At 48.4% G+C, this 62,564-nt stretch overlaps 2 protein-coding genes across 2 annotated transcripts; both read left to right on the top strand.

Moving 5' to 3' along the window:
• Positions 1 to 7,901: 7,901 nt before the first annotated feature.
• On the top strand, positions 7,902 to 10,754 carry LOC115272772 (mammaglobin-A-like). The gene is made up of 3 exons (XM_029915787.1): positions 7,902 to 8,008; positions 8,383 to 8,570; positions 10,544 to 10,754. Exons 1-3 carry the CDS (start codon positions 7,954 to 7,956, stop codon positions 10,580 to 10,582), a joined length of 282 nt encoding a protein of 93 aa, XP_029771647.1. The 5' UTR covers positions 7,902 to 7,953; the 3' UTR covers positions 10,583 to 10,754.
• An 8,542-nt stretch (positions 10,755 to 19,296) lies between these two features.
• Positions 19,297 to 39,287, top strand: ASRGL1 (asparaginase and isoaspartyl peptidase 1). The gene is made up of 7 exons (XM_029957664.1): positions 19,297 to 19,434; positions 20,491 to 20,691; positions 28,199 to 28,341; positions 28,927 to 29,084; positions 36,234 to 36,352; positions 36,993 to 37,103; positions 38,038 to 39,287. The coding sequence occupies exons 2-7, from the start codon at positions 20,502 to 20,504 to the stop codon at positions 38,241 to 38,243; spliced, it is 927 nt and encodes a 308-aa protein (XP_029813524.1). The 5' UTR covers positions 19,297 to 19,434; positions 20,491 to 20,501; the 3' UTR covers positions 38,244 to 39,287.
• Positions 39,288 to 62,564: the final 23,277 nt, after the last annotated feature.

The raw sequence follows: 62,564 nt of genomic DNA, 5'->3' as shown, positions 1-62,564 counted from the left end.
AGGGAGACTACTGAATACTGGAGACGAACCATGGACTGAAGGGGGAGGGGGAGTGGGGAGGGGGTGATGGTCATGGTGGGGGGCACTGTGGGGAGAAGCACTGGGTGTTATATGGAAACTAATTTGACAATAAACTATTATTTTAAAAAAAGCACAGATTACCAAGATCTCTTAATCTCTTTATGGTTTAAAAAAAACTTCAAAGTAAAACAAATAACTCTCAAAAATTTTTTAAAAATATGACAGCTGGAAAAAAATAATAGCAAATTAGAAGACAAAGCAGAACTGTGGAACAAAAGTAGTGTATGTATCGTGGAAACACAAATAAAGGACACAAATGTGAGAGAAAAGAAAAGCATGTTAAAGCATCGGTCCATGAGGCCCAGCTAATAGGATTCTAGAATGAGACCGATCATAGTGGGAAGAAAATCAAATACTACAAGAAACTTTCCTCTAAGTGAAGAACACAAAATTGAATATCCCGCTCACTCCTCACATAAAAATATATTTCTCTCATTTTTTTTTTTTTTTTGGACATCCATCACTCAGAAAAAAGGTGTTTCCTTCAGAAAGAAACACTAGGTCATATCCAAGGATGGGGAATAAAAATCCATTCAAGGTAAGCCTGGAAGACACAGGAGTAATGCTAAAGATTCAGAGGCTTCAACTTATAGTTGTATATGAATGGAGTTCTATATGTGGCCCAATGTCATTGAAGCATAAAGACAAATGGAGATTTTAGAAGTGCAAAACTTCAAAAGTGCTATCTTCGGTGAACTTTTTCTCAGAACGTAGTGGAGGACAATGGTTTACCAAAAAGGAGTAGAAAAGATAAGGCATGGAATCCAGTCAACACAGACCATAACATAGGTTTTAATGAATGAGTCAGTAAAGAACAGTTAAAAAAAATATTGAGAACACATTAAAACCAGCAGACACAGTGAAAGAAGTGGTAGTTGAGAATGAGGCTACATGGTGTGGATAAGGAGAGAGGTGGCTGCGATATTTCTCGGTGGAAGCTGTTTCTCAATATTTTTTTTGAACAGTGCTTCCATATCCCTATCTTAATATGCAAATTTTGAAAAACACAGGAAGTTGTTAGAAATGAAAAAGGAAGAATGGGATAGAAGAAAAGAGGCCAAAAGAATGGTCAGGGGGGAAATTTGGCAAAAAAAATAGGTTATGATATGGCAAATTATCTGAGGTCAACTTGGAATCTACACTGTAGCCAACTTAGGAGCAACTTGTGTATTTTATTGAAAGAATCAATGACGTTCCTTAAGGAACTAAGTATCATGTCAAAAGACAAGACACAAGAGAAGTGAAAAACAAATACCAAGGATATCCCTGAGAGAGAGATTCTATCATACAAATCAAAGTCCTGTAGACATTTAATAAAGAACTAGACCCCTATGAACTACTCATTCTCTCTGAAGGTGGACTTCGGACTTTGGGAGAAGTTGATGACTGATTGGAAATGAAGGAAAACGGGGGTGTGGAGGACAGAATGAAGAAGCCAAGGCCTTCCATGAGCAAGAACAAGCTTGGGCAAAGCCCTGGACGTGAGGCTGAGACCTGCTCACCAAGCAACACAGATGCCCACGCTTCTGCCGGCATCTATCTGTACTGGGGCTCTGCTCACTGTCTACCTAGCATGAGACTACTTAGCAAAACTGATCTTTTGCCACAAGGGCAAATGCTTTCGGGTATTTCTCTATCACTAGAGTTATCAATCAAGGATTTATTGACATTTGAGCCTGAAAAATTCTTTTTTGAATAGACATCCTGAGCATCGTCCAGTCTCTACCTACTTGATGTCACTGGCATACCCTTCACCCTGAGGGGACTCCCAAGACAGCTGCAGACATTGATAAACATCCACAGGTTGGGTGGAAGGTGGGAGTCAGTCAGCTTCAGTAGAAAATTCCTGTCTTTCCAGTCGAAAAACTTCGTATCGGTTCTCCCATGTATCCCTTGTAATGACCCTGAGGACCAGAAGTTCACCCCTGTGCATGCCTATGGTTGGCAAGAAAATCTTGGCATGCAGTGGAGGGAAAATGACTAAGTCGATCTAGAAGATAAGGGTGCAGATATTTAATGAGCTATATGAACTGTCCCACTTGCACTGGGATTAAATACCTAACCACATCTCTTGGAAATGTCAAGTTGTGTAAAGTTCAGGGTTTTGGTGAGTGAGCCAAGGGGAATAGCTACAGGCAACACCTGATCCTACTTTGGCTTCCAAATCTAGCATGCAGCCTCAAGTCATGAGATAGATCCGGGTTAGACTGGATCAAAGTTTGATTGAATCAAGATAATGGTTACTTCTAAGGAACAAGGAGACTGAGGTGTCCCAGCCCATGGAGGGTAGGGGCTCACACTTCCACCTGCCCTCCACATCCCTCTTCTTATTGTGACATCAACGTCCTCATCCAGGACCATAAACAAGGTGGAGGTAGCACCAGAATGACAGATGGATGACTGATTGTAGTGTTGGATTTGATCCCTGACTTGACTAAAGATTCAGATGTAAATGTGGTTCTCTCTCGAGATAGACCTAATGATAAAACGTGTAATATCATCAGTAGAATCTTTGTGTAAATTCAAATTCTGCCCTGAAAAGTAGTTACACAACAATTGATTAAGCTCCAACTGTACCACTGCCATCACACAAAGGCCAGCAGTGCACAGGCTGTGCCCTCTGGGACCCTACCAGGGACAAAAGGCCATGGATCAGCATTCTGGAGATGTCAGGGGAGAGCTGCTCGCAGAGGCCAAGGGGTCTTGGCAAGGGGGATCCCTAGAGATTCAGGGCCCAGGAACGGGAAGAAGAAGTGGGCTGTCACTGATGTGGCATCAGGAATGAATAAAGAGTTTCAACCCAGTAGGACTGAGGCAAAGACAGTGGGGACGGGAGTTCAAAGGGAGCAAAGGCCTCAAGCAGAAAACTGGGGGGGGGGGTGCCTAGGGAAGGGGACAGGCACACAGAATTCAACCTGGAGTTCACATAGGGCAGTTGTGAGAGTCAAGATCACATATATCCACTGGAGTCCTAAAATGAATGTCCACAAGGAGATCAATAGTGTTGGGAGCTGCCTCTCAGCCAGAAACACCTGGCTCCTTCCCCAGTTCTGCCACCCATAAGCTGTGTGCTATTGGTCAAGTTACTTGACCTCTCTTGTCCCATTATCTAGGGAGAAATGATATACTCATCTCATGGGGAGGGGACGGGGGAGAGAAATGTGACTTCCAGTTGTCCCATGAGCTGGACCCTAGAAACTGGGGGCTCCTCACCCACCTGCCTGGTCCTTGAAATGTGAGTTCACTTGGCCCCATTCCACCACAGAAGCTGCCTCAAGGACAATGCCTTGAGACAGTATAATGTCCTGTTGAGACCATAAGAAATGGGTTCAGTGTGATTGAACCCACGTACTGCCTCTGTATACCTTTTTGATTCTAGAAGATAGGTGTGGAGATGTACCTATCTTTTTTTTCTTACTTTTTTTCTAATTTCTTTAATGTTTATTCATCTTTGAGAGACAGAGTGCAAGCAAGGGTGGGGCAGAGAGAGAGAGGGAGACACAGACCCTGACACAAGCTACAGGCTCTGAGCTGTGAGTCCAGGATCTGACCTGGGGCTCAAACTCATGAACTGTGAGATCATGACCTGAGCTGCAGATGACCTGAGCCAAAGCCAGACGCTTCACCAACTGACCTACCCAGGTCCCCTTCATTTTAAGTTTATTTATTTATTTTGAGAGAGGGAGTAAAGAGAGAGAGAGAAAGAGAAAGAGAGCCAGCAGGGGAGGGGCAGACAGAGTTGGGGGATGAAAGATCCAATGCGGGCTCTGGGCAGACAGCCACAAGTGGGGCTTGAACTCATAAACCGTGAGATCATGACCTGAGCTGAAGTTCGATGCTTAACCAACTGAGCCACCCAAGCACCCTCGTATGTCACTTCCCTTGTTCATTAAACTTGCCACCTACCAACCTTGGGTGGCCACCTTTTCTTCGGTCTCTCCCTTCCCTGTGTGTACAGGGACTGGGTTCAGATTATACCTGAGACCCAGATACAAGATTGCCACCAACGGGAGGGTGACCACACATCTCAGTTTCCTCAGGAGAATCTTGATTTATGCTGTGGTCCTGGCATTCCATCCATTTGGGGACCTCCTTCACACTCCAAAGTATCCCCATTGGCCCACGAATATCATCATCATCCTATGCATTGCCTTGTCATCAAGATTCAAGGAGGTTTGCACCAGGGCCTTGCATCCAGACAGTGTTCACCATGGTTGCCATTCATGTTTTCTTGAATTTTTAAAAACAGGAATCGCCCATTGGTGCTGAACCTTGAGAAGAAACCAACAGAAAGTAGACTGTTTGACAGAGACTCTACATGTAACCTATATCCCAATGAAACTCTTCTGAGGAGTCAGAACAGTGTCAAGTAAGCATGGATCAAAATACAGTGCTCTACGTTCAAACTTAGGATGTTTGACCCCCTCTGAACATGATCTTCTCTAGATCTTTCAAAGAATGTGAAGTTGAAACAAGTTTCCAGTGGTCTCTGATAGACCTAGATGTCCAAGGGTTAGCATAAGACCTTTCTTAAATTTATTAAATTAGGAAACTGGCAGCTGACAGGAGGTACAGGACACCAGCTTGGTGCCTGATCCCGTCCTGAGGACGTATGACAACCCCAGGATATCCCCAATGTACAGAGACACAGCTGTGAAATCTCCACACCAAGCTTGGCCCAAGGCAAAGGATGTACCTGGAATGACCTAGATACTGTGAACAACCAAGCTCCCACAGCCATCCAGACTTCTCCAAGAACAGCACCCTTCTGAAAGTTTCTGGCCTGGGGAAGTACCTCCCCATCCAAGTTTTAGACTTTGGAGTGATCTTACTGAAGAAGAGGTTCACTTCCAAAGAACATGCCTGAGGTTAATGTCCCAACTACCTGGGGAGGTGGGGCAGAACCAGGTTAACAGAATGGATGGCCAAACACATGTAGGTTATCTTGTCCCTAAATACTGTGAAGTGGATCCAGATCTGTAACCTACAATTTCAAAATGCATAAAGATCATCTAAATTTCAAAAGAACTCCTTCCTTGGCTTTGGGGCCAGTGTAGAAATCACAGGGGGGGAAATGGCTCTCACAGACTGTTATTACTTTGATTAAGTACGGCAGAGACTCAGATGATATACTTGGTGTGAGGACATCTCCAGTCTTGCATGAGCCTGAGGCCAGACAACTAGAATTCTATCTTGCCACATACGTTCTCTCTCTCTCTCTCTCTCTCTCTCCCATAACACAAGGTATTCACAGCAAAATAAGTACCTGTACAAATTCACCCATATACCATGGTTCGTCATAAGTGGCGATCAGCATGTGTCACACAAACATGGAAACTGAAGGCTAACTTCTGATCCTCCTTTGGAACCTGAGTTAAAGCCCCTTTAGAAGAGGAAAAAAATCAGGCTGTCTACACAAACATTGTGGTTTCTTCTATTTCTTCTTGTAGCCACTAGCTTGCAACCACTAGCCTGACTCCTTTGTGGACTGAGTTATTGTTATTTGATTCACCTAAGAATGATCATTATCTGCTGTGGAGAAAACATGAAGGGAAAACAAAAAAAATACACCTCTTTATTGTGGGCGCCAGGTACACGAGGTGGGATTCTAGCTTAGCTGAGCTGGGTAAGAAACCGCTGAAGAGACCACGGTCTCAGCAGGTAACAGGACAAGTCCCTAGCAACCGGGTACCAGGAAGAGTCCCCATTTTGTCCTAGCCAAAAAGTCTCCCATTTCATCAGTAAAGTCCTTCATTTGCCTTTGGACGTTGGCCTTTGGAATGGAGATTGGCAGCAATGGTCAGCTGGGTGACAAAGTACACACAGAAAGGCGTAAACTTCTCCTCTATTTCTAGCCTGCCTCTGAGTAGTATTGTCCTTGGCAATTTCTGTTCTGGCTGAATGATGGGAAGAAATGAGTCCCAAATCATCCAAACAGCAAATACTGCATCCAAATAATTAACTCATCTCTCTGGCTCACTCCTCAATTTCCTTCTTTCTTTTTTAACTTGAGCCAACTTTGTTTCTCTTGTTTCTTCCACCCTCATATCGTGTCCACTTAAACTGATGAGGCTTTTCTATATCATGAAGCTGTCCTATCTCTCTCTTGACACCAGGAGCCACACCATCCTTGCTGTCATTATCTAGCCCAGTACCAACTGCTCTAGAGCCTCCGTGCCTGCTGTGCCCTCTGCCTAGAACACCCTCCACCAGATCTGCCTCCTTGATAATCAGTGTCCGCTCCGCTGGGCGTTCAAGTCCTTCCTTCTATAGCTGGCCTGGCCCTCTGCACAGGATGCTGCCCATAGTGGCTGATTTAGTATCCCCTACAGCAATCACTTTCGGGGGTCACTCATTCAGTTATGGGCTTTTCTTTATTATTTAAAAAAATTTTTTTTGAACCTGATGCAGGGCTCAAACCCATGAACTGTGAGACTGTGACCTGAGCTGAAGCCAGGTGCTTAAATGACTAAGCCACCCAAGTGCCCCATTTATGGACTTTTTGTTGCCTCCCTTGTAAGAGGAAAGCTCCACAGGTCAAGGCCCTGGTCTAACAGCTGGATCTGGGGCAAGCAGCACAGGCTCCAGTCACGGGGGCAGCTCATTGGTGACTGTTGAACAATGGACAGTTGGATGCATGGATGGATGGATGGATGGATGGATGGATGGATGATACCTCCCATTTATTCATGCTTACCTTGTTCTAAGCCCTGGGGTAAGCTCTTTACAGAGTGTCTGTTATCCCTGAAAAACCAGGCGTGGTATGATTTATGCTTATTTTAGAAATAAGGGAAAGCAAGCTTGAAATACCCAGTCATTTAACTTGCCCAAAGACACCTCATGATTAGGTGCTGCATCCAAGATTTATGTCCACTTCGTGGGGTGCTTGGGTGGCTCGGTCGGTTGAGCCTCCGACTTTGGCTCAGGTCATGATCTCAGTTGTGAGTTTGAGCCCCACATGGGGCTCACCATAGTCAGCTCGAAGCCTGATTCAGCTGCTCTGCCCTCTCTCCCTCTGCCCCTCCCCCACTCCCTTCACACGCTCTCTCTCTCTCTCTCAAAAACAAATAGTGAAAACTTAAAATGAATCCACATCTGCTTGAGCCCAATCCCTATCACCATTCCTCCACTCAGCACTGCCTCTGCTGAGTGACCAGTGGCTCTGCGTCTTCACATTGTCCTTTGAACGGGTGGGGGGAAATTCTAAACAACTAAAGAAAGATTCTTCATAGATGTAGAATAGGATGAATTTATGAAATTGAGTTAATTCAATGAGATAGTCTTTGTACAAACAGCCATGGGACAAAGTTGGACATTGTTAGTATTTCCTAAATGTCCAGCCAAGGCCTTAAGGTCTATGGACCAGGGAGGTCTGCCCTCCAGAGGACGTGTGTGGTATTGCACTGAGCCCAGCTGCGCCCTGAGCCCTCAGGAACCCAGGATAGGAAGCTTTCTGCATCTTGAAGAAAAAGGACAGGTGGAAGCAGACTAATAAACACCACGACAATAATAAAACAATGAGGATGACAACACAGGAGCACTCGGTCATTGTTTGGTTAGCCAGCAAGCAGTTTTGCGTGAATTCCATCTAAAGTCATGTTATGATTGCAGTTCCAAAATTGTCCTGGGTCCAACAAGCTGTCTCCTTGGTTTCTACAAACAGAGCACAGGCTGGCCGGGCTGCAGTTGATTCTTGCTGTCATTACCTGGCCCAGTGCCAGGTTTACCATGTGCCTCAGTCCCTCACTTGTGGGAGGGATTAAGGTGGTGGCCCGGAGGATAAAAGGAAGAGCTCCAGGTGCTCAGCTCCCAAGTGAGCTCCTTCTTCCCTGCCACATCCGACTGACTGGCCAACGACAGCTGCTCTCAGCCATGAAGCTGCTGACGGTCCTGGTGCTGGCTGCCCTCCCCCTTTACTGCTCTGCCGGTGAGTTCCGTGCAGCAAGCACAGGTCTTGGGCTAAAGGTCACGGCAGGGCCCTCCGGGAGACCTCCTGTTCCCCAAAGTCCAGTTCAGAGCCTCTCCTCAGTTCTCCAGTGTCTTCGTGTTTTTGTAGCTCCATGGTGTTCTCCAGGCTGTGGAGGCAGCGCAGGAGTGGGGAGGAGGCACAGATGTTTTCAGGCTTCAGGGAATCCCTAGGTCATGATTTTACTCTCCTAGATTTGAGAACTCAAGACCATTCACCATAATCTTTCTGAGCCTACTGGGATGTAGGCAGGATGACCAACCTACTAGGTGCTCGCAAAAAGGGGTTTCACAGCTACCTAATTGAGACCACTTTTATGTGTTGTCTTCTTTCAGGTTCTGGATGCTCATTTCTAGAGGAAGTGGTCAGCAAAACAATCAATCCTAAAGTGAGCATTCCTGAATACCAACATTTTCTTGAACCGGTTGCTTCGACTCCTGAAGAACAAGAGGTCTTAGCAGATGCTAAGGAATGTTTTCTCAACCAGTCAAATGAAACTCTGACCAATTTTGAAAAGATGATGGTAATTCCAGTTTCTTCTGCTGTGCTTTCAAACTACGGGGCAGGGACAAGTGACTATGTTTGTTACTAATGACGCCAAAGCAAGTGTTAAACCTGCTTTATTTTATTTCAGTGAACCTAATTATGGGTGCATGCGAATACTTTGGCACTAAGAAAGGCAGCCAAGGTCCCGGTGCTGATCTCCCCTTCACTTCTTGGAATCTTTAGTGAGTGATATATGAAAACTTCAAATGAGGGGCAATATTCACATAAAGGCTTAACTACCCTTCAGTTTCCTAGTACACACACACACACACACACACACACACACACACACACACACTTTCTTTTTTTTCTTTTTTTAAGTTTATTTATTTATTTTGAGAGAGAGAGAGGGAGACAGAGGGCATGGAGGAGGAGCAGAGACAGGGAGAGAGAGAGAATCTTAAGCAGGCTCCCCACTCTCAGTGCAGAGCCCGACTCGGGGCTCAGTCTCATGAACTGTGAGATCATGACCTGCCAACTGAACCACCCCGGTCCCCCATTTTTTTTTGTTTTTAGAAATTTTTTGTTGCTGTTTATTAAGTAAACTCCCCACCCAATGTGGGCTTGACCTTACAACACTGAGCCACAGGCTCTCCCCTTTGAGCCAGCCAGGCACCCCCCCGACACATTTTCTATCGAAGTAATACACATCTGACTCTCAGGAAGTCCCTTACTGGTAGAAGTGACTGGCAACAATGATCCCTTTCTTCATAGAAACAAATAATAAAATGTTAGTGAGAATTTTTAATAGAGTCCAGAAGATTCCATTTGAAGACAATTTTGTACCTCTTACTAAAAGCATTTAAAATGTACTTTAAGCAAGCAAAATGTGCAGTATAAATGATAGGATTCCTTGACTATTAATTAATGACCCCATCCCCATGAATGACAAGTACAGATCACGGGTATGAAGCTGCCTTCAGGGATGAATTGTTTAAAACAAAAATCAGTATTTCATTTCTTCTCCATAATGTATTCCTTATCCTGAGACTCCATTGAAAACATTCCAGGGTAGACAATTTAGAAATATTGCCAAAGCAAAAGATAAAAGTGTTCATAAGTCAGAGGAGCCAACAGGGATGAACCTTGAGGACCTTATGATAAAAGAAATAAGCCATCAAAAAAAAAAAAGACAAATATATTGCAAGAGTTCATTTATATCAGTTTTCCAGAATAGCTAGTCTCCTAGAAACAGAAGAGAGAATAGTGGTTCCTAGGGGTTGGGTGGTATGGAAAATGGGGGCTGTTCAGTGGGTGTAGATTTGACAATAGCAAGATGAGAATGTCCTGGAGGTTGGTCGCACCACAACATACATGTACTTAATGCTGATCAACTGTATACTTACAATGATGACAGTTGATCTTATGCGTATTTATCATTCCTAACATTTTAAAGAGGGGGAAACCCTGCCGCCAAGGGTAATGAAATGGTTTTTTTGTGTGTGTTTATTTTTTTTGGTAGTTTATTCATTTTTGAGAGAGACAGAGACAGAGTGTGACCCAGGGAGGGGCAGAGATGGAGGGAGACACAGAATCCCAAGCAGACTCCAGGCTTCTAGTCAGTGAGATCATGACCTGAGCCTAAGTCTGCCACCCAGGTGCTCCTGGGATGTTTTCTTTACAAATGGAGATTAGAATGATAGCTCAGAGTGCACATCTCCAACGTTTTGTAGGTCTCAAAGGTAAAGGTCTAGTGTCACACCCTTTTCAGTATTTCGAGCACCAGAACTCCAAAATGTCCCATTTCCTAGTATTTGGGCTGAGACTTAACCATTCTTCGTTGAAATAAATACACCCTGGTAAATCTAGGGATCCCTGATGGGGAAGAGATCTGGAAACACCAGCACCTGTTGGGCATCAGTAAAGTCTCCTGATCATTACCACCAGAGACGAGATCATTCTGATGATGTTGATCATCACTTCTGTGGTGTCTCTGCTTTTGTTTTCCAGCAAATCATGTATTCCAGCAATTTCTGTGTACTTCACTAACTTTCCACAAGACCTGAGGCCCTGAGGACTACAGAGAACGGTCAGCAACTGACAGCCAGTGGATAGAAGCCATGACTTTCCTTTCTTTTTTGTCTTTTGATCTATAAACTGCAAGACAATTGTTGAAACCTCAAATACATTTTCATTTCAATAAAGCATCTACCAACGGAAAGTTCTTTTTACATGATGTGATCAAAATGGAGGCTTTGCAAGACTCAAATGCATGGGCTCACGTGCACACACGCACTCATATGTAATTGCTCCTTGGAGAGCACCCGGGTGAGGGTCTGAGGAACCCGCAAAGCCCTCTCTTCCTTCCCATGTGTAGTCCAACGGGGGTCGTCTCTCTGGAAATGTGCTTTCCAACTCTCGTGGCTCCCATTTTCCCCAGGACTATCTCGGAAGTCCTCAAGACCTCAGCTCTGCTGTTTGGGCCGTGCGCAGTCCCCCTAATCCACTGCAGTGGCTAGGCCCCTCTCCTGGCCCTGTGCCCTTGACCCAAGTGAGCAGGGCCAGGAGTAGAGCCAGGGAGACATGTGACTTAGCCAAAGCAGGGGTGAGTCCTGGCTTGATTTTATTTTATTTTTATTTTTTTAATGTTTATTTATTTTTGAGAGCGAGAGAGAGGGAGACAGAGCATGAGCAGGGGAGGGCAGGGAGAGAGGAAGACAAAGAAGCTGAAGCAGGCCCCAGGCTCCCAGCTGTCAGCCCAGAGCCGGACAGGGGTCTGGAACCCAGGAACTGTGAGATCATGACTTCAGCCAAAGTCAGACGCTTAACGCACTGAGCCACCCAAATGCACCTTAATCCTGACATGATTTTCAGTTTTAATGGCGGCATTGATTTTGATTTTTGAAATATGTCATGAAAAGGCTGTTTGCCCTAATTACTGAGATGGGGGTGCTCCTTTGCATTTGTGTGGGTGTCTCTAGCCTGTCCCTTCAAGTGACAATGAGGTCTGGTCTCTCTACCCTGAGGAGCTTCAGAGCCATGTAAGTTGAAGGGAAAGGTGTCTGTTCTGTAGGAATAAGTCAAAACCAGTGGTTTTTATACTGAACCATCGCTCTCCTGACTTTCGCCTGTCCCCACACTCCTGTCACCAGGATTGAGTTACTGCCACCTGCTTCTACTCACAACTCACAGGGTGCCTCTTCCTTCATGGGCTACCCTATCACCCCAGAAGACCCCTGCCCCCTTCCTCAGGACTGTGTCTCAGCTTTGACCACCACTGACTTCCACCAGGCATAACACATACAGAGAATTAGGCACATGAGATTTTTAAGATGCCACAAAAATGTTATAACTTCTTTTTTAAATGTTTTTTAATATTTATTCATTTTTGAGAGGGAAACGGAGCATGAGCAGGGGCCGGACACCGCTAGAGCTGAAACAAGCTCCAGGCTGTGAGCTGTCAGCACAGAGACTGACGCGGGGCTCGAACCCATGATCTGCAAGATCATGACTTGAGCCAAAGTCGGACGCAAAGTTGGACTGAGCCAGCCAGGCACCCCATATACTTTCTTTTCTTTTACTGTTTATTTATTTATTTGGAGAGAGAGCGAGCATGAGCAGGGGAAGGGCAGAGAAAGGGAAAGAGAGAGAATCCCAAGCAGGTTCTGAGCTGTCAGCACAGAGCCTGATGTCAAACTTTAACCCATAAACCCTGAGATCGTGACATGAACTGAAATTAAGAGTCGGACACTTAACCCACTGAGGCACTCAGACAACCTCCCCCAAAATGTTAGAATTTCTATAAAACTATTTCCCAAAAGTCACTGTCATCATAATGAATATATACCAATGAACCAGAGTGGAGCATACTCCTCTTTATACCAAAGCAGTTGTTGGATACGGTATTTTATATGGTTTTTATGGAAACTGACCAAAAGTACCTAAGACTTACAAAAGTCACAATGAAAACCTGCCATCTTCCTTCTCCCACACACCTTAGGGTCAGGGACTCCACTGCGCTTAGGCTACGAGACCCTTGCCCAGGATCCACATCTTAAAAGATCCCCCCCTCATTACACACACACACACACACACACACACACACACACACAAACGCACACACACTTTATTAAGAACTCATGGGCCATACTCAGTTCTCAGTACTTTGTGTGTGTCCTCAGTGGGGAGGGAAGCCCACCTCTCTCTCTGCCTCTCAAAAATGGGGACCACGGTCCACCCTCTCTCTCTCTCTTTGGTACCAAAAGACTAGAGGAGAAGGAAGGCATTCGGCTGTAAGAATTGGAGACAGACACATAGAAATGCAGAAATTTGCTCTGTCAAGAAGGGCTCTGGCCCATTTCATGAACATGTCTACCTATGGAACAGAGCAAATTTCATGCAAGAATTGATAATGAAGGGGATTGAAGGACTTGGGGCAACAAAAAGGGAAGAAGAAGGATGCCTGATGAGTGATCGTTTGAAAAGACAGTACTGAATCTAGAACCAGAAGAGGAAAAAGAAGAGTATAGTAAAGGAAATTGAGTAGTACATCAACGACTGTGCTTATGGGTAGAGGTATATGGATGTTCTCCCCTTGTTACACCATGATATCATTTCTGTAACTCTGAAGGTATTTCCAAAGACAAAGTTAAAAACTGTCTTTCTTTTCTTTTTATTTTTCATATAATTTATTGTCAAGTTGGTTTCCGTATAACACCCAGTGCTCTTCCCCACAAATGCCCTCCTCCATGCCCATCACCCCCCTTCCCTTTTCCCCCCCCCCCTTCAGCCCTCAGTTCATTTTCAGTATTCAAGAGTCTCTCATGATTTGTCTCCCTCCCTCTCCCTGATTCTTTTTCCCCCTTCCCCTCCCCATGGTCCTCTGTTAGGTTTCTCCTGTTAGACCTATGAGTGCAAACTTATGGTATCTGTCGTTCTCTGCCTGGCTTATTTCACTTAGCATGACACCCTGGAGGTCCATCTACTTTGCTACAAATGGCCAGATTTCATTCTTTCTCATTGCCATGTAGTACTCCATTGTGTATATAAACCACGTCTTCTTGATCCATTCATCAATTGGTGGACATTTAGGTTCTTTCCATGATTTGGCTATCAAAAACTGTATTTCTGAGGCAAAAATCTACTGTGATAAACACAGACTCTTCATTCTTTCCCTGATGATGAGCGATGTTGAGCATCTTTTCATGTGTTCATTGGCCATCTGGATGTCTTCTGCCCATTGTTAAATTTAATTATTTGTGGGTGCCTAGGTGGTTCAGTCATTAAGCATCTGACTTCAGCTTAGGTCAGGATCTCATGGTTTATGAGTTTAAGTTCTGCTTTGGGTGAGTGCTGCTTCTCTCTCTCTCTCTCTCTCTATCTCTCTCTCTCTCCCTCTCTCTGTCTCTCTCTCTCTCTCCTCTCTCTCTCTTTCCCCCCTCCCTCTCTCACCCCATCCTGGGATTCTCTTTCTTTCTCTCTGCGCCTCACTCACTTGCACCCCCCCCCAAATAAATAAATAGGATTATTTGGGTTTTTTTATTGTGCCAAAGATAATATTCTCAACAATGTGTTTCCCTCCTTTTTTGTCTTCAATGGAGCTTATTTTTAGAGGACCTTTAGGTTCACAGCACCATTGAGCAGAAAGTCTGGAGAGTTCCCATGTGTCTCCTTCTCACGTCTCTGCACAGCCTCCCCCACTGTCAACACCCCCACCAGATGGCACATTGGTTACAACCGATGGGCCGCTATGGTCGCATCCTTATCACCCAGAGTCCGTAGGTTACATCAGGGTTCATTCCTGGTGTTGGGCACTCTGTGCCTTCAGTGAAATATATGTGATGTGCCCCGCCCCCCATTCTAGTACAGAAGAATTTCACTGCCCTTAAAATCCTCTGAGCTCTGCCTATTTGTTCCTTCCTCTCCCCAACCCCTGAGGACCACAGCTCTTCTCAATGTCCCCATAGTTTTGACTCTTCCAGAATGTCTGCCACTGAATGCAGAGATCCAGGAAAGCCCCTGGTTCCTTAGAGATGCCAGAGCCACTCAATGGGAGAAGTCTGGGCTCCTGAATGACCGGACGTGGTCAGGACGTGTCACGGACAAGCCACTGGGAGGACCCTGCTCTGGGTCAATGTAACGCTTCTTTAGAATGTCCAGCCAGGTGGAGCAAGTTCTCTATATTGTCTAGAACGCCAGCTCATTCATGGGGATCATTAAAAGCAGTTGATTTTTACTCCAATTCGTGGTCATTTTAATTTTTTAAGTTTATTTATTTATTTATTTATTTATTTTTAAAGTTTATTTATTTAATTTTATGGGGTGGGGGTGGGAAGAAGAGAGAGAGAAGAGCCTGATATAGGGCTTTATCACATGAACTGTGAGATCATGACCTGAACTGAAACCAAGAGTCAGATGCTTAACTGACTGTGCCACCCAGATGCCCAAGACTTGGTATTTTTGCTCAAAAGTATGCATTCTGGAACAAAGTACACATTTGTACTCAAAAGTATACAGAATTTAAAACAATGCTTTTTAGGGGTGCCTAGCTGGCTCAGTGTACAGAGGGGTTTTTTTTAATGTTTATTTCTGAGAGAGAGAGAGAGAGAGAGAGAGAAAGAGAGACAGAGTGTGAATCTGAAGCAGCTCCAGGCTCTGAGCTGTCAGCACAGAGCCTGACACAGGGCTCAAACCCATGAACCGAGAGATCATGACCTGATCCAAAGTCGGATGCTCAACCTACTGAGCCACTCAGGTGCCTGGCACCCCAAAATATTTAATGTTTATTCATTTCTGAAAGACGGAGCACAAACAGGGAAGGGATAGGGAAGGAGCAGAGATAGGGACACACAGAATCTGAAGCAGGCTCCAGACTCTGAGTTGTCATCACAGAGACAGATGCAAGGCTTGAACTCACAAACCAGGAGATCATGACCTCTTAAGTTTATTTATTTATGTTTAGAGAGAGCATGTGCATGTAAGAGGGAGAGGGGCAGATGAAGAGGGAGAGAGAGAGCATCCCACGAAGGCTCTGCCCTGTAAGGGAAGAGCACCAGGTAGAGCTCGAACTCACAAAACCATGAGATTATGACCTGGGCCAAGATCAAAAGTCGGACACTTAACCGACTGAGCCACCTAGGCACTCCATAGTCATTGTTTAATTCACAGGGGCGCCTGGGTCAGTCAGTTAAGCGTCCGACTCTCGATCTCAGCTCAGGTCATGATCTCACGATTTTGTGAGTTGTAGCCCCACGTGGAGCCTGCCTAAGATTCTCTCTCTCCTCACTCTGCCCCTCCCCTACTTATGCTGTGTCTCTCTCTCCCTTAAAATAAACAAACAAAATTCAAAAAAAGTTTTAACTCTCCACAGAAAATGCACCCATTCCTGTGGGAACACACTGTATCTTCCTTGTCCTGGACAAGTGTGTTGTACTGAGCTGTACTAACAATAAACCACCATTTTTTAATGCACTGAGATCATTAAAAATAAGTAAAAAAATTAAATATATATGTATTTCAGAGGTAAAAGAAGATCAGAGACTCAGAAATGACCTCTGCAACCAAATGGAATAGATTGCCACTTTGCACTATCTCTGAGCAGTGTATTTTCCAAAAATACACAACCCAACAACTGACTTTTTGTCTTAAGTTTATTTAATTTGAGAGAGAGAGCCCAAGTGAGCAGGGGAGGGCAGAGAGAGAGGCAAAGAAAAAATCCCAAGCAGGCTCTGTGCTGTCAGCGCAGAGCCTGTCACGGGGCTCGAACTCACAAACAGTGAGATCATGACCTGAGTCAAAACCAAGAGTCAGATGTTTAGTTCGATGCGCCGCTGAGCCACCCAGGCGCCCCTAAAGAATTAGTTTTAATTGCATTTTTAACACAGGAAAATGCAGTGTGCAGCAATTCCTAAATCCTGTTTTAGTCTCTTTTCAGTTTCTCTCACTCTTTGGTCTTTTCTCAGATATCTCTTTCTCAGTGAGAAGAGAAGCGTTTTTAGATTTTTCCAAGTCTCCATGTCGGGCTCCATAGAACAGAGCTGGTTTTACATATTTGCTTCAGTCTTAAAATGTTGCAACATCACGTGTCCAGAAGCCAGATTGCATGGGGATGACGGGTGAACAGAAGGTGAAAAAGCGAACACTCATTGTGCAGGGTCTCGTGATCATTGCTTCATATGTTGGTCAACAGAACCTAAGTGTGTTATTTTCTGGAATGTGTTCTCTAGGATCATTGAGGACCGTACACATGTATAGGAAAAACTAAGAAAACTGTCTGACCAGACTATGGAAAGTGCTTCCACCAGGGATTCTTGTTTCCCAGACACCTCACACTCTCTCCCTCACCTCCTTCAGATCTAGGCTGAAACATATGTCCTCAGTGAGGTCTTTTCCTGGCCCCCATGCTTTGTGATGGCCTGAGCCTATCGATAGTGCCACTATCGGCTGAGAGTGCCTGGGACCCTCACAGGGGCGCGGGCCACTTGCACCGCCTCACAGATACCTTCTAACTGGAGCTTCCATAGTTCTGGAAGCTAGAAGTCCAAAATGGAGATGCTGGAAGGGCCAGGCTCACCCTGAAGACCCTAGCTGCTGGACGTGCTTACAGTCCTTGGGTGTTCTGGCTTGTAGATGCATCACTCCAACCTCTGCCTCCACCTTCCTTGGTCTCCTCCCTTCTCTGTATCTTAATTTCCTTCTTATCACCCCAGTGTTAGACCACCTGGTGAGGCCCAAGTAGCCCAAGTAAACCAAGATCCTCTTGTCAGGTAGAACTTGCCAGGGGCTTAAAGAGCTCCCCTAGGAGATCGACAGTCTCTCTATTTAGCGACTGCAGTGACAAAACTTCTTTCTTCTAGCGTCCAAACTTCAGTTCTAGAGAAGTTACATGGCTCAGCCCCGCTTGGATCATGCAGTCACCTTTTGAGCCAATTACTGTCGCCAAAGAGATGGGATACCATGATTGACCAGATTGGGTTTATGGGTCCATGCCAATGGCTTAGGATTCAAGGTCTAAAACCAGGGGGTAAAAAAGGAGGGCGGGGGGGTGGATATGGTCAGGACTTGGCCAATAAATGCCAGCTTCCCGGGTCTCTGTCCCCACTTCCAACTTAGGACCAACCAGAGAAGGCCAAACATGGTCCCCTAACCAATCTCCTAGGATGCCCACTTCTGGTCAGCCGCCACCAGCTTCCTCCCACCAAGAACTTCCAGTCAGAGCATGTCTGACATCTTCTCCCTGCCTGTCATGGAGTCCCTGCCAAACACGAGAAACGGTAGCTGATTCCTTAAACGGTAGCTTAATTCCTCTGAATTAAAAGGGACCTTAGAGCTGGGGCTGGCCTTCTCCAGTTCTAGAGATCAGAACACCACGCCAAACCTGTACCTCTGGCGTTTGCCTCTGGTGCCTGCCCATCCACCTATCCCCAGTCCCCTGGAGTTCCTTTCAGCTGGTGACAACCTCGCCTCTTTCTCTTCCTCTGAGGAACACAGAGTCAGATTGTGCATGTTTGACAGTAACTCTGCTGTAGAGATGACTGAATCTGCTGTGATTTTTAAGAAAAGCTTGCATTCTTTTTTTTTTTCTTTTTTTAAATATAGGCTCCTCACTCAACGTGGGCCTTGAACTCTCCACCCCAAGATCAAAACTCGCAGGCTCCACCCACTGAGCCAGCCAGAAAGCTTATATTCTTAATCTTCAATGGTAGCAAATTCCTTTTAACCCAGCTCTGAAAAAAAAAGCTGGTCTGCCCTGTGCATGCATCTCCTCTACACTGTTTCTCAATTTTTTTTTATTTGAGAGAGAGAGAGAGAGAGAGAGAGAGATAACAATCCGGGGAGGGACAAACAGAGAGGGAGAGAGAGAGAATCCCAAGCAGGTTCAGCACTGCCAGCATGGAGTTGACGGCATGAGCTGAAATCAAGAGCTGAGCCACCCATGCGCCTCACTAAGGAACGTCTAATAATGGAAGACAGAGCTAGTCTCTCCTCTTTCCTGGGGTAGTGGAGGTAAGGAATAATAAATATAATAATCATAATAATCATAATAATCATAATAACGGCATGTTGCAGCCCTGCGTTGTTTAATTTAAATAATTTAAATAAAGTTTTAAAACTGTAAATTCCAATTGGAAGGACGCTATGGTAATAGGAATGGGGGCGGGGATTGGTCAGAGCCTTAAAGGAACTCGCTGGGGCAGGCTGGACAAAATGTGTCAACCACCAGAAAAACATGAAGACACAGGTGGTTTAAGGAATGCAATTCTGGGCTCCCGGAAACTCAGAGGAGGGAGTTCGCCGGGAGTTTCAGACGCTTCAGTGCGCCCCTGGCACAGAACCAGACCTATTATAGTTTATTTTCTTTCTGTTCTTTACGAAAGGTTAAGAAGAAAGACGATTAAAAAGAAGCGATTTAAATCGAAAAGAATAACCAGCCTGAGAAATACCTAGCGCCGAGGAAGGATCTCAGCGCTTGCAGCACTGCTTTTCAACTTTCAGTGACAAAATCTTGGCACCTCCCTTCAAGTTTTGCGCCACCAACACTCCGCCGCCAGCCCCGGGAGAAGGAGGAGGAGGTTCCCTGAATCCCACGTGGAAGCTCAGGTGGGTGGGGGGCCAGTGTGACCCGAGCCGGGAGCCTGCCTGCTGGGGTCCTGCCGGCCTCGGAGAGGCGGGCCCGGTTGGAAAGTCTTGCGCTGCGGCCCCGGGTCGAGGCTTTACGGTAACTGCGCGGCGCGCCGGCCCCGCCCTCGTGCGCAAGCGCGGAGCCGTCGTGGCGAAGCGGTTGCGAACCCGGCGGTTTTCCAGACGGGCTCGCGGAGGAGCTCGACCGCGCACGTTCGGCAGCCGGCGGGGCGGCTCGGCGCAGCCTGAAGCCCTGGCGTCCGCGGCCCGCGGCGTCCTCGGTAAGCCCACGGCCCTGCCGGAGCAGGGGTCCGGGACGTGGCGGGGGACGACGAGTTGGCACTGCACGAATGTCAAGGCTAAGGGATTCCAGTGAGATGTGGCGCATCTCATTTTGGGGGGCTGGGGGAGGAAGTAGACCTCAGCCGCGCGGTGTGTCCCTCAGAAGTCTGTCCCTGTGGCCCAGTGTGTCCCTACACGGCCTGGGCCAGGGACGGTCCCAGGGAGACTGGATGCTGCGGCTCGCTGGCAAGTGCATGCGCAGTTCACACCAGAGCACCTGCCCTCGGTCCGCGCCCTCCAGACCTGTTAGATCGGGCTTGTCTTATCTCTCCAGGAATAATTCTCAGGCCAGCGTTTCCGCACACTGCAGTAGTGATGAGGAGGTTGGAATTGTGGTTTCCCTCAGACCCTTTTTCTTTGGGGCCTGTCTGGCGATCATGACTGCCAACAGTCTCCCATCCCTAAAGTCCCAACCGGCCCAGGATGGCTGCTGAGATCCGGCGAGATTTGGCTGCTCTAGTAACGTTGCTTTGAAGCTGGATTGGACCCTGGCAGCCTGGTGTCTTTCCCAGAGCGCCCCCTCCCCTTCCGTGGCCCAAGCCATCCCACACGGCCCACTGTGTGGTGCCCGCCTTCAGATATCCAGGACTTACAGTCCTGGAAAGGGGTCATCCTAGGGGAAACTGAGACCGGAAAGAGCACAGGTCAGGGGCTGGGGTTCTCGGAAGAACTGAAGCCTGGTGGCAGCCGGTGGGGAGGGGGTCCCGAAACCCCCACTCCAAGTCCTGAAGGTGTCCAGAGGTGCGGGTGGGAGGGAAACGGGGAGGGAGACCATGAGGCACTGTGGACATTTTGTGCAAAGTTCAAAGGGTGCAGTCTCTGTCCCCGCCCCCATCCCCTTGGTCCAGGAAATTGCTTAAGGCTGTAAACCTTGCCTCCCTTCCAGGGGTAGAAACTGGCCACAGTTTCCAGTCGAAATCTCCCCCCAGGAGATTACCTCCAGGGTAGTTTTTTGGACCTGCTCAAAATGAGACTTTCATCTGCCTGACCCCTAGGATCTATCGACATGAATCCCGTCATCGTGGTCCACGGTGGCGGAGCCAGCAATATCTCAAAGGACCGGAAAGAGCGGGTGCGCCAGGGCATCATCAGAGCTGCCACCGAGGGTTACAAAATCCTGAAGGACGGAGGGAGCGCAGTTGACGCCGTGGAAGGAGCTGTGACCGTCCTGGAAGATGACCCTGAGTTCAATGCAGGTAAACTTGCAGTGTAGTTAGTAACTGATGCAAATCAGGTTCATCTCCCCCTAAATACATAGACTCAGTGAATCGAATAAGCTTTTCAGTAAAACTTAATATGCCGGAAAAAATTTAATTTTTTGCATTTTACTTGTTGACCAAGTTGCTTTAAGAATTTAAGTCCAGGGGCGCCTGGGTGGCTCAGTCGGTTAAGCCTCTGACTTCACTGAGGTCATGATCTCGCGGTTTGTGGGTTCTAGCCCCGCATCGAGTTCTGTGCCGACATTTCAGAACCTGGAGCCTGCTTCAGATTCTGTGTCTCCCTCTCTCTCTGCCTCTCTCCCACTCGTGCTCTGACTCTCTCTCTCTCTCAAAAATAAACATTCAAAAATAAATAAAATAGAGAACCTAAAATCTAGGGATTACAGTACTTTGGGGGATGATACCACCTGCCCAGCATCTGTCAGAGAAAAGAAGTTTGGGAAATCTGAATCAATTAGTCATCAGATATTTACTGAGCACTGTTCCGTCCCATTGCTTCTGCTAAGGGCTCTTGAACACTTAACGCACAATTTCTGAAGTCTGCCTGACCGGAGAATGAGTGCATTGTTATGGCTCTGTTGGTTGAGCCAGAATTTACTAGATGCTCCCTCTCGCGTGCAGGGGGAGTGGCCTCCTGTTTCAGGGGAGACTTGTTAAATTACATAGAGTTAGCAGTCAGGACCCTCTGGCTGACAAAACACCCACTTATTCTTGAGGGAGAGGAGAGGAGACTCATGCAATACGTAGCTTTTTTAATCTGACAACTTGTAGCTTTTTGAGTTGGGATTCTTCATTTAGCATAATGCGTTGGAGGGCCATCCATGTTGACACAAGTAGGAACAGTCCATCCATGTTGACTGTTGAGTAGTATTCCATTATATGGATATACCACAGTTTTGGTGATTTACCAACTGAAGGACATGGTCAGTTTGGGGCCATTACAAATCACTGTAAACAGTTGCATGTGGGGTTTTGTGTGAGCGTAAGTTGCAAATGTTTTCTTCCAGTCTGTGGCTTCTCTTTTCTTCCTCCTAACAATGTCTTTCAAAGAACCTAAGTTCCTCATTTTGTAGGAATCCCATTGTTTTATATAAAAAAAATTTTTTTATGTTTATTATTGAAAGAGACAGAATGAGCTGGGGAGGAGCAGAGAGAGAGGAGACACAAAATCTAAAGCAGGCTCCAGGCTCTGAGCTGTCAGCACAGAGCTCGATGCGGGGTTCAAACCCATGAACTGCGAGATGATGACCCGAGCCAAAGTCAGATGCTTAACCAACTGAGCCACCCAGACACCCCTGTAGGAGTCCCATTTTTTAATGGGAAACTAACTATCTGCCTGACCCAGGGTCACAAATGTTTTCTTTTAGGCGTCTTCTAGAAATTCTTTAATTTTAGGTTTCGTATTTAGGTCTCTAATCCATTTTTAATAATTTTTTGGCCTAAGGTGTGGGGTATATGTCAAGGTTGTTTGTGCATAATTGTTCTAGTACCAGTTGTTGAAAAATCAGCCTTTCTCCATGGAATTGCCCTTTGGCCCTTGTTGACTTTATATTTATGGCTCTGTTTCTGGACTCTATCCCATCGGTCTGTATGTGTAGCCTTTCACCAATACCACACTGTGTTGATTACTGTAGTTTTATATTAAGTCTTAAAATCAGGTAATAAGAGTCGTGTGTGTGTGTGTGCGTGTGTGTGTGTGTGTGTGTGTGTGTGTGTGTGTGTGTATGTGATTGTTTTGGCTATTCTAGTCCCTTTGTCTTTCCCACAAATTTGAGAATCACCTTGTCAATTTCTAAAAAAAAAAAAATCCTGCTAGAATTTTCGTTAGGACTGTATCGACTCTAAATCAGTTTAGGACAAATAACAATACTGAGCCTTTCAATTCCATACTTCCAAACCACAGTATAACTTCCATTTATTTAAATCTTTGATGTCTGGGGCACCTGAGTGGCTCAATCAGTTCAGCGTCTGACTCTTGATTTCGGCTCAGGTCATGCCCCAAGTCAGGCTCCAAGTGAGAGTGAGGACCCTCCTTGGGATTCTCTCTCCTTCTTTCTCTGCTCCGCTCCCCACCATTTTCATGCTATCGCTCTTAAAATAAATTAATAAACGTTTAAAAAAATAAAAATTAAATCTTTGATTTCTTTCATCAGTTTGTAGTTTTTTAGCATGCATATCTTATAAATATCTTGTTAGATTTAGATTTCTACTTATTCCATGTATTTTGGTGCTACTGTAAATGCTATTTTTTTTTTTTGCTCCATGCAGATCTCATGAACTGTGAGGTCGTGACCTGGGCCAAAATCAGGAGTCAGTCACTCAGCCACTCAACTGACTGAACCACCCAGGCGCCCCTAAAAGCTACTTTTTAAGATTACAGCTTTCAACATTTCTTGCCAACATATGAAAATACAGTTGATTTTTTTTTCATACTTGCCATCTGTAGATTTTCTTTGGTGAGGTGTCTGTCGAGATCCTTGTCTGATTTTTTAATCAGCTTGCTTGTTTTCTTATTGTTGAGTTTTAAGAGTTCTTTGTGCATTTTGGATAACGGGCCTTTATCAGATGTGCCTTTTACAAATACTTTTTCCCAGTTGATGGCTTGTCTCCTCGTTCTCTTGACAGTGCCTGTCACGTGGCAGAAACTTTTCATCTTAATGAAGTCTGGCTGAACAATTTTTCTTTCATGGATGGTGATTTTGGTGTGGTACCTAAAAAGCCAAAGCCAAGGTCATCTAGATCTTCTCCTGTGTTATCTTCTAGGAGTTTTATAGTTCTGCCTTTTACAGTTAGATCTGTGATCCATTTTGAGTTCATGTTCATGAAGGGTGTAAGGTCTCCATCTAGATTCGGCTTTTTTGCATACAGGTGTCTGCACTGTTTGTTCAAAGACTTCTCTTTGCTCCATTGGATTGCCTTTGAGGACTCTGAACCCAATTCCAGTGCGTGTGAGTGTTCCCACACTGGCTGGCCTACAATTCAGCTCATTTCGGACACTGTCTACCTTGAAGTGGCATCAGATTCTACAGCCTAAGGGCTCAGTGCCACCAGACCGTGCTCCGCTTCAGACCCCACCCATCTGAAGGTTGTTGCTTGTGCTTCTGACCTACTGGCTGTAAATCAGAGGTTCCCACGAACGCCTCCTTGAGTTCGATTAATTTGCCAGAGAGGCTCAGAACACAAGAAACCCATTTACTCACTAGACTCAAAGTTAATTTCAAAAGATACAAATCAAAAGCATAATGAAGGGGCACAGAGACTGAGGTGCCCAACAGAGGGGCTCGGGGCCTGGCACAGTGGCACATGGAAGCATTCTGGTCCTAACCTGGCCAGACCACCAAGTGTTCACACTTGTTCTTTTGGGTTTTCAGGCCAGCTCCATTACCTAGGCATGGTTAATTAAATTGTTGGCCACCAGTGACTGATTCAACCTCTAGTCCTTCTCCCCTCCCTGGAAATTGGGGACCGGACTGAAAGTTCCAGCCCTCCAGCTATGGTTGGTTCCCCTGGCAACCAGCCCCCTCCCCATCTTTAGGCAGTTTCCAAAAATCACCTCACTAACAAACTGAGTTACAGGTGAAAGCTGCTTGCCGTGCGACAGGATACGCATTTCACCTTCGTGACTCTAAAGTGATTCATGGAACTGAGGACAAAAGACCAAAAGTTATAATAAAAGATGCTCCCATTGCACTTACCCGAGGAAATTCCAAAGGACTTGGGAGTTGAGAGCCGGGAACCATGGACAGAGACCAAAACGTGTATTTGTTACAAATCGCGATGTCACAGCTCCTTTGTCAAAGATCAGTTTACTATATATGTGTGTGGGTCTGTTTCTGGGCTTTCTGTCCTGGTCCATTGCTCTATTGTCCTTCCACCAATACCATACTGTCTTGATTGTGGCCACTTTATAGTAAATGTCATCCACGAATAGAGACCGTTTTGTTTCTTTTTTTATAGCCTTTATGCCTTTTATTTATTTTCCTTGCCTATTCCCCTGGCTAGAACATCCAATATTATGTTGAACAGGTGCAGTGAGAGCAAACATCCTATGCTAGGCACAATTCTAAGAGGAAAGCACTGTCTTTCACCGTTAAATATAATGTTGGTTGTAGGATTTTATGGATTCCCTTTATCAGGTTGAGGAGGTTTCCTTATTCTTAGTTTCTCAAGATTTTTCTATCACGTATGAATGTTTTGGCTTACCAAATCCTCTTTTTGCATTATTGAGATGACCGTATGGTTTTTCTTTTGTCTGTTGATGTGGTGGATATCGATTGATTGGTTTTCGAATTTGAACCAGGCCTGCATCCCTAGGGTTAACACCACTTTGTTATTATGTGTTATCTTCTTTATTTATTGCTGGATTAGATTTGATAGTGTTTTCTTGAGGATTTTGTATCTATGTTCAAGAAAGATATGGATCAGTAGTTTTATTTTCTTCTAACATCCATCTGGCTTTGATATGAGGGTAATGTTGACTTCAAATGATGAATTGGAAAGTACCCCTCTTTTCTGTTTTTCTTGAAGAGTTTGTATAAAATCAGTGTTATTTCTTTGTAAAAGTTTGGTAGAATTTTCAAGTGAAGCCATCTGGGCTTGGAATTTCTTTTGGCTTTTTGTTTTGTTTTAATAGAAACTTTTTAGTTAAGAAATCAATTTCTTTAAAAGGTGTGAGACTATTCAAGTTATGTTTCTTCCTTGAGCTTTTTGTGTTTTTCAAGGAATATTGCTGTTTTGAATAAGATGTTGAATTTATAGCTTAAAAGTTATTTGCAATATGTCTATTTTTTAATGTCTGTAAGGTTTGTAGAGAGGTTCTCTCTTTCATTCTTGATGATTTGAATCTCTGTCTTTTCTTCTTGGTCAGTCTAGCTAGAGTTTATCAGTGTTTTTTGTTTTGTTTTTCTTTTTCAAAAAACGGTAACTTGTGGTTTTAGGAGGGTTTTGTGGATTTTTGAATTGTTTTTTCTTTCACTCTTTTTCTCTTCTGAATTTAAATGATTTATCTCTGTTATTTGGAAATAATTTACTGTTCTTTTTAGATCATTAATTTGAGACCAGTCTTTTCTAATACAAACATTTAATGCTTTAAATTTTCCTTTAAGTCCTGCTTTGATTGCATCCTACAAGTTTTCACAATTCTCTTCATTTTCATTCTGTTCAAAGCATGTTATAATTTCCCTTGTAACTTCCTCATTGAACCGTGGTTTATTTACAAGTGTGATAATTTCAAAATATTTGTGGATTTTCCAAATATTTCTCTCATTTTTATTTTAATTATGTTCCAATCAAAAGACATATCTTGTGTGATCTACGTTCTTTTGAACTTTGTAAGGTTTGGTTTGGAGCCCAGAATATGGTCTGTTTTGGTAAATATCCCATTTGCATTTAAAAAGAATGTGTATTCTGCTATTGTTGTATGGAAAGTTCTATAAATTTCAGTAAGGTCAAGTTGATTGGTAATGTTGTTTGGATCTTCTATACCTTGATTGTCTATTTCTGTTGATTACTGAAAGAGGAATGAGGAAGTCTTTAATTGTAATTGCAGATTTCACTATTTCTTCTTTGACTTCTGTCAGTTTTGCTTCATATACTTAGAAATTGCTGTTAGGTACACAGACTGCTGTCTTCTGTGTGAACTGATCCCTTCATCACTATGTAATGTGATTATTATTTAACATTCCTTGTCCTAAAGTCTACTTTGCCCCATATTAATCTAGCTGCTCAAACTTTCATTTAATGCATTTTAGTATGGTATAACTTTTTCTATTCTTTTACTTTTAACCTATTTGTATCTTTATATTTAAAGTGGATTTCTTTTAGGAGCACATAGTTGTACCTTACTTTTGTATACAATTTAACCATCTCTGCCTTTTATTGGGGTGTTTATGCCATTTACATTTAATGTGATTATTGATATGGTCAGATATAAATTTGTCATCTTGCTGTTTGTTTTCTATTTGTCCAATCCATTCATTATTTCTTTTTTTCCTCTTCTTCTGTCATCTTTTGGGATAATTGAGCATTGTTTATGATTCTGTCTTACTTCTTTAGCTGGCCTAAAAGCTAGAACATTTTTTAAAGGGATATTTTAGAGTTTATAGTATCCATCTCTCATTTGTCATAGTTTACTACCTTCAAGTAATAGCATACTTCACACATAATGTAAGAACCATATAACAGCATACTTGTTTCCCTTCTGGTAGCCTTAGTGCTATTATTGTCATATATTTTACTTCTGTCTAGGTTATAAACTGCCCAATACATTGTTGTTATTTTTCCTTTAAGTGGTTATATTTTCAAGATATTGTTAAAATAATAGGGAAAAGTATTTCTACTTATCCACATACTAGCAATTTCTAATGCTTTTCATTTCTTGTTGTGGATCATGACTGCTGTCTACTATCCTTTTCCGTGTTCCTGAAAGACTTCCTTTAACATTTCTGGTATTGCACATTTGTTATGGGTGAATTTTTTCAGCTTCTGTGTATCTGAAAAAGTCATTGTTTTCAGTTTTTGGAAGATACTTTCACTGGGTATTGAATTCCAACTTGACAGGTTGTTTTAGGGGGGAGCAGGGGGAGGGGTTGTGTGTTTTGTTATTGTTGTTTTTAATTTCAGGACTTTAAAGATGTTGCTTCAGTGTCTTCTGGCTTGCATTGTTTCTGAAAAGAAATGCAATCTCATTCTCATTTTTTCCTCGCTACCTAACGTGTCTTGCTCTATCTACCTGTAAGATTTTCTATCTCGGCTTCTGGGTGGCTCAATCAGTCAAGCGTCCAACTTTGACCAGACATCGTGAGTTTACCTTGGTAGGTATTGGATAGTTTTATAATCCTTTAAGTATTCTTGAGCTTTGTTCTTATCCCATTTTACAGATGAGAAAACAGGCACAAGAGGTTAAGCATAGCTAGACTTAGAGGCATCTAGGCAAAAACAAAGTTGGAGAAAGGCACAAGAGCCCAGAGTAGTGAGAACTTATGATACTTTGAGGGAAACCCAATATTTCAGTAAAATGTAGCCAAGGAGGGGAGCTAAAGCTGGCAAAGGAGATCAGAGGCCAGATCACGAAGAGCGGTATCCTTTTTATTTTGTAGGTCATGGGGCGCCAAGCCAGATTTGTGTTTTCAAACATGTTTCTCTGGTGGCAAGTAGAAGATGAATTTAAGTCAGCAGGTTAAGGGCACCTCAGTGGCTCTGTCGGTGAAGCGTCAGACTTTGGCTCAGGTCATGATCTCACGATTCATGAGTTCGAGCCATGTGTCGGGCTCATTGCTGACAGCGCAGAGCCCGCTTTGGATCCTCTGTCTCCTTCTGCCTCTGCCCCATCCCCATTCATTCTCTCTCTCCCTCTCTCTCTTTCTCTCAAAAATAAATAAAACATTGAAAAAAAAAAACATAAATCAAATCGGCAGCTTAGAGGAAACCTGGGAGCCATTTCTGAGTTCTTAATTCTTGCTTTTCAACTTCTCTTCGGTTTTAGGTTGTGGATCTGTCTTGAATGTAAACGGTGACGTGGAAATGGATGCTAGTATCATGAATGGAAAAGACCTGTCTGCAGGAGCTGTCTCTGCGGCCCGGGGGATAGCAAATCCCATCAAACTTGCACGGCTTGTTATGGAAAGGGTATGTGACTAAAGCATCCTTTTCGAACAAAATTGCTACCGCCATACTTCAGTGACTAATCGAGGACTTTCTAAGTACGTTAGTAGTTCGGTGACTAAATGTCCTACTCCAGGGAGATGCTTGTAAGCACTGTTCTCCTGAAGTCATATAAAAGAGCGGAAGCAATGCTGTTTAAATTTCTCAGATAAGCTGAGAGTCCAATTCTGCTGACAGTGTGGTTTGAGCAGTAATCCCTTGGGCAGTGGTTGCTCTGTTTTCGTGTTGCCTTCCTGTCTTTTCTTCAGTCTTTTCTCAATGCAGATGGCATAACACGTACCTGCTTAATAGCAGGTGTTAAATAAAAACGAATGATGTTCTCTAAACTTAAGATCCTAGTAAGATCCCATCATTTGGGAGCGTTATTTGAAAATACAAACTCTCGAGAGCACGGGCTCTGCTCGGCATTTAGAAAAGCAAGCCAGTGGAGTTGGCACTTTTGAGGCCCTGTTCCCAGAGAGAAGGAATTACATCCACACAACTGAGACGGGCAAACAGATGTTAACTATTTCAAAAATCTAACCATTTTCCATTTCATTCTGGCTCAAGACAACTCATTGCTTTCTGACTGACCAAGGCGCAGCAAAGTTTGCGGCAGCCATGGGGGTTCCCACAGTTCCTCAAGAGCAGCTAGTGACGGAGAGAAACCTAAAACGCCTGGAAAAAGAGAAGCATGAGAAAGGTGCTTTCAAGTCCGACTGTGAAAAGTAAGTGTCACCGTGGCTCGCCATCTGGCGTCACCCGAGTGTGGACGTTTGAGAAATCTCTGATTGTCCACACTTCTTAAAAGAGGCCAGAACCACGTGGTCATTTCAGCGTTTGTACAAAACAATTCATAGTACTGAATGGAAACATTGCTCTTTTGATTCTTAAACTTCACCTCATTCGTTACTCCCGCGAATAACTACTCAAATTAGGCCGAGAGTTCCTTCTCCAGTAGGACCAACTGGGAGAGCGCCTCGGTCAATGTGGTAACTGCCAGGCGCTTCTCCGTCAGTCTGTTGCTGTAAGCGGACCAGCCCGGCTCTCCGTGGCCTGCCCGCCGAAGTTACCTGAACAGCTGGCCTGGTGCGGACAGGTCAGGACAGCTTACAAGTTTGAACTAGCCACGTGTTCTCAATTATGGTTTTCTGTATTCGATTTCAGAATCCCAAATAAAAGCCCCCTTATTCAAAGCAAAATTTGAAAAATAAAACTCGAATATGGCCTGGCAGTTTATAATGGAATATAATCTGTTAACTCTGTATACTCCTTAAGATTTATCATTTTTAACCAGCAGTATACTTTAATATCGCCAAGGGGGCTCTTTCAATATAAGCATGTCTGGCCCACTTCCGTAAAGAGTCTAGTCTATGAGGTCTGAAGTGAAGAGGCCAAGCAGGTGTGCTAGGAGACAGTTTCCCAGGTCATCCTGACGTGTCTCCAGCTTGAGAATCTATTTTCCAAAATCGACCATCTGTTGGTCGCCGCTGATAACCAAGCGTGCGGGTGTCCGCACCTGTACACTGGAGTCACGGGAACCGGGCTGCCTCATTGACGGCTCGTGGGTGTGTTAATAGATGTTGCCACGTTGCTTTCCAAAAATTCTGCAGTAGCACCCATCTCCACCAGCCAGCATCGCCCTTCGATACAAGCGAGAGAGACCCTACCCCTGCTTCTGTACTTTAGAGGCCCCCCGTGTCACAAATACACAAAATGGGGCGCCTCTGTCACCCAGCAGTGGCATGCATGGCCCCTCGCCCTCATCATCCTCTCTTGTGATCAACACCGTTCAGCCCCCAGGGAAGGGCTTCCCTGCATCTCTTGCTCTGTGTCGTGGAAGCGAAGTCCACCTAAATCTAAAGATTTGTGGATTGTGCCGATACCAGAAACAGACACTGCTTCGGAGCGGGGGAGGAATGGAACAGCAGAAGGACTTAGGTAAGAGAAAAGACAAATTAATAATGTGTCCACTAAATTCTTAAGTAACAAAGTATCATTTCCCAGCAGTGCCAGATACCCACTTTCTTGCCTCCTTAACATGTTTTATGCTGTGGTTCTGTCGGGACTTGTGATCCACGAGTTAGTACAGTGTCTACGAGACGTACATGTGATTCCCGTGACTCTTAAATTTATACATATGTAGGTCTAGACCAGCACTACTGAGTAGAAAGACAAGAGCTACATTTGTAGCCGCATAAAAGAAAAGAAAAGAAACAGGTGAATTTAATATTATTTTTTAATGCTTTTTATTTATTTTTGAGAGACAGAGTTGGACAGTGCAAGGAGGGGAGGGGCAGAGAGAGAGGGAGACACAGAATCCAAAGCAGGCTCCAGGCTCTGAGCTGTCAGCACAGAGCCTGATGTGGGGCTTGAACCCATGAACCATGAGATCATGACCTGAGCCGAAGCCGGACGCTCAACCAACTGAGCCACCCAGGCGCCCCAATATTATTTAATCCAGTATATCCAAAATACCATATCAGCATGTAACCCATACAAGAAGCTATTTGAGATATTTTACATTCTTCTTTCATACCAAGTCTTCAAATCCTGCCCCATATTTCACACCTTTGGCCCATCTCCCTGGGTGCCGCCCACACTTGCGCCTGCTGCAATGGACAGGGAGGGTCTGGACGGAGCCTGTATGAAGTTCCGTGAGGAACCGGCTCCCCATGTTGGCAGCTAGATGGACATTGAGTGGTAGAATTAGGAATGGTTTTATTTCTGTAATACGTTCACATTTTCCGCATTTAAGTAATTTTGTTTCCCAATGTTATATTTGCTAATCGTGATTCATGTCTGACTTTAATATCGATGTTTAATATTAATTGATAATTTGGCATATTTTGGGAAAAAACTTTTTGAAAGTATATGTGTATCCGATTGATATTGATTCACTTATATTTGCTCTTCAGTTTTGATGAAAATATTCCTAATTTTGTACACTTTCAAGACAATTCCATCTTTTTAATCCCCAGATTATTGAAAATGCATGTTAAGTCAAGATTCTGATAGAAAAAGAATACAACAGTGGAACTCACAAAGGAAGACAAAAAGCTGAAAGGAAAGAAGGAAAAAAAACTTCCAGGACGTAGTCCATGTGCATTTTAAAAAATAAAACAATAAAGTAAGCGGCCTTCTTCCAGGACGACCCACCAGAAGTTCATAAGCAGGACATTCCAACTTCTTGATTCAGTGAAGATTTACTGACCCATCAAAACAGTGCAAATAAGCCTCGTAGTCTTGCTACGTACTCAGTGTGAACAGTTCAGGTGAATCCCAGCAGCGTCACGTTCTGTATCAAAGGAAGGTCTAATCGCTCACAACGAAGATTCACACACCAAAAGGACGCAGTTACTGGGATTGGGGGAAACAGGCAACGGATGACAGCAGAAAAAGGAAAAGACGGTATGAAACGTGGATGTGATGTTCTTGCAAGATCGTACAGCGTGCCCAGTATTTAGCCAACCCCCATGATGCTTCATGGTACTCCGTCAGCACGATGTTTACAAAGCACAGTGGGAAATTTCTAGGCTTAGTAAAAAATATTTCAAAAGTTGGTAAAACACTGAACATGTAATTAAGACAAAAAACAATGAAACTAATATGATCCTGTCTAGGATATTCAGACAACTCTTTATTTATTTATTTATTTACTTACTTATTCATTCATTCATTCATTCCTTTTATTCTTGAGAGAGAGACAGGGAGAGCATGAGTGAGGGAGGGGCAGAGTGAGAGAGGGACACATAATCCAAAGCAGGCTCCAGGCTCCGAGCTCAGATTAACTTAATGGGTACTAAGAGATGAAATCAGTTACGTAAAATTTTTTTAACAAAACGCTCAGCTCAGCTAGACTGCACCACGGTCAGAAGCCATGTCAAGCAGCCAACGTTCATTGTATGTATCGCTGTGCTAACCAGCGAAGGAAAACAGGTCAAAGTCAGTAGACATTTCACTGGCTTTATACCTGCTTTTTGAAATAGGTGTTTTGGATTAAGAAAAGAAGCAGAAAACTTTCCATCTTAGGCTTTAGTTTAAAAGACTGTTGAGGGGCACCCTGGTGGCTCTGTCGGTTAAGCATCAGACTTTGGCTCAGGTCATGATCTTACAGTTCATGAGTTCGAGCCCTGTGCATGGAGCCTGAAACCTGCTTCAGATTCTGTGTCTCCCTCTCTCTGCCTCTCCCACTACTCATACTCTGCCTCTCTCTCTCTCTAAAGAATAAACATTAAAAAAGTTTTTTAAAGACTGGCGAAAGCACACCTGTGATGATGGAGTTAACGTGGTTGGTAGATAAGATCCATAAGCGTGAAGCTTGGCCAAGACCTGGAAGTACTCCATGTGCCACGTGGGCTCGCAGTGAAAGTCTGGTTCTAGGAGGCGTGCCCCTGCTGCGCCGACAGCACCAACCTTGTGGGACAGTAGAGGGTCCGGTCCAGAATCACATCGATAAGAAAGAGTTCAGTGAAACCACACGAGGTCCTCAAAGAGTAAATTACGGACTTTGACAGTGAAGTTAATTTTGAGCTTGCGCCATCTACGGTCACTTAGTAGGAACTGTTCATTTCTGTTGATAAGCTTAGGAAAAGCTTTAAAAAATCTTTTTGGCTATTTCTAAAAGGATTGAAAATATGTGAAGTTTAGGGAAACCAAATCAAACTGGATGTGAAGAAAAATGACATTGCGATCAAAGGAAACCGAAAGAAGGGAGCGAAGCTACTTGCATAACTTGAAGGAGAAGATTCATACCCGTTCCCGTAGAGGCTGGTTTTCTGTTTATTATGAATCAGAGTTTCATTTGAAGAGAGATTGGCACACAACCGACCAACATCCTGCTATTTTAAGTTTTTTGTATAAGACACCGATGATATCCTGCATAGGTCTGGATACTGCTTAAGAGATGATAAAAAAGGACTGTGACTTGTTTGATCAAAGTAAAGTATCTTGTACTATTTTCCTTTACCGCAGCTTACCGCATACTGCACCTGAGCATGGCAGTGTTCAAATCAGGAGGCGTTTCCAAATCCAGGGATTGCTTTAGGAATGTTATTGATCCTTCTAGCCACTACTGCCTCAGCAGAGTGAAGCCTCTCCAGATCAAAATTAATGTAAAAACCTTCTAGGAACTACACTGACTCAAAAAGATCTGTCTTATTTGGCAGTTGGTCAGCGGAACACAAGTTGCACGGCGTGTACCGGAGATGAGAGCAGGAGAGTTAGCCTCGTGGAGTAAACTCTCCATCACGTGTCCGGGGATGTGTGTGCGCATGCACGCGTGCATTTCTTTTTCCCATCATCCAGCCGTCAACAGAGGACCCAGATGGGGACAAGAATAATGAAATTAAGTCACTGCTGGTAGTTTGCCAACTTCCAGCCACGTTAGAGCCATGGTTTACAATATTTTGTAAAGGCCCGTACATCGCTCTAAGACAACAACGTATTTACAACCTCCACAAAGTAAACACGGGGTCTGGGCCTCCATTTGTATTTGTAATCTTGCCTTGACACCTTACAGGTGTTGGAGTGAGTCTGCCACCAGCCGAGACTGGGACTGCCTCTCCTCCTCTGACATGAGAAGTGACCTTGTCACTTGAATTTTTTTTAATGTTTATTCATCCATTTCTGAGAGAGAGAGAGCGATAGAGCATGAGTGGGGGAGGGGCAGAGAGAGAGAGAGGGACAGAATCCGAAGCAGGCTCCAGGCTCCAAGCTGTCAGCACAGAGCCTGATGCGGGGCTCGAACTTACGAACATGAGACCATGACCTGAGCTGAAGTCGGATGCTTCACCGACTGAGCCCCCCAGGCACCCCCAGACGTGCCTCGATCTTCCATAACCCCAGCGGATTTTCACAGAGCGGACACATCCATGCCGTCAGCCCCCAGATCGGGGAAACAGCACATGACCCGCTTCCATCCCCCATTTCTTCATTGTCCCGTTTCTCGGATTCGTCCGTGTGTCCTTGGCGGCAGCAGCTCACTCCCCGGCATCGTTCTGTTTCACGAGGGCATGTCCGCTCACTTACTCCGCCGGCGCTGGACGTTTGCGCACGAGCAGCCCTGCTACGATCATCTGGGCGTCCTCGTCGGTGAACCCAGCTCCACGTGTCCGCCGGAGACTAGAAACGTAGGCGACTGTTGGCCAAGTCAGCGTCAGCGGTTCCCGCCAGGTGGTTTCCCCAAGGGCCGCCGGCCCCAGTTGACGTCTCCAGCAGGAGCGACGGGCATCCGAGCCTGCACGTCCGCGCCCACAGCCAGTCCCACACCTTCCTCACTCTGGCCGCCCTGGTGGATGTGCATCGTGCTAAGAATAGTATTTTTAAAGCCTAACTCCTCTTGAGACATGATAGGTCTTGGCTCAGGGGCTCCAGCATCTTCCCACCTCCGAGTAGAAGCCCTGACGACAGCCTGTGCGTCGGAGAACATGACTGAATGTTCCAACTGGAACTTGGTTCTGAGAGGGAAAGGGAAACAGGCAGGGACAAAAGGCATAAACCAGGACCGCCCCGGGTGACCAGGGTGCACGGTCACCCCACCTGTCAGAGCCTTCGTGGTCTGGCTGCTGGCCACCCCTGATGCCCTTCCCACTCACCCTCGCTTTACCCTCTCCGACCGCAGTGCCCTCCAGATTCCATCAGCTTAGCAGTCGTGTTCTTGCCTCGGGAGCATCTCCCCCCCACCCCTGGCGATGGGCCGGGTTGCCGTCACCTCCCTCAGAGAGGCCCTGGGTCAAGGCTCTCTGTGCTCCTGGACTCGCTGTCTTTCCTCTGCCACCCTCCAGTGCGAGCTGCCTGGGAGAGGGGCTCCGTCGGCTCAGCTCCCTGCTGTGCCCGGCCCTTACTCGGTGCCTCAGACACAGCCCGTTCTAGAATCTGGGTGGTGGGTGTACAGCTGTTACTATTTAATTTCTTCCAACTTTTTAACTTGAAAGTGTATTCTAACATGTTAGGGAAGACGGTAACCTATTCCGTCTTGACAGCAAGTGCCATGAAAGAGGCAAAATGGGGTCTAACAGGCAGCATCAGCCTCACCTGGGAGGTGGTGAGAAAGGCAGGGTCTTTGGTCCCACCTGTACCCACAACTCAGGATCTCCGGGATGGGCCCCAGATCCAAGCAGGTTTTATGCACGCTAAAGCATGAGGTGCCCCTTTTGTCTTTGTTTTGTTTTGAAAGAGCGTGCGCACGGGCAGGGGAGAAGGGCAGAGGGAGAGAGAATCCTAAGCAGGTTCCATGCTCTGTGTGGAGCCGGATGAGGGGCTCGACCCCATGACCCCGGGATGATGACCTGAGCCACCCAGGCGCCCCAGCACCCAGTTGTTTTATCACCATTTTATAGGTGGGGAAAATGAGACCCAGAGAGGAAAACTTGGCAACTCAGTCACACAGCTAGGGGTCAGAGTGCTGGGATCAGATGTGCTCCAAGCGGAGGTCTAAAGGGGTGTCTAGTAATCTACCTGACCTGCAGAGTAAAAAGCAAACAGCTTGGGGCGCCTGGGTGGCTCAGTCGGTTAAGCATCCGGCTTCGGCTCAGTCATGATCTCATGGTTGGTGGGTTTGAGCCCCACGTTGGGCTCTGTGCTGACAGCTCAGAGCCTGGAGCCTGCTTCGGATCCTGTGTGTCCTTTGCTCTCTGCCCCTCCTCCACTCATGTTCTGTCTCTTTCTGTCAAGTGTCTCTCTCAAAAACAAACATTTAAAAAAAAATTTTTTTAAGCAGCTTTCTTTGCCATTTCCAGGAGTCAGGAACGCTGGGATCAGAGTGTTTCCCATCTGTCATTAACAAACAACGTAGGAATGGAAGTGCCGTCAGGCTGTGTTGTTACCTGTGGGAGTGTTTCTCGTCTCGGCCTGTCACTTCTCTTTATTTTTGGCAGAAACCTGGGAACTGTGGGCGCCGTGGCCTTGGACCACAACGGAAACGTGGCCTACGCAACCTCGACGGGGGGCATCGTGAATAAAATGGTCGGCCGTGTTGGGGACACGCCGTGCATAGGTGGGCTCCGCCGATGGCCCTGCCCCTTCCCATCCACTGTCACCCACCTGGCTTTGGGGAGGACTTGGAGAGGGAGAAGGGGAAGGCTCTCATTGTCCCCTTCCCCCCCATCGCAACCCCCCCCAAGCCTCTTCTCTCACGTCCCAGTTTCAGTTTCAGGATCTGCCCCAGAGGGTTACGGACACAAGCCCCCTTCCAGGCCTGGGCTCAAATTAACAAACAAAAAGCTGAGGATTCCCATTGGCGGTTACTAGATCTGAGTGGCATGAAAGCGACCCACTGCTGCTACAGCGATGTCACAAGTGGCCGTGTTTGCGTGGGCACTAAAGCAGGTCACCTCATTCTGGAAGGGGAGGGACAACAGGGGCAGGCGGGGCTGTTTGTCCCTCGCCCCCTGCAGACTGCAGGCATGTGTGCGTGCCCTCAGGGAGCTCTTCCGTGAAAGGTCAAGGTCAGGCCCAAGGCTCCCTTGGACCCCTGATCTCAGGGTCATCCCCTGTCCGCCTTTGCTTCTCAAGGTCAGCAGGCCTTTGTTGGCACTTGGGCACTCTTTGGGATTTCGTATTTATGAAGCATCAGACTCCATGTGTGTTTGACTTTCTTCACTGCTGCTGCTCAGCTCTCCCCTTTTTTTGAGCAGGATCTGGAGGTTATGCTGACAATAACATTGGCGCCATTTCAACCACGGGGCACGGGGAGAGCATCCTGAAGGTGAATCTGGCCAGACTCACTCTCTTCCATGTAGAACAAGGTACGCAGAACAAATGCATAGTGTCTGAAGACAGGTGAACGGAAGCTCTTTATAAATGGTGGGAAAGTAGATGCAACCCTTTCTCGTTGCTTTAGATGCTCCTTCCAGGTTGTTAACTGCCGTCACGTCTTCCCGCCTTCTGGTAGGATCTGGAAAGAAGTGCGTTTATTTTTTAATTTTTGATTTTTTTAATTTTAGTATTCTTTTAAGTTTATTTTTGAGAGAGAGAGACAGAGTGCGAGCAGGGGAGGGGCAGAGAGAGAGGGAGACACAGAAGCCGAAGTAGGCTCCAGGCTCTGAGCTGTCAGCACAGAGCCTGACGCAGGACTCGAACTCACAGACATGAATCGAAGTCAGACGCTCAACCGACTGAGCCCCCAGGCCCCCTGAGAAGTGCATTTAGAACATTGTCTGTGTCAGGCATCATGGCAGTGGAGAGACTGCCCGGGAGTGGGGTGGGAGGGAATAGCAGGTCTGCTTGGCATGATGCCAGGCTCTGCCTCAGTGCACAGAGGGTCTTGGATGGTGAGGACTCTTCTTGGAAACATTGATATAGAAATCATTCAGGGGCACTGGGGGCGCTCAGTCAGTTGAGCATCCAACTCCTGATTTGGGCTCAGGTCATGAGCTCATGGTGGTATCGAGCCCCATATCCAGCTCCGTGCTGTCAGCATGGAGCCTGCTTGGGATTCAGACACTCCCTCTCTGTCTGCCCCTCCGCCACTCACACGGGCACGCACACTCCCACACTCTCCCTCTCTCCCTCTCTCCCTCTCAAATAAACATTAAAAAAAAAAAAAAAAGGAAAAGAAAAGAAATCATGTGCCCAAAATCTTTGTGAACTCGCTTTGGTTTTATGTACCATCAGTGATTTTCCCACCGGCTTCCTTTTTGTTGAAACGTGTGTCGCTTCACAGCCTCTCCTTGTTCCCAGGAAAGACTTTGGAAGAGGCTGCCGACCTGTCACTGGGTTACATGAAGGCAAAGCTGAAGGGTTTGGGCGGCCTCATCTTGGTCAGCAAAGCAGGAGACTGGGCGGTGAAGTGGACCTCCGCCTCCATGCCCTGGGCGGCCGCCAAGGACGGCCAGCTGCACTCTGGAATTGACCTTGACGAGACCAGTGTCGCCAACCTGCCCTAGGGCCCCCGAGGAGATTGGATGCTGGGTGCCGGCCTGGAGGGCAAGTCCAGCTTTCCCGTATGGAGACTTCACTTAATCAATTAGATCTAGAAATGGAAACTTACGCGGTCTGTCACTGTTTTGTCGCCTTGATCCATGAGTATCTGAGTGTTTGGTTGAGGGGCGGATCCAAAAGTGCCCAGAGAAACACCCCTGTTAAGGTCAGAGGAAGACCAGCGCAGATGACCAGGGCCCGAGCCTTCCTCGTGAATCGGCCCCGGCGTCCTAGCTTAGAAAGCAGAAATGACATCAGTGATGTGACAGCAGCCGCCTGCGCGCAGGGAGCGCTGTCGGGGAGCGGGAGACCCCCAGCGGCGTGGGGTGGGGGGCGCGCAGGCGGCTGCTCCCGGGGCTCCCATGGTTGCAGGCTCTCCACGGGACCCAGTGAAGGAGCCAGCAGCGTGTCTGAAAGTGCACAGAGGCAGCAGAGTTCATGGGCCAAGGGCCTGTGAACCGCAGAATGTCGCAGAGTTCATTTTGAGGCTGAAAAAGTTCAGGGGGGAAAAAAAAGAAAAAAAAAGTTCAGGAAAAAGAACCTGGAAGGGGATAAACTGATGTTCCTAAGAAAGTTCAGGTCTCCGCTGACTTACTAACGTAGACATGTTTGCAGGTACTTTGTAAGTGCCCCCGGGGCACACCTCCCCCGCCCCGGAAGTGAAGGGTCTCACTTGGAGCTGTGGAGCCCCTGCCAGCCTGGGGGTCCTCTTGGGCCGCCTCGGGAACCCGCCCACCTGGCGTCTTCCAGAAGCCTCCGCTGGCTGCGGGCCCTCTCCGGGTCCTCATGCCCGGTAACGGGGCTCCCGACCTTGCTGCCTTGGCCGTGACCGGGAGGGGGCGGGGGCAGTAATCTCCTCGTTGGAGGCCACTCCCGTTAATCTCTCTTTACACTGGAAATAGCATTTCTGCTGTGATGAGTTTTTAGTCTTGTCAGGTCTTCTCTCTGGAAAGAAACTGCTTACCTTAAAATTCCATGTGCCACTAATAAAATCTGTTTTGAAAGAATAACAGTGTGGTTAGGATTCACTGTGGGCAAAGACCAGAACGTCCATATTGGGCATCCTGGAGAGCGTTCGGAGGAAAGGAGCCCTTTCTGAACGGGGAGGGAGAGACCCGACCACCGTTGGGGGGAGAGCAGCAGGGCTAATGGCCAGTATCCTTGAGGTTTGCCAGATCGCTGCCTGTCTCCAGCCCTTGGCCTTGACCTCCCCGGCCAGCTAGCCACTCTGGGCCTTGGAGGTGACGTGTGGAGGCAGAACTGAGTTCGCATCCTGACTGGCCCCCACTACCGAGTGACCCTGGGCAAGTTAACTGCTAGAAAAGTTGTCATCTATAAGATGGAGCTCTTGCCGGCGCCTGGGGGGCTCAGTCGGTTGATCTTCCCACTTCAGCTCAGGTCATGATCTCACACTCTGTGAGTTCGTGCCCCGCATCAGGCTCTGTGCTGACAGCTCAGAACCTGGAGCCTGCTTCCGATTCTGTGTCTCCCTCTCTCTGCCCCCTCCCCTGCTCATGCTCGCTCGCTCTCTCTCCCTCTCTCTCAAAACTGAATAAACATTTAAAAAATTATAAGATGGAGCACCCTAGAGATTGAATGAAAGCAGAGGAACAGTGCTCCGTGTTTATCCTCAGGATCTTCTGGACAAATAGAGAAACCGTGGCCGGGCCCCCAAGGGGGTTGATGTCTCCATGTCCTGGAAAACCTCTAAAAATAAGGATTTTAGTGAAAGGGCAGATTTGTTTATTTCAGCCGCCAGCAGCCAAACACCACTGCCGTTTATGCAACAAAGTTCCTTCCCACAGTTCTGGGAGTCCAAGATCAAGGTCTCCGCAGGCTGGGTTTCTCCGAGGCTTCTCCTTGGCTCGAAGATGGCCGCCTTCTCGCCTTGTTCTCACGTGGTCTTCTCTTCATTCGCGTCCGTGGCCAACTTTGCTCTTCTGATGGGGACACCAAGTCAGACGGGGCGAGAGCCTGAAAGCCTCATGTTGACCACCTCTCTGGAGGCGCTGCCTCCCCATACGGTCTCTGCTCAAGTACTGGGCCCTAGGGCTTCCACTTAGGAATTTTGAGGGAACGCGATTGAGCCCAGAAAGGAGGTGAAGCAGAATTACATTAGGGGGTTGGAAAAGGAGAGACTGGAGACGATCACCATCACTAAGCGAGTGAGAGGAAGGGGAGGCGGAAGGGGTAGGGAGGAAGGCCCGCCGAAGGACCTCGTTCTGTGCCCATCAGTCCGGCCATTCAAAAGGGGAGTGACCGTCGTCATCAAAGACTGCTGGAGACTCGGCTTGGGAGCCTCCTGAGCTTGACCTCTTTGGCCGGGCAGCCCCGTTGGGAGGGGTCGTCAGCCCGGACCCTGGTGCAACAGCAAGTCACCTCCAGCCACTCGCCCGGGAATCCCCTCAGCGGAGTTGGAGCATCGTTCTCTCTGTCGCTGCACACGTTATCCAGGGAGCAGGACACCACGACGTGAAAGAGAATCTTTTTACCGCTTCTGTACCACAAGAGGGCAGCAGACTCTAAAACATCCATCCTAGCCGCCCCAAAAGGAAGCGAACTTCCCTGGACTGCATCCGAACAGTCAGAAAATCTGGAACCCAGAGAGGGGGGGTTCCTGCTCCTGACCTTCATTTTCTTTCTTCCTTTTTTTTTTTTAAGTTTATTTTGAAAGAGAGCAGGGGAGATGCCTGGAGAGAGAAGGAGAAGGAGAATCCCAAGCAGGCTCCGCATTGTCAGCACAGAGCCTGATGCAGGGCTCCAACTCACGAACTGACAGATCATGACCTGAGCCAAAACCAAGAGTAAGACGTTCAACTGACTGAGCCGCCCATGCATCCTGACCTTCATTTTCATCTAAAGACTACAGTTTATTTTAGAACAGAGTTGTCCAAAAAAAAAAAAACAGTGCCAGCAAATTCCCCAAAGAACCCATTGAAATCAACCAAGTCTCTTAAAACAATGGACACCATTTCCACACCTGCTGCCAGATGCCAGGGACCCGGGTGAGCACGGCCAGGCCGCCCCAGCCTCTGCCCTTGGTTGCTCCTTCCAGCCAGGAAGACAGAGAAACTGTATTTGGTCTAAACTCACCAAAAACACCAAAATTGTGGGATAAGGAGCACAAGAGGGGCCTGGAGCCGAGGGTGGGTGTGTGTCACACACACACACACACACACACACACCTGGCAACAGCTTCTGGGCTTAACCCACCCTGTTGAGCTGAAAGAGAAAGTCCTGGGAAGGAAGGGCCTTTAACCTCAGAGCTGTTGCACAATAAATGTTTTTTTCCAGCAATGTCCTTCCTCGATGTGTTCCTTTCCGGCATGAGAGATCACCAACCCTGAGGGCAAAGGAAGGGGGGACGGGATGAGCTTTGGTCCTTGTCAGGGTCCCTGTCATCCGAAATGGATGGTGTTTGGGGAAGCTGGCAGGGGACACGGCCCTTCAGCCCCTGGCAGGCTCTGTGGCCCTCCGGGCAGCCTTCATTTATGCACAGACTTTAGCAACCAAGGAGCAGGGAAGTACCCCCCACAGGACCGCGTCCAGCTCAGGAAAACCAGGTGGCCCCTTCCTGTCCCCATGTCTCCAAAAGGAACGGGGACTGGGCTGAAGGACAGAGACAGAGCAGGCAGGCCCAGGAAATGGCTGGGAAGGGATTTGGGCCAGGACCACAGGAAGGCTCGGGGCCGGGAGTGGGTGTGGGTGCCCATGAGTGGTCCCATCTGGGTACCATTCCGTGGGCGAGCACCTCCTCCTGTACCTTACCCCACTTCCAGACACGCCAAAACAGCTGAGCCACAGTCACCCAGAGCCCGTCTCCTGCAGGAAGTTAAAGATGGGGGAGGGGCACAGGGATGACCCAGTCCTTTTGAAAGAAGAAAAAGGACACAGAAACCAGAGGTTCCCCCAGGGCATTCATTCCGCTCTGATTAAACTGAGGTTTATCTCAGCCTCTCTGTTCCGAAACCCTGCAGTGTCCTTGTCACCTGTCTCTGGCTCTCAGCATAGCCCCGCCCCCAAAGACCTAGGTAAGGGTGATCATTCCTGAGAGCACTGCAGGTGAGAAGCAGGGCAGAACACGACATTTTAACTTTATCCTTCAGAGTCTGCTTTTTTCCCCCAAGTTGGATTTTCAGACAATGAGTAAGATGGGTCAGGCATGGACGGGGTTGATAGAGGCTATCAGGCTGGGATTCTCTCCCTCTTTTATATCTCTGATCATCTCCAAGAATTGTTTTTTGCTATGTGATAATCAGCACTTTCTGGATTCTGTGCAGAACTTGGCTGGGGTTTGACTCTAAGTCAGTTCTTTCCAGCCTCTGAGGTGATTCCAAGAGTCCACCACGCAATGCCCGGGTTCAAGTAGCCCCTGGGTTATTTCCTTCTAGGGTAGCAATATTTTCACTCAACATTTTTAAGTTAAAAGTAAACTTGTAATTAAGTAAAAGAGGTATATGTGCATTGTAGGAGTTGGAAAAAGTAGTTTTCAAACATGAAAAGACATAGATCTATGAAAATAAGAAAAAAATAGGTAAAAACTTTACTATCGCCCAGTGACTATCACTATTAACACTTATGGTATAGTCATATTTTCCAGAATGAAATCCTGCCACTCATGCTTTTTAAAACCTTTCTTCAAGGCACCTGGGTGGCTCAGTCGGCTGAGCGTCCGACTTCAGCTCAGATCATGATCTCACCATTCATAGGTTCAAGCCCCGTGTCAGGCTCTGTGCTGACAGCACGGAGCCTAGAGCCTGCTTCGAATTGTGTCTCCCTCTCTCTTCTGCCTCTCCCCTGCTGTGATCTGTCTCTCTCTGTCTCTCAAAAATGAATAAACGTTGAGAAAATTATTTTTTAAAAAAAGAAAAACCTTTCTTCAGGGTGCCTGTGTGGCTCAGTCAGTGGAGCCTCCTACTCAGCTCAGGTCATGATCTCACGGTCCGTGAGTTCGAGCCCCGCGTCAGGCTCTGTGCTGATGGCTCAGAGGGACCAGCACTCGGCAGCGTCACGCCTCCACAGGTGGCCAGGTTGCCTCCTCATGGGATCAGGTGAGCATCTAGCTACAACATGTCTTCGCAGGGACACTGGGGGCCAGGCCGGCAGCACTGAACACAAATGTGGGCGTCCCTTCTGCTGCCAAAGCCTCCGGGGCTGGGCTGTGGGAACAGGACAAGGCTCAAGTTTTGGAAAGGGAAATGCAGGTTTGTGCCAAAAGCCCAAGGCCTCACCCAGGAGTTTGGCAGAGAGTGAGTTGGCATCAGAAGAGCAGGTGGGGGTCGAGTCGACCCATGCGGCCACTGGGAGCAGCGGCCGCCCGTCCCGGGTCACTTTCCCTCCCAGCTGGCTCACCTCCGACCTTTCCCAAGGCCAGCCTGGCCACAAGAGGAACAAAAGGTAACCCCCCAAGTGCCTCTTGAGCAAACGGCCATTTTCCGAAGTATTTACTGATTAATTAGCACAGGAATCCAGGAATATTTACTGTGGAAGCAGAACGAGAACAGAGACTGGGGGTTCCCTTGCCTTCCAGAACAGTGTCCCACTGTCCACCCAGCGCCAGATCCCTGGGCAGGGGGACTGAACTCCTGAACTCTCTCCCCCAACGTTCTGCTCAGACACCAAGTATTTTAATGATTTAAAAAGTAAGAAAGGCCAAGGCGAGTTCTTGCCTTCCTCCCTTCCGCCTGTTCCCCTCCCTCCCCCTGGGCCCACTCAGCCCGAAGCTCACTGCGGGCCTGCGTGCTTCCCCGGTGACCTCACCCTGGATCTGGCCCTTCTGCCCCGAGCCTCCCCAATCTTCCTGGCCATCTCTGTTCATCTAATCTCTGGCTCTCACACAGATATCACACCCTGGATGCCTCATGACTAAAAACTCTGCACTTTCCCCCACAAGCAGCTTCTTATCCCGTCCCTGTCTTTGTTAGAAATTCCAGTGTGTTTGTCCACTGCTCCCAAGCAGAAATGGACAGGATGCAGGGTGGGGTCCCTGCAGAACAGAACCGCCCCCCGCAACATGCTCGGCATTCCTGGCCCCAAGACCTCACATGGATGTGCTGCAGAAGACAGGCGGCCAGTCTGTCCCTGGGAGTGCCGCATGGCCACCTTCATGTCACCAGAGCTCCCTGCCAGTGTGTCGACACCCAAATGGTGGCCTCCACTGTGGCCAGCTCTGTGGTGGCCTCCCTGGGCTCCGTTTCATTTGGAAGAAAAGGTTCCAGCACCTGCTTCCTGTCTCTGATCACTGGGACCACTCCCCCACCGCAGCGGGACTGGCCCCCTGACTGGGGCCCTGCAGGGGACTCAGACCGTTTTCCTGCTGGTGTGGGCAGAATGCTCCAGCTGTCACCCCGCAGACAAGGCTCCTGCCCTCCTGAGGTCAGCTCCATGACGGGGTGCAGTCCGGTGCACGCAGGACCCGCCCATCAGGCCACTTGGCCGAGGACCTAGCCTCCCCGGGCTCTGAGGCCCCAGGCCCCTGGGCCACACACAGCCCAGCTTCTGAGCCCGTCTCCAAGTCAAGGCTTCCCAAGGGGGCTGCCTGGGTGGCGGCCGGGCCCGTGCTCAAGTATGAAGACAGAAGAATGAGGAACCCCTCTCCTTGTTCCTTGGGCTCCACAGCCCCGAAGCCAACCCACCAAGCCACCCTCCTCCCAGGAGCCCCATCCCCCCCGCCCTCAAGGATTAGGTCACAGAAGAGCCTCCAGCCATTCCCCTGCTGACTGTATCAAACCCAAAGCCCCTGGCTGGCTCCCAAGGCCCCACTAGGCCATCTCCTGGCTGGAGGGGGGCGGCCCACCCTCCCCAGGATGGGAGAGGCTCCCCAGGCCTCCACACATCCCATCCCCTCCCCCAAAATGCCTTTCCACCCTTAAAAAGCACATTTAGAGGGGGAACAATCATAACCTCCCTCAGAGGGCTGTTGTGAGGATCGATTACTCAATCCATGGAAAATTCTCAGATGTGCGCCTGGCAGATAGTAAGCTCTAGGTAACTGTTAGCTAGGGCTCCTGTGTTAATTTGGTCCCAAGCCACACCAACCGCAGTGAACTCTTCCATTTCTGAGCCCTCTGCCCCTCCTCAGGGTCACCAGCCGGACCCAAAAGTTGGCTGTGACCATTCCGGACGAGGGGCCAGGCACTCCGCCGGCAGGCCTGTCTGCACCTGTGTGGGGCAAGGTCCCTGGGCAGCGCCCCTCCCCTGGCTGTGCCAACACAAAGGAGAAGCCCTGTTTCCTATTTTATGTGGTTTACAAAGCACCGTCACCGCTATTTCTGCTTTGTGGAGCAGGCCGAGCGGACATCATCGGTCCCATGTTGCAAAGCGACCCCTTCAGCCTTCGGATCCGGTTCGGTCTGACTCCAGGCCCAGCGCCCTTTCCTCGGCACCAGGCTGGGTCACAACCAGTGAAGTGCACCTTCCTGAGAAGCTGGGAGGCCAAAGGCATTCGGGGATGGTGGCCCCGATGCAAACCAGACGCCCTCCCCCCGCCCTCCCGTCTCTGGGCCAGCTCCCAGGAAAGGAAGAACAACTGATATATGGCCCCCGAGGCCCAGCCCGCCCCGTGAGCTCAGCCTTTGGCAAAGACACCCTGGCTGAGGAAAGCCTGTCCCCAGAGCTCCAGAGCTGGGGCCAGGCCGCGGTCTTCAGAACAAGGAGCAGCCGAGACCGGCCGGGTTGCCACTGAGCCCCTCTAACCTGAACAACCTAGCCGGCCAGGTGCTCCTCCCGTTTTCCAGACAGGAAACGGAGGCTCGGGGAGATGTGACTTCCCCAGATCCCAAGCAGACGCTCGAGGACAGCTGGGTTACAGCCCCCTCCCCACCCACAGCCAGAGGCCAGGGCCACCAGGATGCCCCCAGGCCCTGCTGGCCGGTTCACTGGGTTCGGGGTCCCCTTGCTGTTAGGAAAGAGGAATCACCTCCCAAACGTGGTGAAGGCCCTCAGGTCTGAGGCTGCAGCTGCCCAGAGGCTTCCAGAATGGGTCCGGGGCAGGGTGGGGGAGGAGGGGTGTGGTGACCCTCTGAGGAAAGGACAGACAGCGCCGGAGTCCATGCCTAGGGCACCCCAGCTCACGAGCCCAGGCTTTCCCCCCTCACCAGGGGCCATTTCTCTAGCTGACTCCTCCACCTCGAGGAAACCAGGGCCTGGGAGGCCGAGGGGTGAGTACGGGGCGGCGTCTGCGTGAACAAGTCCAAGCTCACGAGTCCAGTCACAGGGACTGTTCACACCCACTCAGCAAACATTAACCGCCGTGACCACAAAGTAAAAGGACAATGGACTCAAACTCCACCCCAGCCTGGGTCTTCTAGAAGACTCGGTGAATTGAGCTGAGGATGGGTACCTGGCTTTGCCCACCTGCCCTGTCCTGACAAACCCAGTTCTCCAACGTCCACCAGTCATGGCTGTGCCCCATCCAGGCCCACCGCCCCCGCTGCCCCCACTCCAGCCTCCCCACAAAGTCTGGCCCAGACCCCCCCTTCAATATTAGTATTAGTGTCCTGTGACCAAGGTACACCGCACGCCCCTCGGGCACTCGAGGCTCCGTGACAGGCCCTTGTCCTGAGGTCCCAAGTCTTCTCTCTCAGCACATCTGCGTCCGCCATGCTGGCGTCTGACATGACCCTGCTCCCGGGCTCCGCTCACCCCACCTCTGTCCCCAGTGCTCTCCCCCTTCCCCCCACCACTAGACAAGGCCTGCTGATCTCACAGAGCTTACCCAAGGGACGCCGCCTCCAACCCAACCCGGAGATCTTTCTGGCACATCCAAACCGCTCCTTCATGGAAATTGTCTCCCTGGTGATTAACATCTGTGCATCACTGTAGACACTGTCCCCAGAACCAGCACCTGGCTGGTACCCGGCAGGGCCTTCACACATGAGGGCCGAATGAAAGACCGGGGATGGAGGCACTGGGCTTTCCCAGCTCTGACCTTGCGTGCCCCCAGCGCCCCCTAGATCCAGCACAAAGACACCTCCTCCAGGAAGCCTCTCTGCTCCCACTCAGAACTCGTCTTTTCCTCCTCTGAGCAGCTCCCAGGGGACTGTCCATGAACCGTGATCACCTTTGTCCATCCTCACACGGTTGGAAGACCCCTGAGGCAGTGCCCTGGGCCCAGCCAAGCAAATTGGCCCAGTGCAACCCTCTCCCCACTCAAGCCGTGTCCCCAGGAAAGCCTGGGCTCCCTCTCATCACTGACTGAACTCCAACAGCCTCTGGGAGTCAGGGCCGGTGGCCTCCATCAGCCCTAATTTACAGAGGAGACCTCTGAGGCCAAGAGGGAAAAAGCTGGAAGTTCTACATGATTCTAAACACCTGCATACTCAGCATTGTGGGGTCTGCTGAGAGGAAGGGGCCCCAGAAGCACCCACCTTTTCACACAAGGGTCCAACCCTCCAGAGGACAGAGAAAAAGAGAGAGGACTTAATTACTTCAGTCAGGATTGTATTTTTTTAATGTTTTATTTATTTTTGAGAGAGAGAGAAAGAGGATGAGCAGGGGAGGGTCAGAGAGAGAGGGAGACACAGAATCGGAAGACAGGCTCCAGGCTCTGAGCTGTCAGCACAGAGCCCGACGTGGGGCTTGAACCCACAACAGTGAGATCATGACCTGAGCCGAAGCCGGACGCTTCACCGATGGAGCCACCCAGGTGCCCCAGGATTGTATTTTAAACCTTTATGTTGGGGCGCCTGGGTGGCTCTGTCGGTTAAGCATTTAATTCTTGATTTCGGCGCAGGTCATGATCTCACCTGTCCGGCTCTGCATGGACAGTATGGAGCCTGCCTGGGATTCTGTCTCTCTCCTTCTCTCTCTGCCCTTTCTGCAGTCTCTCTCTCTCAAAATGAATACATAAACTTTAAAAATAAATAAATAAATAATAAACAAATGACACCCAGGTGGCTCAATGAGTTAAGTTTCCAACTTCGGCTCAGGTCATGATCTTGCAGTTCATAAGTTCAAGCTCAGAGCCCACTTTGGATCCTCTCTCTGCCCCTCCCCTACTCGAGCTCTCTCTCTCTCTCTCTCTCAAAATTAAACTTAAAAAAAAAGATTAAAACTGGGGCACCTGGGTGGCTCAGTTGATTAAGATTCCGATTTCAGATCAGGTCATGATCTCGTGGTTTGTGAGTTCAAGCCCTGCACTGGGCTCTGTGCTAAGAGCCTGAAGCCTGCTTCGAATCTGTGTCTCCCTCTTTCTCTGCCCTTTCCCCACTTCCACTCTGTCTCTCAAAAATAAATAAACATTAATTTTTTTATTAAAACGTACTCTTTAGCAGTTAGGACCACGGAGAAGGATGTTGCTACACGAAAACATTAAGATAACATTTACCAAATTTGCTTCCTATTTGCCAAAGTTCCGTCAGCCCCTTCCCAGTGCAGAATCTTCTTTCCCTTCAGAACTGTCATGTCTAATTCTATGAGCCAATTTTTATTGGTAAAAATAGTTACTATAATAAAAGTTTAAAAGATGCTAAAGATCACTCATCATCAGGGAGATGCGAATCTAACCCACGTGACCAGCCACCTCACACCTGCCAGAATGGCTAAAAGCTAAACAAAGAAAAACAACAAGTGTGGGCAAGGATGTGGAGAAAAGGGAACCCTTGTGTACCGTTGGTGGGAACGGGGGCAGCCCCTGGGGAAAACAGCATGGCGCTTCCTCCAAAACACTTACAAATAGAATTACCATATGGTCCAGCAATCCCATTTCTGGATGTATTCAAAGAAAATGAAAACTCTGGGGGGCCCCGAGGGCTCAGTCAGTTGAGTGTCCAACTCTTAATTTTGGCTCAGATCATGATCCCAGGGTCATGGGATTGAGCCTCACATCAGGCTCCCTTCTGGGTGTGGAGGCTTGGAGCCTGCTTGGGATTCTCTCTCCCCTCTGTCCCTCTCCCCTGCTCATGCTCTCTCTTTTTCACTAAAATAAAAATCTTTTAAATATTTTTAATAATAATATTTCAGGGGGCGCCTGGGTGGCTCAGTCGGTTAAGCACCCGACTTCAGCTCAGGTCATGATCTCACGGCTCATGGGTTCAAGCCCCATGTCAGGCTCTGTGCTGCGCGCTCAGAGCCTGGAACCCACTTCAGATTCTGTGTCTCCCTCTCTCTCTGCCCCTCCCCCACTCATGCTCTGTTTCTCTCTGTCTCAATAATAAATAAACATTTTTTTTAAACTTTAAAAAATAGTATTTCGGTTAAGCATCCAACTTTTGATTTCGGCTCAGATCATAATTTCATAGTTTGCGAGATCAAGCTCCACATCGGGCTCTCTGCTTACAGCCTCGGAGCCTGCTTGAGATTCACTCTCTCCTTCTCTGTCTGCCCCTCCCCTGCTTGCACTCGCGCTCTCTCTCTCTCTCTCTCAAAATAAATAAACTTAAAAAATAAGTTCTCAAGGTCGTCTTGGTGGCTCAATTTGTTAAGTGTCCGACTTTGGCTCAGGTCATGATCTCACAGTTTGTGAGTTCAAGCCCCGCATTGGGCTCTGTACTGACGGCTCGGAGCCTGGAGCCTGCTTCGGATCTTGAGTCTCCCTTTCTCTCTGTGCCCCTCCCCCCTCATGCTCTATCTCTGCCTCTCAAAAATGAATAAACATTTAAAAATTTTTTAATAAAAAAATAGTAAGTTCTCATCACAAGAAAAAAATGTTTAACTATGTGTGGTGACAGATCTTAACTAGATTTCTTGGGGGGATCATTTCACAATATATGCAAATATTGAATCATTATATTGTCCACCTGAAACTAACATAATGTAGGTCAATTATACCTACGTAAATAAATAACCCATATATATAATAAAAGATAAAGAGAATTGGGGTGTCTTCCACCACCCCCAGAAGAGAGGCCAGAAGAGCAGGTGCTTGGGGTGGGGAAGAAGGGCCAGAATCAGGTTCAATCCCATTATTGAGACTCACAATGTGCTGGAGTTCTGGGGGCCCCGGGGCAGGGGACAGTCAGCTCCCCGCCAGCAGATAACAGAAAACAGCACAACAAGCAAGGGGAGAGAAGGGCAGGCCCTGGAAGGTAGGCTCAGTGGAGGAGGGCTCAGCAGGCTGGGCCCAGCCTCCCCAGGTTGAGATCCTGCCTCCTCCACTTGCTGACTAGTAACCTTGGGCAATTCTCCGAGCCTCAGTGTCCCCATCTTTGAAATGGGGATGGGCTTAGCACCTTCCTGGTAGGACTGTTACAGGAGATCAGTGAGACAAGGCCCTGAGCCCGCTGCCTGCAGAAGGGAGGTGTGGGCCAGTGCTGGGCCTGTCACTAATGACATGACCTATTTTCCCTGCAGGGGTGAGAGGAGACAGTGGGAGGTCCCCTTTCGCCCTGGTCTTGGAGGGAAGAAGGCTCGCAGCCAGCGAGGATGTTGGCGGAAGCAGAGAGACTCTAGCACAGGGAGATGGGGAAGGCAGCTGAGTGCATTTCAGGAAATGGAGAGATGACTGAGGCTAGGTCTCTAGGCAATGGGTGCAATGACGGTCCCAGAAACACTGAATACTTCAGTATTTCGTATGTGCCTCGGAGCGCTGCCCACGTCCCCCCACCGATGCTCTCAGACCACTTGGCTGCAGGACAAAAGGCTCAGAGTCCTGTCCATTCAGTCAACAGATACTTAATAAGCACCTACTATGCGCTGGGCCCCGGAGAATCAGAGGTGAGCGTGGAGCCTACGTTCTAGGGGAAGACAGACAATAAGCAGGATCCTTTCAGATAGTGATGAAGGCTCTGAAAAGGAACGAAAGCGGGATCCCGGGATCCAGAGGGACTGGGGAAGGGCACACGGTGCTCTTATCTGTAGATGGGGTGCATGGCAGACGAGGTCTGTGGCAATGACAGAAGGTGTAATCAAGATATACTCCAGGGTGGGTGTCCTGGCAGAGGGAAAGGAGAGCAAAGGTCCTGTGGCAGCGAGTGCTCGTGTACCTTGTGGGTAAAGAGGCCAGTTTGCCCCAAGCTACTGAGTCAGAGGGGGAGGGACACACACTGGGCCTGGAGGGACAGGCAGGGACAGGTCACACAGGGTCATGTGGACCAGGGGAGATTTTGGATTTAATTCTAAATGTTGCGGGAATCCAACAGGGTTTACACGGAAGAGTGACAGGGTCTCTGATTTACATCTTTAATCTTAATTTTTTTATGTTTATTTATTATTGAGACAGAGCATGAGTGGGGGAGGGACAGAGAGAGAGGGAGACGCAGAATCTGAAGCAGGCTCCAGGCTCTGAGCTGTCAGCACAGAGTCTGACGCTGGGCTCAAACCCACGAACCGTGAGATCATGACCTGAGCCGAAGTCGGATGCTTAACAAATGAGCCACCCAGGTGCCCCAATTTTAATTCTTTTCATGTTATTTTTGAGATAGAGAGAGAGAAAGAGAGAGCCACACGAGCAGAAGAGGGGCAGAGAGAGAGGGGGACAGAAGATCCACAGTGGGCTCTGGGCTGACAACAGTGAGCCCCGTGTGTGGCTCTAACTCGAAACTTGAGATCATGACGAGGGGAAGTCGGATACTCAACCAACTCAGCCACCCAGGTGCCTCTAATTTGCATATTTAAAAGGTCACTCTGGCGGCTGTGGGCAGAATGGACCTCCGCAGGGCTCTCTGGGCAGTGACCTTAACCTTGGACATGAATCCCATGCTGAGCCAGGGGCTCAAGAAAGCAGCCCCCACACTTTCCGTCCCCGAGGCAGTGTGCCAGTACACCCTCTCCGGGGCCACCGTGGGACCGTTGCCAGAGGCCTGTCTGCCCAGCTGGGTGCCTCTCCAACTCCAGCCTCTGGGACCGAGGGATGCGTGCTCTCTAGTTTTCCTATTTCCTGGCATTCTGAATCTACCCGGAAAAGACCATCAATGATTTTAGAGGAAAATAAATCATAGCCAGCAAGCAACGCTTGTTTTTCTGCATTTTTACAGGCCCCAATGGTCCGTGAGATTCAGTGCACAAATGCAGGCTCACAGGCGGCACAGCTGGAGCAGTAACCGCCGGGACCAAGCTCCCCCCAGCCCCTGCAGAGCATCGCGGGGCTCAGGTTCAAGTCCTGTCTCTGCCCCTCACTTTTGCAACCTCTCAGAACTTACAGCATCTCTCCTGTCCAGAGACTTCTTCTCCAGATGGGCCGGATGGTCCCTTCGGCCCTTCCAGATCCCAGAGGCAGAACTTCGATGGAGTTCAAATTCGGGGGAGCTGGAGGCAGCTGCAGGGATCCACCTGGAGTCTCTGAGCCCTGGAGCGGGGGGGGGGGGGGGGGGGGGGGGGGGGGGGGGGGGGGGGGGGGGGGGGGGGGGGGGGGGGGGGGGGGGGGGGGGCTGCGGCCGGGGCGGCCTGGCTCCAGCTGAAGAAACAGTGAGAACCTCACCTCACCTGGGTCTCCCCACCAAGGCAGGATTCAGCCCCAGGGGCACAGGTTAGCTACTTGGTGGATGGTTTTTTGCAGCATTAACCTGTCCTATTTTTCTCCTCATTTTCCTTTCCTCTTTTTGCTCCTCCCCTGACTCAGGTGGCCCCAGGAGGGGCTGAGACAGAGGAAGGCAGAGGAAGGGAGAGAGGGGGAGTTTTTTCCTGGCTTTTTGAAGTTCAAAAGCCCAGGCCTTCCAAGAAATGAAAAGACCTTCAGGCACGTATTTTGTGTAAAAAGCCAGGCTTCCAGAGCCTTCCAACCTAGAGAAGGATTGACTGGGAAGCGAAGAGAAAGTGTTGCCAAGCCTCGGAGGTCCCTGCCCAGGGGCTGCCGTCGCCTCCAGGTGCGGGCAGTAAGAGGATTTAAAAACCACAGTAAGACCCTAAAAACAACAGTTTTAGCACCATACACCATAAGTTCTAATAAATTTTTTCAATGTTTATTTATTTTTGAGAGAGAGACAGGGTGTGAGTGGGGGAGGGGGAGGGAGACATTGAATCTGAACAGGCTCCAGGCTCAGAGTTGTCAGCACAGATTCTGATTCTGGACCCCAACTCACAAGCCGTGAGGTCATGACCTGAGCCGAAATCGGAGGCTCAACTGACTGAGCCACCCAGGCACCCCCATGCCGCAGCAATTCTAAACAACGTCAGGGGGTAAAATTTCCCTGAGAAATTGCCCGAAATCTCGTGGTAAGGACTGGCTGTGGTCACTGCTGACTGTTTGGAACGGTCGCGTGAGTTCCGAGTTAGCACACGTGCATTGCTTGTCTTTTAATAAACACCGTGGTCTATGTGCAAGCCTTTCTAAGAGCTCCCAGTGGTACAGTTGGTCTCCGACCACATAATCGTGTCAAGACCAAGTTCGTGAAGGTTCAGAATCCTTGGAACAGGCTTCAGAGTCAGATTCTTGTCTCCAGCTCGCGAGGGCTACATCCTCCCCTGCGTGTAAACAGGGCCACCCGGGGTGGCTCAGTCAGTTAAGCATCTGACTTTGGCTCCGATCTTGATCTCACAGTTCATGAGTTTGAGCCCCACATCAGGCTGTGCACTGACAGCATGGAGCCTGCTTGGAATTCTCGCTCCCTCTCTCTCTCTCTGCCCCTTCCCCACAAGTACCCCCCCTCTCAAAATAAATAAACATTTTTATGACTATTTTTTATTTATTTTTGAGAGACAGAGCATGCATGGGGGAGGCGCAGATAGAGAGGGAGACACAGAATCTGAAGCAGACTCCGGGCTCTGAGCTGTCAGCACAGAGCCCGTCGCAGGGCTCGAACTCATGAACTCTGAGATCATGACCTGAGCCAAAATCGGACGCTTAACCAACTGAGCCCCTCAGGCACCCCAATAAACATTTTTTTAAAAAATAGACTAAAATAAACAGTGAATTCAAAGTGAACCACAAAACACCAAGAAATAGAACTTGAGTGGCCTGTGACACCACCTAAGAGTTTTCCTTTGGGTTTAACACTTACAATAGGAAACGATTGTAAAGTATATTTCTGTTTGGGACGTGAAAGTTTAGTTCGTACGTGAAATATTTTACTGGATTTTAATATCTTTGAAGTCAAAAGGTATTTTTTAATTGTTGATTGTTTTAGAAGAATGAATGAAAAAGTTAAAAAAAAAAAACAGAGCTGTGGTGTGATTCAGCGGGTGCCTAAATTTGACCTTTCGTAGGTGTTTCAGGGTTTTTTTCCCCCAAATGATGAGCGAGCTAAGGCAAGCTGAGGGCAAAGTACGAACACCCCACAACCCCCACACGTCCAGGTGGGACCTTCGTGACATTCCCAGGCATTCCCGGCTGCCCAAGATCAAAGGAAAAGGAAAAACAAAGGGTTAACTGATAGGGAGCACAATCCAAGGGGACCAGAGTCTCTATCGGTTTGCAACTGTCTTAATGATTTACAAGAAAAAAGGCAATCTCTCCAGAAGCCTATGGACTCCGGTTCCTGGGGCCCTAACATTACCCTCCCCTCCACAGTGCTGTGGGGAACAAAGGTAAGGAGAAGATGTAGATAAAATTAAATGTCTTTGTAACCTGCAATCCATTGACAAATACTTGAGGCAGCAGAGGAAAACATTCCTCCAGGAACTCCCTACTGTCCTCTTGTGAATGCTTCGCCAGAGGGAAAAATAACTTTAGCTCAATAGCAAGGCCTCTAGCATCTCCTGAGTTTCTTTAGCATGTGATAGTCCTTTTGGAAGCTTGCCCTTGGCTTGGCCTCCCCCAGCTCCCAGGTATGTGATCAGTCACTCCTCACAGCCCCGGGCGGCTCTTTCTGCCCGCGGGTCCTGTCCCCGAGCTTTAAGAAAATCACCTCTTTGCACCAACAATGCCTCTAGAATTCAATCTTGGCCTTGGGCTCCGGACCCCCACCACCACTCCAAAACCACATCACAAAGAATCGTAGTATCTTTTATTAATGAACTGTCTGACGTCCTTTTGTGTTACTTTTTTGTGTACTTTTTAAATATATATTTCAGTTTTATAAGAACTCGCTTCTTGGGGCGCCTGGGTGGCTTTGTCAGTTAAGTGCCTGCTCTTCATATCAGCTCAGGTCGTGATCTCACAGTTCACGGGATCAAACCCCCGAGTCGGGCTCTGCACTGACTGCGTGGAGTGTGCTTGGGATTCTCTCCCTCCTTGTCTCTGCAACCCCTTTTCAAAATAAATAAATAAACATTTTTTTTTAAACCCACTTCTTGGTGACTTTAATTGGTAAGTATTTACTTAAACTATTAATATGTCGGACAATAATGGGGCACCGGGGTGGTTCAGTCGGTTAAGCGTTCAACTTTGGCCCAGGTTATGATCTCAAAGTTGTGAGTTCAAGGCCCGTGTCAGGCTCTGCACTGACAGCTCAGAGCCTGGAGCCTGCTTCCAGTTCTGTGTCTCCTTCTCTTTCTGCCCCTCCCTGCTCATGGTCTCTTTCTCTCTCTCAAAATAAATAAACATAATAAAAAATTTAAAAAGAAAAGAAAATGATCTTGATGGGTAAATAAATGATCACTGTCTGAATTTCTTCTCTGGCCTTTATTCTTAGCCATTTCATTTCATAGCTGTTGCGGAGAATCATTTTTATTGGCTAGAGTAGGGAGGTGCTAAGAAATGATCCTCTCCGGATGTCAAATCTGCCGGCCAAGCCCCTGGAAAGCCCAACCTGAGCCAGGGGGCAGGGCCCCCGGATGGCTTTGATGAATCCGAGAGCAGAGGGCAGAGTCCCCAGAGAACTAATGTGCGCTGCGTCTAGGTGGACAGGCCTTGGGTGGCGTCACAGTGGAACTTCCCAGTCCCGGGCCAGCAGGTTCCTGTGCACCACCAAGTGGCCCCGACATGGCAGACAAAGCCAGTGAACCAAGGCCTGCGGACGGGGTCAAGGGCCGGCTCAGGAGCAGCCTGAGTGGGCTGATGGCTGATGACAAAGGATGGGCTGGTGACGGTGACATCAAGGACCAGATGCCCTCACCAACACAGATCCCACCAATGTCTTGGTCCTGCACAAGCCCCTGGAAGTTAGGCACGACCGTGGGGACAGGGTGTCCCAAAATGACCAGAACTAAGTTTCCATCCCCTTAGCAGAATGAAAGCTTGAGACTGAAATGACATGTTATTTTAATTATAATAGAAATATTATATATAAAATGTATTATATGCAATACATGGCATGTTTATATATGTATGTGAGACAAATATACTAACATATATTTACATAATATATTACATAAAATATAAAACAATATAAAATATAACTATTTTAGTTATAAATAGAAAAAGATGTTGATAGAGGAAAGTCCTTTTTTTGAGAGAGAAAGAGAGAGAGAGAAGCAAGCTTCGCACTCAGCACGGAGCCCAACTAGGGGCTCAATCCCACGACCCCGGGATCGTGACCTGAGCCAAAATCTAATTGGACGCTCAACTGACTGAGCCACCCAGGTGTCCCAAGGGAACACTGAGAACCTGCATAACCCGCTGGACCAAAAGTGATGTGACACCCAGAGCGGACGGCACAGGGCATTGTCTGAGGGACGGACAGCCAGGGACTCACCAGGCTCCTCTGGGCTCAGAGTAGGAGCCAGAAGGAGCTAGAGGTGGCCTTCCTCCCCCGTCTCTGTGCACGTAGGACAGCTGCAGCCCTGCAGAGCCACGCGTCCGGCCAACCACGTCTGCTGACCCCATCAACTCACGTCCCTTGTGACGGCGGGGAGCAGGGCTGCACGACCCAGCCAGAGGGGCCTGAGCGGTGACATGCCAACTCTGCGGGTGGGAACAGTCACAGGGCAGGGAGGGTGAGAGAGAACAGACACAAAAGGCAGGATTTGGGTGACTCAGCGCAGAACAAAGAACCTGCAGAATTAAGCAAGAAAGGGAGCAAGCTTTCTGGGAAAGGTCGAGAAGTGAATCGTGTTACGTGTTAAGTTAACCCCCCAAATCCCCAGAGACAGCCTGTAAAGTGAAGGGGAACCGGTTACCACCCCGCAGAACAGGGACTTCCATCAGCTTGATGGTCCCCACCCCTCAAGGGAGCTTGTCCCCGAGCAAGGAACCCACTGGTTCTCCCAGGCTCCGTGGGAAAGAGCCCCAGCTCTCAGCCCCGCTCCACCTCCCCACCCCACCCCCAAGCTTCAGCGCATCTGCCTGCCTGGCCGTCCCCAGCGTCCCAAAGAAGGCGCTCTGATGCTCAGCGGGTCCTGACCTGACTCAGCCTCACCCCTCCCTGAAACTCGCAGGTTGGTCTCCAGAAGCCGCTAACACCAGGTCCCTTTGTGCCTGGGTCCAACTCCCAGGGGGGGTGGGCGATCTGTGCCCATGGGATGCTCTCAGCAGCCCAGGTGACATCTCTGCTGGCACCTGCCCCAGTCTGGGGCTGAAGGAGAACTTGCACTGAGAAAATGACCGAGATCCCCGTGGGGAATCAGAACCGTTGCCGGCCCACACATACCAAACCCACCCCGGTCCCTGCACTCATCAACCACCCCTCTGCAGCTGGAACAGACAGACTTCAGCCTGGGGAGTCAGCGCCACTAGAAAGTGGCAGCAAATCTCAATCCAGACGTCTGTCCTACGGGGGAAGCCCCCAGGACAGACGGAGACATACTTGTGGCTTGTAATGGCAGAAAAACTGGGGCAAATACAGACATCCTTTTGAGTCCTTTTGAATGCTGATAACTCATATTATATCATATCCTACAAAGGAATATTCTGTAATTTGAAAAACAAAACAAAACAAGTGTTTCTGTAAGTGCCAAAGTTTCGAAAGATATCCGAGACATATTTTTGTTTTCAAATGTTCATTTATTTATTTTGAGAGAGAGCGGGAGCAGGGGAGGGGCAGAGAGAGAGGGAGAGAGAGACAGAATCCCAAGCAGGCTCCACAATGCCAGCGCAGAGCCTGACCTGAGGCTTGAACTCCCGAACCATGAGATCATGACTGAGCCAAAACCAAGAGTTGGATGCCTAACGGACTGAGCTGCCCAGGTGCCCTAATCCAGAGCTGAATGTATAGAATGATACCATGACATGCGGGTTATCCTATATTTGACACGCCCCCCACCCATCCACTCTCTACCTTTCTCTGAGCTGCTCTGTGCCCCCAGACAGCGGATCTCTAAGTACCACAGAAGTGGGGCTCCCTTGCTGGCTAAATATCAGTTGGTTAGGCCAATGGAAGGTTCTAGCTATAGATCTGGGGTAGGACAAGAGACAAACTGAGGCAATTCTTCCCTCTGACCCCTCCCTTCCTGTTCCGATGGGGGCTGCGCTCTGCTCCGGCCACCGCTGCAGGTATGGGAGAGCTGGACAGGAGGCCCCGCTAGACGATGCTCCACCCCCGCATCATGTCAAGCACCTTCAAATATCCACACTTCTCTGTATGATTTTGGCTATTCGCTTTTGAAAGGGTCTGTCCAAATTTAATAATTCAGATCCTGAGAAAACATTATCCCTTTGGTTCATACAATTTATTTTTTTTAATTTTTTTAATGTTTTATTTATTTTTGATACAGAGAGAGACAGAGCATGAGAGGGGGGAGGGGCAGAGAGAGAAGGAGACACAGAACCGGAAGCAGGCTCCAGGCTCTGAGCTAGCTGTCTGCACAGAGCCTGACGCGGGGCTCGAACCCACAAATGTGAGATCTGACCTGAGCCAAAGCCGGAGGCTTAACCAACTGAGCCACCCAGGCACCCCGGTTCATACAATTTAAACTTTACTTCTCCTGCATGACGCTATGCTGCAGTTGAGCTGAGTCGCAGTGAGCTAGTTGACATGAAGTTGCCTAGAAAAATATTTATTAATTACAATTTTGAGGATTTTAAAAAATATTTTGAAAAAAAAATATTTTGGAGCCAATAGATGCACGATAATTTGGAGGGGGCTGGGGATACTCTAAAAATGCACAAGGCATTAGGCATCAGGGCTTGTGGCCAAAATGGCGGGAATGTCCAGAAGTTCCTGGCCCTCCTGGGTCAGTGCAACAGTCAGCTCTGGGAGACACCAAGACAGAGAATAAACAAACCAGCAAGGGAAAATCTGCTCTGCCCAGGGGCTGTCTGGAGAACAAGCACAGAGCCAGAAGCCCGAGTAGAAGGAAGCTCAACTCTGTTACTTGCCCAGTGAGCTGAGCCTATGAACCTGTGGCCTCTAGCACCCCAGCCAGATGGATGGGATCAGAATGGCCCGTCCACAGCCTCCAACCTGTTCTCTGGGCCATGCTGGGACTTGCCAGCACTGGCTTCACCCCGGCTTCCTGAAGGTACACCGAGGCCTGAGGCCGGGGAACGAATGTCTGGTCCCAGTCAGTATCTCTGGCAGTATGGATGCGGGCTGGCGCTGGCCCAGACCCTCCCACCCACTGTTGCTTCCAAACCTGTAAGGGGGGGGGGGGCTCCAGAGGCTCCCCAGGGGGCATTGGACATGGCTCCCCAAGCTGCACCACATGTGCGCACACACCCCACATGTGCATGTGTGGAGGACCAGGGGACCTAGGGCCTCACGGTCTATGTCCCCAGGCTGGACTTCCAGAGCCCCCAGGGCCCTCAACTCTTTCTCCTGCTCTTCTCCTGGGCCAGAGCCAGGCATAGCCTCCAAGCTGGACCGGGCCACTGCCCAATGTAGCCAGAAACTGTGGCTCCCAGCCATCGCCAGGCATGAAGTCAGGCTTGAGGGCTCTGGCCTGGAGCTCAGTGCCTGATGCTTAAGGGTTTGAGGATCGGGTGTTAGAGCCTAAGAAACAGAGCCTTCACTAACACTTTCGGCCTAACTGTCGCACACAGCAAAATCAAGAAAGTGGCTGCCCTATAGGTTCTTGGGCAGAGGAGAGAGATGCCCCTCACTGCCAAGCAGGGCTCTCCCAAGAGCCAAGATGGAAGACCCGATCTTGGGACGCTTGGTGGTGGCCATCGAGGTCCCACTCAGAACTGAGACACACCCCCAGTCTCACACCTGGAAGGTCAATGCCCATTCGCTGGGCCTGGGAAATCATTGTCCTGGGAACAGCGAGGGCTGACTGTCCATGAGGCTGAGCGGGGGCCGCATGAGGCCCTCCCAATGGCAGGAAAGATATCAGATGCTAAGTTCCTCAAAGACCCAGGAGCCAGGACCCCGAACCGTGAAGGTAAGATGTGGGAGGCTCTGGGTGATGCACTGGGAGACCCACGGGTCCCTGCTGCTGTCACTGCAGCCCCGTCCACATCCGCCATGGGCTTAGAGAAGGACCCTCCAGGGCGGCACTGGGAGGGCTTTAAGGTATCCAGGTGGGGGGCAGTCCAGCTCACTTTTCTTGACTGTATCAGAACCGTCAGCCATACTTTGTGAGTCCCCAAGGGGCATGTGACTCCGACACCTGAAACTGAGCCTGAAAGAGACCAGATCCCTGGATCATGGAGCCCGACCCAGAAGGCAGGTGATATTTAATATCATGGGGGGCACGGGGGTGTATTGTTTTGTTTTAATAATGAACAGCTTTTTATTTTCAGCTTTCAGTGGGTTTCTTATCGCTTAGATAAGTGGCCCCTCAAATAAACCTATCATGAACCTGTGACATTCTCAAAACAGAGGGAAATAATCAAACTAAACAAAGCTTCAGGCCCCCGCTGTGATGCCCAGATCTGATGGGCCCAGAGGGAGTTGGACGAGAAGAGAGGGACCTGGGTGGTAGACCGACAGATCTGAAAGGGCCCTCCGAGAGCAGCGAGGGGGACACCGTTGGAGTTTGGTCCAAGCCCATGGACTTGACGGTGACACGGGACTGTGTCAAGATGGCCCCAGGGAGGGTGAGGCTTCAAAGATGCGTCTCCAGGTTACATGACCAATTGGGTGGTGAGGTCATTTGCTGAGATATGGAATCCTGGGGAAAGGCTTACCAGGCTTAGGAGCAAAGATCATGAGTTTAACTTTGTACAAAGGAAATTTGAAAGGCTTTGAAAAATGAAGATGAGAACATCCAGCAGGCATCGGATGGTCAAGGCTGCGACCCTGAGGATGCCGAGGGGGAGCTATAAATTCGGGAGTCTCTTAACATTGGAGGTAACTGAAGCTGGGAGCATGGGTGAAGTGCCGAGGGAGAGAGTACAGAGGAGGGGAGGGAAGGAAGAAAGAACATGGAGTAACAGAGGACCCGGAAAAGAAGCCTCCAGAGAGAGATGGCTGGGAACGAGAATAGACATGCACCGTTCCCACAACAATCCGTGGAGAAAAGCACAGACTAACGTCTTTCACACTTTTAAGATTCTTGACCCATGAACTGTGTAATTTTGTTTTAATGTTTATTGATTTTTTGAGAAAGAAAAACGGAGACCGAGAGAGTGCAGGTAGGGAAAGGGGCAGAGAAAGAGAGGGAGACACAGAAGCCGGCTCCAGGCTCTGAGCTGTCAGCACAGAGCCTGATGCGGGGCTTGAACTCATAAACTGCAACATCATGACCTGAGCCAAAGTCGGACGCTTAACCAGCTGAGCCACCCAGAGAGGATTCTCTCTCTCTCTCTCTCCCTCTGTCTCTGCCACCCCCCCATCAGATAAATAAACATGTTTTAAAATAAGAAAAATTTTAAATATTAAACAAAGAAGCCCTTTCCAGAGCTTTCCCGGACTCTGAGCATAAAGACCTTGGCAGGAAGCCCTGCGGACCTTACCCGTGTGCCAGTCTTCACCACCAGCACGGAGCTCCACAGCCGCAGGGGCCCTGGCCTGTTTCAGCCACCACTGCCTCCCGTGCTGCCGGACGCTGATGCCGAGACCGAGTCTGGAGAGCAAGACCATCATTAGGGACAGTAACTGTGCAAGGAAGGGGTGGCGGCAGATGCGGGCAGAGAGAATGCCGGTGCACAATGCAGGTCTGGCAAAACCTGAGCCAGCTGGACCAGAAGCTCTGGGGCCAACGATGCCTGCCAGGGATACCCCGCATGATGCAGAAGTGCCCTCCTTGCTGGGTGGCCAGAGGTGAGCAGTGCCAGGAAGGGCGTGACCTTGAGGGGGGCAGCTTTCTGCACCTGGGACAGACCCCAAAGTTACAGGCATCTAGCAGCTCTCTGCTGACCACACCCCTCACATCCAGGGGGTTCTTCTTGAGGGGCTCCATCCCCTACCCCCAACACAGTGTTTGGCACATAGGAGATGCTCAGAATGAATAATTGAATGGGCATTCCATTGAATGTTGAAGTACAAACAGAATTGGGAGAAGTAGACAAGACAGGAGGTATATATTCCAGGCACGAGGCATCCTTTGTGCAAAGGTAGAAAGGCATGGAGAAAAATACACAACGTTCCCAAATCCACAAATACTGAAATAGGGTTAAGTCGCTATGCAGGGAAGTGCAGGAACGAGGCTGAGTGATCAGCAAGAGCTGTGTAGATCGCACTTGAATTTTACCCTGTCCACCAAAAGGATGC

Source organism: Suricata suricatta, chromosome 11 (genome assembly GCF_006229205.1).
Source record: "Suricata suricatta isolate VVHF042 chromosome 11, meerkat_22Aug2017_6uvM2_HiC, whole genome shotgun sequence".
In the NCBI taxonomy this organism is placed as follows: Eukaryota; Metazoa; Chordata; class Mammalia; order Carnivora; family Herpestidae; genus Suricata; species Suricata suricatta.
This window is presented reverse-complemented; position numbering and strand designations above follow the sequence as displayed.

What these genes read in the sequence shown, in the direction of transcription:
- ASRGL1 (XM_029957664.1), top strand. Translation starts at nt 20,502, where the DNA reads ATGAATCCCGTCATCGTGGTCCACGGTGGCGGAGCCAGCAATATCTCA. An exon ending in TGACCCTGAGTTCAATGCAG is followed by an intron (nt 20,692 to 28,198) that starts GTAAACTTGCAG and finishes CTTCGGTTTTAG; the next exon opens with GTTGTGGATCTGTCTTGAAT. An exon ending in TCTCTTCCATGTAGAACAAG is followed by an intron (nt 37,104 to 38,037) that starts GTACGCAGAACA and finishes CCTTGTTCCCAG; the next exon opens with GAAAGACTTTGGAAGAGGCT.
- LOC115272772 (XM_029915787.1), top strand. Translation starts at nt 7,954, where the DNA reads ATGAAGCTGCTGACGGTCCTGGTGCTGGCTGCCCTCCCCCTTTACTGC. An exon ending in CCCCCTTTACTGCTCTGCCG is followed by an intron (nt 8,009 to 8,382) that starts GTGAGTTCCGTG and finishes GTCTTCTTTCAG; the next exon opens with GTTCTGGATGCTCATTTCTA. An exon ending in CCAATTTTGAAAAGATGATG is followed by an intron (nt 8,571 to 10,543) that starts GTAATTCCAGTT and finishes TTTGTTTTCCAG; the next exon opens with CAAATCATGTATTCCAGCAA.